Source organism: Zophobas morio, unplaced genomic scaffold (assembly GCF_036711695.1).
Source record: "Zophobas morio isolate AGI-343-1 ecotype UQ-CSIRO unplaced genomic scaffold, CSIRO_AGI_Zmor_V1 ptg000021l, whole genome shotgun sequence".
NCBI classification, from domain to species: Eukaryota; Metazoa; Arthropoda; class Insecta; order Coleoptera; family Tenebrionidae; genus Zophobas; species Zophobas morio.
In genome coordinates this window covers 4,972,144-5,044,232 of record NW_026972126.1, presented here as the reverse complement: position 1 = coordinate 5,044,232, position 72,089 = coordinate 4,972,144, and the positions used below count along the sequence as shown (strand labels likewise).

At 31.8% G+C, this 72,089-nt stretch overlaps 2 protein-coding genes and 2 long non-coding RNA genes across 4 annotated transcripts in view; 2 read left to right on the top strand and 2 right to left on the bottom strand.

Moving 5' to 3' along the window:
- LOC135131616 (uncharacterized protein K02A2.6-like) overlaps window positions 1-2,087 on the top strand; it is a 2,961-nt gene extending 874 nt beyond the window's left edge. Inside the window, exons 1-2 of the mRNA XM_064059427.1 lie at window positions 1-948; window positions 1,135-2,087. The exon at window positions 1-948 is cut by the window's left edge and continues 874 nt beyond it. Coding sequence (XP_063915497.1) covers window positions 1-948; window positions 1,135-2,087 — 1,901 coding nt within the window. The remainder of the gene's footprint in view (window positions 949-1,134) is intronic.
- A 41,239-nt stretch (window positions 2,088-43,326) lies between these two features.
- Window positions 43,327-64,839, top strand: LOC135132726 (pre-mRNA splicing regulator USH1G). Its single transcript, XM_064060912.1, has 7 exons — window positions 43,327-43,553; window positions 43,980-44,123; window positions 63,180-63,459; window positions 63,516-63,794; window positions 63,846-64,138; window positions 64,190-64,317; window positions 64,374-64,839. Exons 1-7 carry the CDS (start codon window positions 43,531-43,533, stop codon window positions 64,622-64,624), a joined length of 1,398 nt encoding a protein of 465 aa, XP_063916982.1. The 5' UTR covers window positions 43,327-43,530; the 3' UTR covers window positions 64,625-64,839.
- Window positions 56,098-56,851, bottom strand: LOC135133066 (uncharacterized). The gene is made up of 3 exons (XR_010281139.1): window positions 56,552-56,851; window positions 56,412-56,490; window positions 56,098-56,359 (listed from the first exon to the last, which is right to left on the bottom strand). It is a non-coding gene; the product is annotated as an uncharacterized LOC135133066 (long non-coding RNA).
- A 5,583-nt stretch (window positions 64,840-70,422) lies between the features above and the next one.
- Window positions 70,423-71,584, bottom strand: LOC135132262 (uncharacterized). Its single transcript, XR_010280990.1, has 3 exons — window positions 71,225-71,584; window positions 70,550-71,174; window positions 70,423-70,499 (listed from the first exon to the last, which is right to left on the bottom strand). It is a non-coding gene; the product is annotated as an uncharacterized LOC135132262 (long non-coding RNA).
- Window positions 71,585-72,089: the final 505 nt, after the last annotated feature.

Sequence of the window (72,089 nt, the reverse complement as noted above, 5' to 3'; positions counted from 1 at the left end):
CTGAGGGACTACATCCGTCTAATGATAAGGTAAAAGCTTTAACACAGATGAAGCAGCCTACAAACAAAGTAGAGCTACAATCATTTCTTGGGTTTGTAAACTTTTATGGTAAGTTTATTCCAAATTTAAGTAGTAGGGCGAATCCTTTATATAAACTTTTACGAAAAAACAGTAGATGGCATTGGAACAAACAGTGTCAGAAATCTTTTGAGTGGATAAAAGGGGAAATTAAGTCAGCAAAAGTACTAATGCACTATAATCAGAAACTGCCTTTAGGTTTAGCATGTGACGCTAGTTCCACAGGGGTTGGAGCTTGTATTTTTCACATTTTTGAGAATGGGGATAGAAGACCTATAGCATTTGCTTCAAGATCGTTAAATAGCGCTGAAAAGAATTACTCGCAGATAGATAAAGAAGCGCTGGCAATAATTTTTGGAGTTAAACGATTTAACGATTATTTATTTGGACGTAAGTTTTTTCTTTATAGTGACCACAAACCGTTATTAGCGATTTTCGGTGAAAATAAGCAAATACCTCAATTAACGGCTAGTCGTTTGCAACGATGGGCCATTATTTTAGCAAGTTTTGACTATGAACTTAAATATGTCAAATCGAAACATAATTATGCGGACGCGCTTTCACGTTTATCTTTACAGGAGACTCCATGCGAGAATACAGATTTTGGACATATCTTACATGTGACGGAAACGTTAGCGATTGATCATAAGTTGCTTGCAAAAGAAACTCAAAGAGATCCAATGTTAAGAGAAGTTTTTAGGTATTGCGTGGATGGCTGGCCGTTGAATATACCTATCGAGCTGAAGCCATATTTTAACAGAAAAGACCAGTTGCACATAGAGCATGGTTGTATTATTTGGGGTTTAAGGGTTATTGTTCCGAAAAATCTACAAGCAAAGATTCTGGAAGAGATTCATTCTAGTCATCTAGGTATAAATAAGTGCAAGTCACTTGCAAGGTCATACTGTTATTGGCCGTATATTGATAATGACATAACGAATGTGTGTAAAAATTGTAGCGCTTGTTCACAGTTACAGTGCAATCCACAGAAAACAATTCTGCAACCATGGCCTCAAACGAATAAAGTTTGGTCAAGAATCCATCTTGATTTTGTAGGCCCAATTTATGGTCAGAAATATTTAGTGGTAATTGATTCACATTCAAAGTGGTTGGAAGTTAAAACGATGAATAATTCAAATGCTTCGGCGGTTATTAATTATTTGACATACTTATTTTCAATTTTTGGACTTCCAGATACCGTAGTCTCAGATAATGGGCAACCGTTTAGTTCAAACGAATTTTCGAAATTTCTTCAGAATAATGGAATAATACAATTATTTAGTCCACCTTATCATCCAGCAAGTAATGGTGCTGCCGAAAGTAGTGTCAAGACAGTAAAACGTAGAATTATTAAAGCTCATTTAGAAAAAGAAAATATTGGACAAGCTTTATTACACTTTTTGTTTAGTTATAGAAACGTTCCTCATTCGACAACAGGTGTGAGTCCAGCAGAAATAATGTTTGGTAGACATTTAAAATCACGTTTGTCACTACTGAGGCCTTCTCAAGTAAATATTAATAATAGACAGACTCAAAGGCAAATAGACAATTATAAAGGGGTGAACAGAACTTTCGAAATTGGCGACAAGGTTTTAGTCAAAGATTATGCTGTACCTGCCAAACCTACTTGGTCGCCAGGAATAATAAGACAAAAATCTGGTAATGTCATCTGTGAAGTGGAAGTTGAACAAGGTAAAATAGTTAAAAGACATTCAAACCAAATCAGACTACAGGGTTCTTGCTCAACGTCCACTGATCCATGTAACGAACAACAAAATGTTAAAAATTCAGTAGTTACAGCTACTAATAGGGACATCACTGTACCAATTTCATCTGTAGCTAGGGGAAATGATGATGTAAATATTATACCTAACCAAGACAATATTATACCTAACCAAGACAATGTTATACCTAACCAAGACAATGTTATAGCTAATCAGGATAATGTTAATGTATCGCCAAACTCAGTTGTTAGGCATAGATATTTTTTAAGAAATAGAGTTAAGTAAGGTTCAACAATCCATAGTGTACATAATGATTTTTGTACTAGAAGTTTTTATTATGTTTTATTTTAAGGGGAAGGAAATGTGGTGTATCTAGTAGTTAGAAGTCTATGGGAGTTGTATATGCGCAGTACGTTTTTAACAATAAAGATAGTTCGCAACTAACTGCCGTGTGTTCTTGAGGTGAAACAAGCCAAGTAAAGTGAAAACATAACAGATGTAAATGACAAAGTTTCGATTTTTATGACATTCTTTTTATTGACTTGGATCATTTTATTCCTAAAAAGATTATTAAAAATGTTAGAGCTTGTCCAATATGATTTAACGACGAACTTAAGAATTTGTGCTTTTATAAAAAGAAGGCGCATTATAAATTTAAGCAATCTGGGAAACTGGAAGACTATCTTCTTTTTAGAACATTACGAACATCTTGTAAAGACCTAAATAATCAACTTTATTCATCTTATAGTGCAGAAGCCGATGCCAACGTATCAAAGGATTAACGTTCTTTTGGACAGCAGACAACGATAATGACATATCGAACTTATTTGCGGAATATTTTTCAGTAATCTCAAGTGTTCTTATTCGTCACTGGCAGATGGCTTACCTAGTGTAGTACTGAAGAAATGTATATTTCCTTTGTCTCTTCCTTTCTTTCTTCTGTTTGAGTCGTCTCTTAGTGATTCTGTATTTCCTGATTTCTGGAAAAACAGTTATGTTTTACCGATATTTAAATCTGGTTCGCGGACTTCTATCGAAAATTACAGGGGTGTGTGCAATTAATCAGTGGTTCCAAAAATCTTGGATAATATTGTTTCCAAACAGCTGCAGTGGAAATCATCTTCAGTCTTATCATTACATCAGCATGGATTTATTAGAGGTAAATCAGCTCTTTCGAATTTATTGCCATACTATGTTTTTATCAATGAAGCATTTGAAGATAAAGCCAAGGTGGATTCTATACATACTGATTTCGCTAAAGCCTTTGACAGCGTCAATCATGATATTTTGATTTCTAAATTGCATCATGCTGGGTTTCATCACAATACAGTTAGATGGTTATATCTTGGGTTTCATAGCTCAAAGTGTCACATCAGGTGTACCTCAGGGTTCACAGTGCGCACCAATTCTTTTCTTACTTTTTATTGATGATTTACAATTTTCTTTCAATCATTCAATGTATTTGCTTTATGCAGATGACTTGAAATTATTCAGGCGTATTGATTCTAGAGATGATGCTGTCAAACGGCTCTCTGATCTGGATAATTTGCAAAAATGGTGTCGTAATAACCACTTGTTTTTAAACATCAGTAAAACCCTGAAGTACACTATATGTAGCATTGAAAATGGTTGACGAAATTAAAGATTTGGGTGTAGTATTTGACACAAGACTGACCTTTAATTTCATTATAACTCTTTGTTCTAAAAAGCTATGAATATGTGGGGCTTTATATGGCGTCACTGGTGTATGTTATCCCCTCATCCTTAAAGACTCTGTATTGTTCACTTGTGCGTTCACAACTTGAATACTGCTCTTCGGTCTGGTTTCCTTATTATAAAGTAGATGGGGATGGATTAGAGAGAATTCAAAATAAATTTTTGCGATGTATAGAATTCAAACTTCATTGGCGACATGATTTGCGAAACTATGAATATGTCAGGGAATCCATGAATATTTCAACTTGTGTAAGCAGTAGCATGTAAGAAGAATCCTGACCGATGGATGTATTCTACATGGAATCATCAATGCTCATCTAATCGCACCAGATATTCTATCAAGATTATGTTATTATGCACCTACTTCTAATATCTGTAACACACGTAATGTTAACACATTTAGAATTGTTTTGTCCAACACAAGATTGGCTTTTAATTATCCAGTAAACAGAATGATGGAATTAGCTAGCAAATTTGCGGCGCCGGCGTTTGGTTCATTTGATCTGTTTTCTAGTTCCAAAACTCTGTTCAGGAAAAATTTTTTGAGTGTTCTATGTATGTGTTTGTATATGTAAATATAGTAAAGGGTATCATTTATATTTTTGTAATGTTATAAGAATAGGTATCTAAATTTGTTTCTGCATTTATTTTATGTTAATTGTAAATTAAAAAGGAGATTTCCGTAAATAAATAAATAAACTAAACATTTTTGCGCGGACACGCATATCAATTTCGATATAGGCTTCTCCTGTCTATAAATCTATATGTACTAATAAACAGTATTGTATTTCCAAATTTTCGGGAAAATCGACAGACGGAAACGGGATATCTATTTTTTCGTACTCTAGGGGTCATGACACATCCAGAAAATATAAAAGTCACCAGTCGCCCGATGGACTCGGTTATAATACTTCCTTAGCCTACGCTCGAGAAGTAAAAAATAAAATTCACAAAATCATATTTTACAATTTTTCGAAAAAGCTCGTTATGTTTTATTGTAGTTAGCGCAACAGAAGTTCTCTCAAAAGAACCTTCAACCAATTTTTTAAATAAATTATTACAGATGTTTTTCAATCTTTAGCTCTAGTTATACATTTACAAGTAATCCCAGTTCCAATAACCCAGTCAGGTTATCTATCAAAGTATTTATATTCATAATCAGTACATTGTGTACACCAGACTTAACGTAACACCATATCTGCACACTTCAGGTTACAACTAACACACCAACAAGAATATAGTTTGTACCTTTTTACGGTGGCACAAACGACAACTTCTAATGTAACCCTGATCATTTTTATCTACTCGTCGAATAAACCAAATCTGTCACACTCCTGACACCTGATACCATTGCGTAACAAAAACCATATAATTTCTTTCCAACCTGCGTCCAGTATTATAAAATCAACAACAAACCGAGGCATTTTTAGCCTCGTGTCTTCAGCGCCATATCCCTCGATGGATTGCTTTTCGTCGATCATTCTGGATGCAAGCGGTTTACAAAATCTATCTTATGGGAAGTGTACACGATAGCATTATTTTCTAGTACACCTCAGTAATCAAATATCGCCACAGCACAAGTAGTCATCATTTTATCCCACTTCTGGGAAAAGATCGCACGAATGTGTCAAATTCTGTATTATTAACAATTGGTTAAAAAAACACATATAACTCTTCCTTTAATGTTTCAAAAAAAAATTATAAGATCTCATTCATTTAACACTTTTGACTTTAATACACCAACCAATTTGTCGTTAAACCTAATTTTTATCGCAGACGATATCATAACTAATGGAACCATTTCCTACATAAAAAAAAATCCGGGGCACCCAGTATACGTTTTGCACCATCTATCAATAATAAATAATTTGTTGCAAAATAACTAATTTTAATGCAACTTCGAAACAAATTAAATATGTAATTTAAATATAGAAATACATGAGTTTGCGTCTGGATAACCAGATTCAATTATAATTATTATGATTTACAAGTGGATTTTAACGTCGACTTAGAGTTATTTATCAACATGGTAATCTTCAGTGATATATAACTTTAAATCTGAAGAATAATCGCGTAATGTTTTCTTGTAAATACTGCAAATAACTTCGCACAACTGCAATAAAAGGTTTCATTGTTTTCGCGTCAAATCACCCTGCAGAGTAAAATTTCAGTCATAGTCGTAGAAAATGTATAGTGTGCAATTCGAATAAAGTACTCATTTTTCACTCGTATAAGCTCCATAAACTGCTACTGTATGTTACGTACAACAGACAATTTTTCATTTTAGAAACAAACTTACAATATGCGGCACTCATCACATGTAAATTTTAAACATTTTCTTGTCCAAAATAAAAGCTCGGTCGAATAGATTGTGGTTCAGACATTGGTGTTTCTGATTTGACTGACAACAGTAATAACGCAGTGCGGCCGTAAATCAAACAGTTGCAGTCAGGTTTGTCGATAACTTTTAGAGCTTTATAGAGTCTCTTTGCGGATTTTATTGGTCGCTAATGTTAATTTATCGCTACTCGCCTTTCACACACCGATAGAAAAAATACGCTGTTGGGAGAGATTTGATTGATTCTCAAACATTGCACACCGGATTTTAAGACACAAAGAGAACTCGATTATTGAAAAAGTTAGTGTTTTCTAGGTTTAATTTTTATAAACTTCAAGCGAAAACCATGTTTTCGTTTATTGCTTTGTATCCACATTTTATAATATCTAGGAGTAAGATTTTACCGACGATCACCAGTTCATTCTAGTGACAATTTTTGCATCATATATCTTTAGCGCTTCACAATTCCTAAAACACAAAATCCACGTTTCTTATTTCGCTTGAAACTGCTGGATCGTTTAAGTGAAGTTTTACTTTAATATTTTTGTTTCCACCAAAAAGTTGACGAAAAATCTGAAAAATAGCACGTGAGAGGACTGTGATAACATAGTCTTACACATGTAGTTTATGACTCCGAATTGAGATTTTACCGGAAATGTCCAGATTTTTGGAAACATTTTGACATTTAATTTGGAATCTACAAAACCGGATGCTTTGAAATCTTGCAGATGGTTTACCGTTATGATAGGCATGATAAAATTTTAATCACAATATATTTACTTATCCCCTCCAAAAAATTGATGACGTCAGCTCAAAAGTTTGCCGAATAAATCCTATCTAAATTGTACAAAATATGAATGATTTATCATTCCATTCATATTTTTTGGATTTACATATACAGGGTGACTCAAAAAAATTTATGAATTCGTCAATGTATTTTATTGATTAAGTCAGAAACTACAAAATCAAATGCTTTGAAATCTTAGAGATGTTTTAAAGTTATCATAAGCATGGCAAATTTTTGATCAAAATGTATTTGCTTATCCCCCTAAAAAATTTTAGTGAAAAAATGCTATCTTGAATGTGTAAAGAATGATCAGTGTGTACTTGTGATTTATCACTACATTAATAATTTTTAAATTTGCTTATACGGAGTGTCTGAAAAAAATTAATGACTGAGTCAATTAATTTTATTGATTAAATCAAAAATTGCAAAACTGAATACTTTGAAATCTTGCAGACGTTTTAAAGTCATTGTAAGCATGGTAAACTGTTAATCCAAATAAATCTGTTTATTGCGGAATAAATTCTACCCAAAATGTGCAATATATGAGTTTTTAGTTGTGATTCATCATAGCATTCATATTTTTTATTGATCAAATTAAGAACGAGTCATCCCATTTTCTCGAAAATGTGAAAATACAAACGTCTTTATTTAACAAGAATTATAATAATGATATTCAGAACATTTTGTCGATTGTAACCAGTTAATTGTTTTGTTCCTCTGTTTTGAGGGGTCGAACCTATTCAAATCAAACTAATTTCTACGTGACATTCTTCCCATGTATAAACATAAACACTATGAATTTATTGTACTATAAATTTTTACATCATCTGCAAACAGAACTGATTGCATATCTATGACCTCAACAATATCATTGATAGAAACACAAATAAAAGGGGATCTAAAACCGAACCCTGAGGAACTCCAGTTTCTTGCTGAAGTGAATTTGACTTGAACCCTTTACTTTTACAAATAGATATCTGTCTTCTAAATACGATTTTAGCAATAAAATTAATGAATTCGAAAATCCAAAACATCCCAGCTTTTGCTGTAAGAGGTCATGATTAATTTTATCAACATACATACTTATAAAATTTTACAAAAATCGGGATGATAGTTTCGGTGGTGAATGTGTAAACGATACAGACCGACGAAAAACAGCCAGACGGAAACGGGGACCTATTTTTTTATACTCCATTATTGCAATACCTCCTTAGATTACACTCATTCTCTCTGTCACTAGGCTTTCGTAACCCGTAAAAGAGTTAACTCGAAGGGCGATGTGTTTAGGCTTCTTGTACTTTCCTGACTAGCTCTTTCCAATCTTTCCTCTCTACAATATTTATTCCACTTGAAAATCCCTAGTTCTTGCAACAACACCTTTCATCCACTTTTTCTTTAGTTTATTTTTCCCTCCGTTTCCTTCTATTTTTTCTTCTACAACTTTCTTTGGGTGTCATCTGTTTTCCATGTTTTGAATGTGTGCTAGCCAGCTCAACCTCTTGCTTTTAATCTCTGTTGTTATAATAGGCTTATTAAATAGCGTAATCACTTCTTGATTGGTTTGACTTCTCTACGTTTCATTTTCCCATGTTTCCAGCATATTTTCGTACAGTTTCCACCTTCCTGAGGCGTCCATCGCAACCGATCTTATTAGGACTGTTTATACTTCGACCTTCGATTTGTTCCAAAACAGCTTTGATTTTAGAACATTTCCCGCTATTATCCTGAACTTGATATTTTTATATTTAAATTCATCTATCTTTTCAAAAATTTGGCTGTCAATTACTATTTGACTTCGTTCTTACACTACCAGGTTCTTTGCTATTACCGTGTACTTGGTCTTTTCTTCGTTTACCTGTAGTACCAAATTATACATTCTGCACAATTTTGTTGATTTTCTTTTTTATGTAGGTGCAAAATGATAATTGTTCTCCATTCTTCGGGTAAGGTCTCTCTTGTCTCAGATTTGAATGACAAATCTGTATATATTTTTGTATATGTGTAAATTCTTCATAATATGGAAAGCTCATTTCATTCGTCTAATTTTTTCTTTTCTAACCGTCCCTCTTCAATATCATTAGTTTCGTACTTTTGCACCACTGGGTAGTGCTCTGAAGTATTCCTTCCATCTTTGACGTACTTTTTCACTGTCTCCAACTAAATCTCCATTTCTGTCTACGCATATTCTGATCCTAGATTGAAATCCCCTTTTTTTGGAGAATTGTCTTGAATTACCTATTTGCCCATAACCTTCCATAATTTGTACTTTTTTGTTTTTTTTTTTTGCTACTCGGCTTTTGATACTATATTTTTGTTTTTCAAAAAAATAAATTGCTTCATTGGCAAGTTTTTTGAGATATCTTGTATAATCAGTTGTAAAACATATGGACACATTGTTAAACCGCAAATAAGGAAATCATAATACACATTTCAAGCGAGATTTAATCAACAAAATTTTTTGATATCACTAAGTTTTTGGAAGGAATGAATAGATGAATTTTATGATTATTATATGATTTTATTGAGATTAAGTAGAACAGCGAAAGTGAAACTTTGGCCCGTTTATTGTAGAATGAATTGTAAAATTTTATTGAAAAATTGTATCTAAAATCTATCTAAAAATTATATGGTTAAAAACAGAGCCATATTGACAAATCATAGGTATGAAACCATATTATTTAGCACATTTTAAACAGATGAATTTACTCAGTAAAATCAACATCATCAAATGCTTGGTGGGGGTCATGGCACAAATTTTGACTGATGCTTTATCATCTACAAATATTCTTAAAGTATATGTACAATTCTAGAATAACCAATTTAGTAATTTTGGAAATTATCTGTCTGGTAGAATCATCAATGGACAAAAGATAGAAGAGAAATGGCAGACGGAAACGGGAGACCTATTTTTCGTATTCTAAGAGCCATGAAACGCAATAGAAATATGAATTAACCATGCGTTCAATGGACCCTCTTACACTAAGTATTATTTATAGCCTAGCTCAACAAGTAAAATTGAATATTTATTATGAAAATAAGAAAAATACGTCAGTTTTGCCCTAGACAGTTTACTCGATTAGGCTTTTCCATGTTTTATGATTATGAATTTACGTCGGCAAGACCAGTAAAGTAGTTCATTATCACCAAGATGTATGCATAAAACAAGATTCTTGCAGAAATCCTTTATTATTTTGCTGAAGATATAAAACGCTGCATTAAATTTATCTTTATGTTTTGAGTGTGGTGGTAATGGAAATTGAAAATGCACAATAGTTGTACCGCAGGCTCAGACGCATAATAAGTACTTTATTATGTTTTGCTAATAGATTATATTTTCCGAATCGGTTTGAGCCATAAATCTAATCCGATAGTTATGACAATATCTTTAGATTTTTACTTCCCGAGCGTAAGCAAAGGAAGTATTGTAATCGAGTCCGTCGGCCGACTCTCTACTTTTACGTTTTCTCGATCTTTCATGACCCCTAGAAGACGAAGAAATAGGTCTCCCATTTCCGTCTGTCTGTCCGTCTGTCCGTCTGTCCGTCCGTCTGTCCGTCTGTCCGTCTGTCCGTCTGTCCGTCTGTCCGTCCGTCTGTCCGTCTGTTGTCCCGGATTTTTATTAGACAGATAATCTCCGAAAGTACTCGACCGATTGTTGTGAAATTTTGTACTTATATTAAGAATATCATGTAGATGGTAAAACGCTAACCAAAATTTGTCTAATCATCCCCACCACTAATGCGATGACGTCACTTCAAAATTGTACATAGTAAATGGGTTTTCAATTGTATAAAATAACATAGTCCCACACATGTAGTTTACAACTCTGAATCGACTTTTCACCCGAAACGTCCAGATTTTTGGAAAAAAAATCAAAATTATAAAACAATATTTTGAAATTTAATTTTTAATCTGCTAACCAGAATGCTTTGAAATGTTGCAGATGTTTTAAGGCTATAAAGAGCATCATAAATCTTTAGTCAAAAAATATTTGCTTATCCCCTCCAAAAACTTGATGACGTCAGCTCAAAAGTTTGTGGAATAAATCATATCTAAAATGTACAAAATATGATGAGTCTGTACTTGTGATCTATCACTCCATTCATATTTTTTGGATTTGCATATACAGGGTGACTCAAAAAAATTAATGAATGCGTAAATATATTTTATTGATTTAATCAGGAACTACAAAACCGAATGCTCTGAAATCTTGCAGATGTTTTAAGGTCATAAAGAGCATAATAAATGTTTAGTCAAAATATATTTGCTTATCCCCTCCAAAAACTTGATGACGTCAGCTCGAAAATTTGCCGAATAAATCATATCTAAAATGTACAAAATATGATCAGTCTGTACTTGTGATCTATCACTCCATTCATATTTTTTGGATTTGCATATACAGGGTGATTCAAGAAAATAAATGAAAGCATAAATTTATTTTACTGATTTACTCAGGAATACAAAACCGAATGCTTCGAAATCTTGAAGATATTTTAAAATTATCATAAGCATGGTAAATTTTTGATCAAAACGTATTTGGTCGTCCCCCCTAAAAAATTTATGATGTCACCACAAAATTTTGCTGAATAAATCCTATCTAAAATGTACAAAATATGGTGAGTCTCTTCTTGTGATTTATCATTCCATTCAAATTTTTTCGATTTGCATATACAGGGTGACTCAAAAAAATTAATGAATGCGTAAATTTATTTTCTTGATTTAATCAGGAACTACAAAACCGAATGCTTTGAAATCTTGCAGATGTTGTAAGGTTATAAAGAGCATAATAAATTTTTAGTCAAAATATATTTGGTTATCTTCTACAAAAAACTGATGACGTCAGCTCAAAAGTTTGCCGAATAAATCGTATCTAAAATGTACAAAATATGATGAGTCTGTACTTGTGATTTATCATTCCATTCATATTTTTGGATTTGCATATGCAGGGTGACTCAAAAAAATTAATGAAGGCGTGAATTTATTTTATCGATTTAATCAGGAATTACAAAACCGAATGCTTTGAAATCTTGGGAATATTTTAAAGTTATTATAAGCATGGTAAACTTTTGTTCAAAATGTATTTGTTCATCCCTCCTAAAAAAATTGATGACGTCACCCTTAAATTTTGCTGAATAAATCCTATCTAAAGTGCAAAAAATATGATGAGTTTGTACTTGTGATTTATCATTCCATTCATATTTTTTAGATTTTCTTAAGAGGTGGTTCAAAAAAATTAATGAAGTCAATTTATTTTATTGATTAAATTAAAGGCAACACTTATTATTAGTATTACACCCCAACCAACCCAATTTGGTAGACACAAAATTTGTTAAAGGAAAAACTCGGTTGAAACATAAGAGTAGCACGCTTATTTACATCGACTTTAACATTACAGACCTGCATTTGTTTTATGCGGTCACTTGGTTCCGCGAATGCGAAATAGACATGTTTATAATCAACCAATTGTGAATTTCACCGTCAAGAATTAAAATAAAACGCAATGTTTTATATAATAAGCGGAAGTCGAAGCAATAAAACCGATGGTCGTTTTGTTTACAGTTTCTCTGTTTGGCTCTTACGTATGCTGTTACGCTTGTCATCTTAAATTAAGATTGTTTATACATAAACGATTTTCAGTTGCCCCTCATATTACTAGACAGCGGATTTCTGTCGGGCTACGTCACGATTATAGGGGGGAACGTGCTGGATTCCATAAATATAATTAACGATTTATTAATAAAACGGCTAAGTAAATGAGAACGGGAATTAACAGCAGAGTGCAACGAAACAACGTTATTCTAATCTCAAATAAACGAAGTGCAGTCCGCAACGGCAATGAATTCGCATCCCGTGCGAGCCGTACCGAGTTTGGCCTTGCCTAGCCCGACAGAAATCCGCTCTCTAGATATTACACACCGGCGCCGTATACGTGAGTAAATTGTTTCGTTATTTTATTGATTATAAGAAATCAATATTCAAAACGACCCAATTCATTTTCCCGAAAATTTGGGAACACAATAATTTTATTCTTAGTATTACACTACATCTATCCCAACTGATATACGTGTCCTTGCAAAAATGTTGATGACGTCATCACAATTTTTTTTTAAATTCCCACTACAAAAATGTAATGAGAAAAAAAACATAATAGGCATGCAGTCGTCAAGTTTCCGACAGCGAGGGAAGTACTGTCTAAACTCTTTAGACCAATTTTTTATTAAGTTATCACGCACCAAGCCCAAGTGACCTCAGCTAAGGGCTAGGTGTTAAATATGTTAAATTCTCACGTGTCAGAGGTCACAGTGGGACATCAATCACTATATTATAGCTAATAATAGTGTTCGGCCGCAGGCAGCTCATCCCAACCATTATTGAAGCTTTCTCGATCACTATATTATTTTATGGATTTTCTGTTTCAACCACCTGGCCAAGATTAACATGTTCATTTACGCAAATCACCACTTAGAATAATGGATTTTTAAATGATTACGTCCATAAAAATAATGTATAATATTATTTTTCTTTCAGCTTAATGAAATTCTCTTTTATTATCAATAAATTAAAGCTAAAATCTTCCACAAAGGCAGCCGCTTATTAAACCATCACCCCAAAGATATCTTACAAGCTTCCGAAAACATAATCATTAGTCGTTTTATTATCGCCAAATTAAGAATTTTTTTAACTTTGGCTAATTTCAGACTAAATTAAAATTCGCTCAGTAGGTAGTCCCAATTTCCGATTTTATGCTGTCACTGACAATGTCTTTGTTTAACTGAAATAAATTAATCGACAAATTCGTTACAGCGATGAGTAATTTATTAAGGCAGCAATAATGAGTTAGCACTTAATAAATATGCACCCTTTTCTTCGTAGTGCGGCACAATTTTTCGGTCATTTGTACGTTTCAGAATAACAAATTGAAACATGTTTAGGTAATCAGGTCAGAGTTTTCTTTTTTTAATAACTTCAGAATCTCCAACTGTGATGCAGGTACGGGTTCCGAGAAAAAAATCGAAATTAATTAGTTTTTAATTTATAGCTTTCAGACACCTGCGCTTTGTTTCAGAAATATACATCAAAACCATAATTAGATTAATACGCGCGGAACATTAACATAATAATGTAATTATGAATATCTTATTTAATATAGCGTAAGGAAATTTCATCTAATTTATTTCTATTTGGAAGCTAGTATGAGAGTTTGTTGTTAATGTAATTAAGCGCCTTATTTCCATTTTTATTAGTAATACTTATAACAATGCGTGCCTGCTGATAATTACAACACCTGAATGTTCATGCGCTTTTATAACTTTATCTTCGGTGTTTAACATAGGGCAGAAGCAGTGCATGCGTAATTAATAAAATATAAAGAAACAACTTTATCTTTATCTACGCCATTTCTCACGTCTCCAACTTTGTGGAAAATATATGAAAGGTCTTTTGTATGGAATATATACATTTTTACATTGTCAAATAACACTCAAAGCTTTCACTACTTGATTATTATCTTATAAGACAAATTATTGATTTCACGATCCAATTGTTTGTTATTTTGTTAGGTAATTAATTTTCAGTATACATTTTATAAATCCAGGAAATAATTATACCCATCGTCAGAATACAAAATGTTCACATTTTGAAGTAATTATAACATCAGCATCTAACAAATTTGCTCCTCCAATTACGTTTATGTTAGATCTGAAATAAAATATTCTCTAACGAGATTTATACACAACTTTCTACTTAATTGCTTCGGTAGATTTGTCCAATTTTTCTTTCCAAAATTTAACATAACGCAACAGATACTGTACTTAAATTGGGCAACAATCTTGTAATATTATTATCAATGTTTTATTTTTGTTGACAATTAAATGAAGCTCTGACTTACCTCATGGTATCTGGAAATCGATGAAGATTAACCAAACGAGATCTGATTTCTGCTTTTAGTCTTTTGTTTTTAAAAAGTGACTTACCCCATTGTAACTTTACCTCGTCCCTATAATATGTGATCTACAAAGTCATCCCCTAATTGGAATTTGGTTTTATTAGCTGTGTTTCTCTTTCCGCTTTGTGCGTGAGTATTAAACCTCCAGAAAAAGAATTTAGATGCACATCAAATATCAACTTGAGGACTCGACGTTTCGTAACCCTTAGAGCATGAAAAAATAGATCCCCTGTTTCTGCATCTATGTCGATATTTGTTAAACACATATTTCCAAAACAACTGAACCGATTGTTATCAATTATTGTGTGTATTTGAGGAGTAGATGGTAAAGCGCTAACCAAATTTGTCTACTCATCCCTATCAACAACATGATGACGTCACATCAAAATTTTTGTTTAATCAATATTATTTAAATTTTATAAAGTAGGTAACTCATATATTTGTGGTTCATGAATTCATCCTGATTTCTCACACTAAACATTCAGATTTTTGAAAAAAAATCACAATTGTGTAATATTTTGCAATTTAACATTGAAACTACAAAACCGAATGCTCTTTTTTATCCGTTTTTACCTTCTCCAAAATCGAGGACGTTATCTCAAAATTTCACCGAACAAGTCCTATCCAAAATATAAAAAATATCTATCTCTATACTTGTGATTTGTCCAGAAAATTTGGAAGTAGAGTACTATTATTATTAGTATTACACTGACGTGTGCAAAGCGATACGTTAACGACGTCATCGCATAATGTTGTAATGGAAACTCTCACTTGAAATATACGCATAGTATGCTTCTTTACCTTTATTTTAAGACTACAAGCATATCTTGATTTTAACTCAAACTTTAAAAATCGTGAAGTTGGACAACTGGCAAAATGATTATAATGAAGTATTGCCTATTTCATTTGAACAAAAATACAATTCAAAGAAACCTCTTGGAAAAATAAAAAAAAATCATTTTGCAAATGTTATTTTGTAACAACCCCTATAAGTTAAAATAAAGATATATGTCGATTGTAAAAGTGCAGATAAAAAAGCATGCATGCAATAACGGCCCCGCAGCTGCTGCATCACGAAGGGCGCAATCCGCACAGTCAACGTTAAATAAATATACTTAAAGCAGATAACTAATCGGAAAAAATAAATTATCTTAACTCACATTATGCTTAACTTCGATTACTTATGTTTATACCTCGAAAGAATGCGACGATTAAGCACACGTAACAAGCCGCCACGTCAAACTAGAGAAGACAATTAAAATTAAGTATTAATTAAGCTACAATGGAGCAAAACGTTTTAAATATTATTTTGGTTAAGTAGCTGTCATTATGATAATTCTTAACTTATTATTATTAAATATAGGCAGGTGCAACATTACTGTGTTCTCAAATTTTCTAAATTTTCTAGAAAGTAGGGGAATCATTCTTGATTTGATTAACAAAAAAATTGTAACTCATAGGTCAATCGAACCAGCAACCACGCGTTAGTACTGATAAAAAATATAGTGATGCATGCCTAAAAAATCAAACCGGTTTAGAAACCAAAAGTGTAAAAGTATGTTATTTTATAAAATTTAAATGGCATTTACTAAACAAAATTTTGACTAGGCGTCGCCAAATTGTGGTTAGCTTTTTACTATCTACACGATATTTCTAACATACAGATAAAATTTGATAAAAATCAGTCTAATAAAAATCGCCCGATAGGCTCTATTACAATACTTCCCTAGCTTACGCTGTGTGACCGTATTGTAGGACTACTATTTATACAGGAAGATTTTACCTCTAACATTTATTTAGAATACTAAAAAAACAGATTTATCCGCGTATTACTGAAATCTTTTCACAAGGTTCAAAATTGTTATCAGCAAAATGAAGCACCCTCACATTGTGCAACCAGTGTGAGACAATTCTTAAACAATCTATTTCAGGAGCAGTGAACTAACAGAAAAGTCCTTTACAATTACCAGCTAGGTGACCAGATTTCATGCCACTTGATTTTTTATAGATACCTTAAGTCAGAGGTCTGCACAATGAAACAGAATCTATGGAAGAACTAAAGAATCATTTGTGAGTGTCAGCAAATAACTTCCGGAGTTTAGTGCAATGTGCGGGAATCATGTTAAACTCTACCATTGTACATGGAAGTCAGTTAAGTTCATTTTGAATAGTATATTAAATGAAAGTTAATTACTTAACTTAATTAATGAATTATTATTTATTATTAGTTGATTAATTTAATTTAATACAAATTTAAAGTCGTTGTTGATTAGTATCAGATTATTTCATGTTCAAACGGCGGTACTTATAACTCACTGTTTCGATATAATAATAAATAATTATCATACATTGTTTAAAAATATATATAATATATAATTTGTGTAACTAAGAATATTATTGCAGTTATTAGAAGTACCTAAGTATTTCAATCACTAAATAACCCACGTGAAGGTACTAGTTTACGCTAGTTAAGTTTAGTGAACTTACTTGATTTAATTCCGTCAAGTTTTACATTGCCTTGTTGAAAATAAAAGAAGAAAACAAATTATACAAAAAAGTACTCATGGTCTTAAAATTTTGTTCACGTAGTGATTGGCACTAAATTCGTCCAAAAATGACATTTTAGATGGTCGATACTAAACGTCGCTTTATAATTCCTACCATAACGTGAGTGTAAGTTTTAATAAAAAAAACAAAACAGTTTTCTCCAACTTCGTGTTACCTTGCGCCTACGTAATTTCTTTATAAATAATATCCGAACTTGCCATTAAACGCAAGGTGTTCACGCTCAAGCTTTCGATTCTTCCAACCTCAACCTTGTGGATCTTACGTTGCAGCGGCGGCAAAAGCCGATAAAAATTAACGTCAATTTGGGCGAACTAAAACACATTTCTTGACATGCAATATAATGTCTAATAAAAATCAACACAGACAGGCGGAAACGAAACGGGAAACCTGTGTTTTCGTACTCTAGGGTTCATGAAACGTCAAGAAAAATTAAAATAACCATTCGTCGAATTTTATCTATTTATCTATTACAATACTTCCTTAGCGGGAACTAACAATAAGAAACAAAAATTCTCAAATTTTATTTTTTAGGAATTCTTTATCTCATATTTGAGAAACGCATTATTATTTGCTGCAAAATACTGTTGTTATCGGTCAGTTACACCTACATCTCTTGTTTTTAATAATAGTCCTTTATCACAGTAAGGGAACTAGGGGCTTGTTGTAATAGGGGTAAGTTGTAACACTAAATTTTTACCCGGAATTTAAACTCTTTAACATCAGGTTTTTTACTGAATTTAATTCTTGCACCATATAAGACGTCACATCATCACAACCACTGTTCCTCCAGCCAGCACAGTGAGTGAATGTGTGCACGTGTTTCGTTTTGACCACGTAATGTAAAATATTTCTTTAGTAAAATTTGATTTTTCGTATCTGTTATTAATTAATTTTAAACTTTTAGTTTTGCATGTAGTTCAAAAATTACTCAGCTGTGATATTCTTTACACATTTTGACGCTAAGCGACATAATTTTGTCGAAATGTAATTAAATGTAGAAAATTGTGCTACGGGGCATGTTGTAACAATGTCTGAGGGGGAAGTTGTAACATGTTTCAACTTATCCCAAATTCACTTCTACAAATCTCGTACCTAGCATACGAAAAGCGAGCGAAAATTTTGACCTATGCCATATATCGCTTTCCAGATATATTAAGAAAAAGGAAAACAAAACTCAAATCTTTAATGTTGACTCTTTCTAAAAGTTTATTTCAGTTTTACTGATAAATATTGTATATAATGAAGTGTTGTGTTGATTTTTGAAAAATAAAGTCTAAATATGTATCAACATCAGCTTTATCTTTACTGTTGCTACCTGCCTCATGGCTGTTACAACTAGCCACAAACGCGGGGCAAGTTGTAACAGTGCACTTTTTTTAAGAAAATGCCTGGTATGAAGTGAATACGAACAATTTTGACCTTTTGCCTGTGCAGTCCAGTAGGGGAATAGTTAGACTACCGACAGATACTTTTATATTGGTCAAACAGCTAATAGATACCAAATTATATTCGTTTTCCTAAAAACTGTTACAACAAGCTCTAAACTATCATTCAATAACGTAGGTACGCAATCACTGCAGCGGGTTTTGGAGAATTAGTGAATGTCACCTTTATGTTGGTGGTGGTAAGAAATTGGTAATGCAGAAAGGTAGAATTCTGAAAGCGCTCTCACTTCCTGTTTGTAGCAGGTACTTCTTACTTAGTGAGAGCAGTCAAATCACGTGTTTTGTATTCTCAAAATGGGCAATTCTTTAAACAAAAATGAATCGCATTCGACACCACAGTTCAGTTAATTAACTATTTTATAATCGCACAGTTAATGAATCTTAATTAAAATACTGCAACATTGTTCATTAGCAGAACATAATTTTCGCGCTGTGTGCATGAGTAAGAAATTACGAATTTTACATACAATTCGTCAAAAACAAATTAGAAAGGTCGATTTAAATACGTCTTTCGAAAATATTTTATTTTTCGGCAGTTAATAACGCAACACAGAATTCTTTTTTTTTACCGTATCTGCCAAAATACTCAGTGAAAATAGATTCATACAGGGTGTTCCAACGTTCAAAGGGCGGAAAATTAAACATGCGCTGTAGACTGTGGAAAAAATTCTTCAATGCAATGCAATAGAGCTATAATTTAAAGGTATTTTCAAACATATAGAGTGTTTCGTTTAACTAATGCAACAAAGCTGTATGTTTACTTTCGGAGCGTAAATTAGAATAGTATTGTAATAAAATTCATTTGGCTACTTTCATGTTGTATCCACGTTTCATAATCATAACCCCCAGAACATAAAAAAATTGGTCGAAGTTTATTTTGGCAGAACCTATCTCGCCCCTGAAACAAATCCCGCCTCTTGGAAAAATTATGGAATTTTATTTTGCCACTTTTGCTTTGTGACAACCTCTATAAAGTAAAAACCAATGGCGTAGATAACATCCCCCGCAGCCCCTGCTCCCCGGGGACACAAATTGCAAGGTACCGTAGTCCGCACAAGTGAAATATCCAACGAGAACTAACCACCAGAGTTAGGCAATGCCAAAGTGATGAGGAATCAATCAGACAAATATTAAAAACGACGGTGCGACGTCAGGCAATAAATTTGGTTGGCCGACTGTGCAGTCTCAACGCCAGTGGCATTTGATGCAATTCAGGGTTTATCTAATTAATACCATCACGAAAATTCTAATGCTGAAGAGTCATTTTTAATTTTTAAAGCATTTTAACACCTAGAAGAACTCATATAACTGAGGAAAATCTAGAAAAAGTAGTAATTGTTATTAAGAATACCCGAAGGCCACCACTGCAATAGCGCTGGCGATCGCACGCCAATGAGCATCACGTCCGCCATGACAAAGTCTGATAATACGTACAAGAATCAACGGCCGCATAAAAGTAAATTAAATTGATTAATTTTGTCTCTTTAAACCAGAAGAGGAAGATTAAAATACAGCAAAACGATCCGAAAATTATTTTGTATTGTAATCTTCGAGTCAATGGGGTGATTTGGTTAAAAAAAAGATGTAACGAAGATCTAAATGCGATTCGAACTCACTAGTGCAAACTTTTTTCTAACGCTTAGAAAACAGAAATTAGTCACCCCCTGGCGCCACAACCCAAGCAACACAATTGTTATATACAGCAAACAGCAAATATCGCAGAAACATTTTTGTAAAGTAATTATGATAAAACTAAATGCAGATTTGTAAACTACAAGTGTGGAAGTATATGATTTGATAAAATATAAAAAATATTTGTTGTTAAAATTTTTGAGGAGGTAGCAACACGCTGTTGTTGGGGATGATTAGACAAATTTTGGTTAGCGTTTAATCGTCTACGTGATATTCCTAATATAAGTACAAAATTTGACAACAACTCGGTCCGATAGTTTCAGAGATTACGTGTCTAATAAAAATGGATACAGACGCAAGACAAACAATCAGACAGACGGAAACGAGAGGCTACTTTTTTCGTACTCTAGGGGTCATGAAAAGTCGAGAAAACTTCAAAAAGTAAAAGGACGTGGGGCACATTCATTTATTCAAGCTTAACTCATTTTTTTAACGATCTCAAGTAGGTACTGGATATTTTTACATAAGTTATTATTATTACATTATCCATACTTCAGAACTTGTCACTTGAGATTTTATAATTGCTCATTTATGGCATAAACTATTCTTAAACACAGATCAACTCAGAACATTGAAATTTCTCACCTGTTAAATTAATATCATCGTGGACTCGAAACGACAGGGGTATGTTATCCTTATGTTGTCTTCTGTTAATGTGCTATTTTCTTCCAAGCTTAATTATTTTTTCTCAGATTGAATTTGAAGATTTATTCTCGAACTGTTTTGATTTTGACCGTATTTAATATGTACCGACCTTATTGTGGTTATTGCTTTGTTTTGTGGAAATTCTCTGGGTCCATGACGTAATCTTGATGAACTCATTTTGATTTAGTCATTAAATTGAATTAAGACATAATTTACCCTCATGTAAATTCTTGTTGTTCAAAATTTTTGTTAGTGTGGCATAATTTAATTTTGCTTGTTTTGCTTTCTTACAATAATACTCATTTTGCTATCGTCAAAATTGTGGAGAACACTTTAACCGAAGTAAATGCACAGAATCGCATGGCAGAAGAAAAGTGACGGGACCATATACTCAAATTGGGAGCTTCTCTCTCCAAATGGTTTTCATGTGAATATTTATGTGCAACATCGGATTTTCGATTCTAGTGAATCAGAAATCTACTCGACCGCCTCATTTGCGTAAGCCCTAGGACTACGAGTGCCTAGAACTCATAGCGCATGTTGTGGCTGTGGTTATGTCACTAGGAGACACCCTTCGCGCCGCTGTCACTATGTTGTTTTGCGCGCTCCGTGGTTTGTTTTCACTCAACTTGGTCTTTTTCTTTTTCGACTGCTATAATTTACCGCTACAGCATCGTAATAACTTGAGTATTTCCATCCAGTTGTTTTAATGACGGTTTCTGTTTTTTTATGTGTTTAAATTTGTGATATTCAAATATTTGTTTTGCTTTGTAACATTTAATTTTATTTTTGGAAATTGGAGGGGGTTTGTGCCGTTGGGAAATAAGTCCGCTTATTTCACAGTTTTTCCCTTTGAATAATGGAGTAATAAATAGAGATGTACCGACTAGTGTCGGCCGACTAGTCGGCTTTGTCAAATTGAGGTATTTTTCGCATACTTTCAGTTAAACCGGAGTGATCTCATAACATTCTTTTCTAACTGTTTTTGACTTACACATTCATTTTAAGTACGTTTCTTGTCAGATAATACAATTTATATTCACGACCGTGAATAATACTCCTAATCCGTTACTCACGGGTTGTAACCAAGACCAATCGTCACTTATGTTCTGTGATCAGTCACAAAATTGGAATTATAGAGTCTTGTTAGGACGCAGTGAATATCATAATACAATATCATATAGTAAACAAAATTTTTATTTTGGATAAGCTGTGACTAAAACAAGCAATCTTATTCTATTTTTTCCAATAAACTTCAGCTAATCTTTATCTATCGTGCCCGACAACGTATGCTGATCACAACCTACCCTAAATACATTTTTTGTGGATTACATGGTATATACTTTCTAGTGCTACCCCTTTGTGGATATTATAATATTAGCATACAAGGGGATTATTTATTTGAATGGCAAACTCGCGAATCAAATCATTACCAGTTCGTCGAATGCTAAATATACTATTTCTATACTTTGCAAGTTTGTTTCTGTTCTTTTTTGTGTACACTTACATATTTATAAAAAGAAAACGCCTCGAGCAGCAGCAACTTTAAGCAGAAATCAAACTTGACTTTTATTACCTTCGCTAAAATTTTATAATTCCGTCAAACTTATCGTAGTCATAATACAAATTTTATGATCACGAAGTAATAAGTAATAAAATTTATATCTATTAGAAAATAAATTGAAAGATCATCGAACAATCTTCCCAGCATCCTGTTCGTCTCGTATCTAAACAATCGGTTACGCTCATTATATGCAGGATAAATGTGTCCATTATACTCAATAAATAAAGACAGACATATAAATTAATAACATAGCAGCATTTGCGTTACAACATCTAATTTATTATGTTTATAACTATTGAAAGTGTTAATTATTTACGACTGTTATTAATAAACACAAAGCGAGGAAACGTGTCAGTTACATTAATTTACCAATTTTTTCCCGTCCATTATTAAATTAATCATTACCCGTTTTTTTTTGGAGTATTAATTAACGAAATTAAATTAAAAACACCTCGCCAAAGAAAACTCAGTCTCTTTCCTCTACAATCTATCAATGAACAGTTACACAAGAGCAACACCGCATGAATGCTGCAATTTGAAGACATAAATAACAAAGTGGAAGTCCCTTAAACACCTTTTTGAAAATGGAATTCGATTATAGTTTAGTAATTTACAGTTGGGGGCGTGCGAGAACTGTTAATATCATCCAGTCGTCCAAACGAGTCTTCGAAGGACAACACACCTTAACAAGGATCATCCGGAATTGGACAAGCAGAGCCTTAGGAGCGAGATGCATAAGTGTGATAACCCGGAGTTGACCGTGTCCGTGCTGATTCTGTAGCAGATTTTTTTTTTGCGAAAGTTATTTAATAAGATTCATCCTCCGGTGTGTTGACGAATTGATTTTGAGGTTGGGTCCTTACGGCAGATGCCTTGTTTAATATCGCACCATATAATCTGTAATAATAGAATAAGAATATGGATAAGTGATCGGGGAATATCAACGTGATCTACTGGTGTGATAAGACACGCTAGATCTGATACAAGCATCGGTAATTATGGTGCCTCGAGCTCTAGTAATTAATTCCACAGCAAGGCAACAGATAATAATGTGTATGAAGAAACGTTACTATTGGGGATATGAGTCAACCTAATTAGCAAGCGAGAAGAATTATTACCTTGTGTCATTAGTAAAAAAAACTTCAGGCAAAGAATTTTACTTTTAGCAGGATATTTAGAAATAAATCGTATTCGTAACGTAACGTAATGCACAAGTGTATAATTATTATCAATGGTTAAGACAAACTTCGTCCTAACGATATGAGTGCCTACAAAGTAGAAATACCTAAATAATACTTAAATCTAGAGCACTTTCTGCCTTCATTCTTTTTTATTACCTCTAGAGAACGAAAAAATAGGTCTCTCGTTTCCGTCTGTCTGTCTATCGTCTATATGTCGTCTGGCGTCTGTGTCGATTTTTTTTTTAAACTATTTGTTTGTTGAAAACGTTATCCAAAATTTGTCACATCATAATTTTACATAGTAAATGTTATTCAAAATTTGTAAAATAACACTCCACACTTGTGGCTTATAAATCCGTTTTAATATTTTACCTTAAACATCCAAATTTTTGGAAAAAAAACTCAAAATTGTACAACATTTTACAATTTAATTTTGAAACTACAAAACCGAATATTGTGAACTTTTGCAAATGTTCTAAGGCTATCGTAAGATGGTAAATCGCTAATCAAAATTTATGTTCATTTCTCTCAAAAACTTGGTGACGTCATCTGAAAATCTTATTGATAAATCCCATCTAAAAATTAAAATATGGAAAATATTATGAAGTTATGTTTGTGGTTTACCAACTCATTCATATTATTTAAAATTGCTTACACAAAGTAAAAAAAAAAGTAATGAATGAGGCAATCAAATTGCAGGAAGTTTTGGATAGAATTGTACTATGGTGTATAAATAAAATCGATTATTTTTAAATCCTGCTAAATCCAAAGTGATGTCTTTCACAAAAATTAAAAAGGCAATGATTCATTGTTACACTATTTGTGGTCATGTAATAAATCGACCTGAATACATTAAAGATTTAGGAGTCACTTTGGACAGCCAGCTAAATTTTGTCAAACATGTTGAATTGGTGGTATCAGCGGCTTACAAAAGTTTGGGGTTTGTGGTCCGTAATACTAAGTGTTTTCGTAACTCAAGTACATTCATTAATTTATATTATGCATTTGTAAGATCGAAGCTTGAATATGCTAGTGTTGTGTGGAATCCATCATTTAAGTATTTAACCGAATCTATAGAAAAAGTTCAGAGACGGTTCTTGAAATATCTGGTGTTTCGGATTGATGGCATATATCCCATAAGAGACATTCCTCAAAAATTATTGTTGAGTAGATTTTCCATATTAAGTTTAGAGTGCCGAAGAATTATAAACTTAGTAATGTTTTTACATTCCCTAGTAAACAACAGATTGGATGCTCCAAGTTTACTTGAACAAGTGTGTTATTGGGCTCGACCACGTAGTTTGCGAGACAAAAGCATCTTTTATATAAAAAAATCAAGGACGAATATTTTGAAGTTCTCACCTATATATATGATGCAAATGTATTTTGATAAGTTCAATGCCGATGTAAATATTGATATTCACGTGGTCAGTGGCCAAATACTTAGAAATCATCGAACAAATTATTTTTTAAACAAAAACGGCATTGATATCGGTAGTGGTTTCTGGTCATCTTCTTGAGATTGAAATTGGTTTTCTACTGGTTAAAACTTTAAATTTTCAGCAGTTTACTACATAATTGATGTTCTTTTTTTTTACTCTCTCTTTAAATGAATAATTATTTATTTATATGTTTTTTTTTGGTATTTCATGGTTTAAGCTTCGTAATTGGGTTGCGACCTGTGGAGCTTATATGATAATAATAATAAAAATAATAATAATAATTTATTTTACTAATCCATTCAATAATCGCTCAGTTCAGTTTCGAGAAGAAAATTAGGGAATACAATATTTACCTATACGGTACATTATTTATTCTTATTAATAAATAATGTACCGCACATATCCAAATTGCAGTAAAGGTAGTTAAACACCTGCAGCTGATCACAGAGCTATTGTCACAAAAATTTTATGTTAACAGAGAAAAGATCAATATCGGCCAGTTACTAAACAGGTTAAGAAAATTTTCTTAATTCTTTGTATTCAACACAATAGGAGGAATTTCACAAAACAAATGATCCTGACTACAAAGTGAACTTCTTAATGAACATGATAATTTAATAAGCTTCTTCCCTGAAAAATTAGCAAAATTTTTTCTGTCCAACTCTAAAAAAAACACAGGTACAACAATCAACTAAAAAATATGAAAAATACTCTGGGTGCAATGCACATAGGTAATTAACTGTGTCTCTAAAAACAAGACAGATTTTAAGGTCTATACAACGTTGAGAAATATCTATAAAAGTGCAATATCTACAACAAACAGACAGTACTACAGTAATATGATTCAAAATTCCTATAATAAATATTTAAAAATCAACTTGGAAAATGATAATCGAAAATAGAGACATAAAGAACTCCAAATAACTAATGATATCAGTCCTACTGATTTTGCCATGTTCTTCGAGGAATCAGTTAAACAAATTTCTGATCAATTTGATAACAATCATACTAAACATCTGCATAGTCTTAACAAAATGTCATGCATTCTTAATAGTATAAATTTGAGACCAGTAAATGCGGAAGAAGTGTTGACATACATCTCTATTTTGAAAAACACCAATAGTCCTGATGTTTATAATTTTAAGACAAAGTTACTTAAACTAATTAGTTTCGAAATAGCTGACAAACTTAAATCACTCATCAATTATTGTTTTGAGACAAGTATATACCCTGACTGCTTCAAACACACTCAAGTAATACCGATCCATTAAAAAGGCAGCTACTGAAACCTAAACAATTTTAGACCTATTTCGATGCAGCCTGTCATAAGTAAAGTTTCAGAGTTAGCGTTAAAAGAACGATTGATTAATGTGTTTTGCAAGTAAATATAAAATATTTACAAATTATCAGCATGCTTATAGGCCTGGTCTGTCAACTGAATCTACGAAACCATCTTGAATTCCTTTGAAAATCATGAGTTATACATAGGAAAGTATGACGATTTAAAGAAGACGTTTAACACAGTGAATCACAACATACTCGTATTAATTAACAAACTCGAATATTATGGAATAAAAAGTAATGCAATTGCCTTGCTGGCATCATATTTAACTAACACAAAACAAAGAGTATTATGGAGTACTGACTATAGAAGATTCAATGCAGTGTGCCACAAGGTCTACTTTCCAAACTATCTTCCAATTCAAATTCTAGGATTTGATTTCGTCAGCCTCCTCACATGGCAACATCATTGGACCAATTTTTTTCTTGCACTGCTATTGATATTATCATTATTATTTTCTATAAACAACTGGAATTGTTGTTGATTGTACCTCAAGGGAGAGGGAAATTGTCTACTTACTTGAGACCAATTTCTTGATTTTCCTTCGAGTACACACATCTATGAGCAATCAGGTTTTGTACATTATGCAATAAGTTCACGAAAATGTCGATTTCCTGTTCTATATGTCATCCCTCTGTCAATCTGTTTATAGAGCATATCTTTAAAAAACTAGTGAACAGACCAATTTATATTGTTACTTAATTCAAAAACGTCTTATTCTTTTATTTATCTGAAATTCTGCGAACGTAGTACTGTTAATATTAGTAGCACAGTGTACCTAACCAGAATTGATCTATCTGTACTGTACCCATTTTCAATTTTTTACAAACAACCCATTTCGAAAAATTCTATACCTCCTCTTTTGCTTCATCTTTCAAAATTCACAAATAGACTAGTTCAGCACCATTAATCCATCCCCTCACGTATGCCACTGCTAAATATAGAGCAAACATACTAAAAGACTCCGGACAAAAATTCTTTACATGTTCTCAATTCCAAACACTTTAATCAATTAGACCTCAACGATATTTTGGTAAATTTCAAGGTCAATTCTTTCTTTACTAAAATTCTTATTGTTGATTCGGTATTCACTGTTTTTTAGATTCTTTCCTAGGATGGTAAACCTGGCATTTTAACTGATTTGGTGAAAAAAATGTGGAACAGCACATCCTTTGTTTTCTGTGGTCAGTTCTATAACATCTATGGCCCCCTCTTTTCGAGTCGTTAAAATATTTTTATGAAATTATTAAACAACTTCCGTAAGATTCACCACTTTTAAAACTGAAGCTGTAGTTTCGATATATAGATGATACTTTTATAATTTGGGGGCTTGGCGAGGATACATTTCAGACCTTGAAACATCTCAACAGTCCACCTCTCAGTACTAAATTCACCATATATTTAAATCGAAAATAGTTAGTCCCTTATATTTCTTGATGCGTTAGTTAAATGTTTATCCAGTGGTTATCTAATACTTTATTTATAAAACTCAGACACACAGATCGCTATCTTCATACTGAAACTCATCACCATTCGTCACAAAAATATTCTGTAAACTTTTTGATTCATAGGGCGTTGTCGATTTCAGATCCTGATAACCTTCAACTTGAATTAAATCACACCCAGCAAAGATTTGGTACTAAATAATTGTTTGACAACCATAAAACTTCCACATTATCTCAAGAGAAACATTCAAAAGACAATAGAAATTCCCAAACGGCCCAATAATAATTTTAATCATTGACTTCCCGGTCTCCTTTATGTGGACAGCCATCAACCCACTCATCTGAAATATTTCTACTCATTCTTATTGGATGTACCTCCAGTATTGTTCTTTGCTCTCTAAAACTTTTTGTTTTTCTTATTCCTAAATTTCTGATAATTCTCCTTACGAAAATGAACGAAATTTCGAAGAAACCTTTTTCCAAATTGACATGGTCCAAACACAAACGACATTTTTCGGTTATTTATTAGGAAAATCTCAATTATATTGTTATTTTAACTCTCATAAAAAATGCAAAATCAAGAATCATGATGATGTCTAAATCAATTTAGATCAGTTTTTAAAAAGAAACTTTAATTGTCCGTGAAAATGAGCTTACACGAAAATATAATACATAAATACATACATATAAATACTTAAGTTAGTAACCCAAAATATGGGTGCCAAAGAGGCGCGGATCCAGGGGGGGGGGCAATGGGTGCAATTGCCCCCCCCCTGACACACGATCGAGAAACTTTATTTTGACCAATTTCAAAATTTTGAAATCAGATTTCATTTTGTAAATACAGTACAACCTCTATAATCCGAACTCACGATTGTCTCAACATCCAGTAATCGGAACAGAGGCTATATGAAGTCGATGCCTCTTTAATCCGAACAAAAACTCTGCAATCCGAACTGAACTTGAAAACATGCATCTACTTTCAAAAATGACGCAAGATCTTTCTGCATATGTTGTATGGAAAATTTTGAAATTTTTAAAAATTGCGATATTTCGAAGCACTGAATTAATTAACTAATTCTGGAGAAACGGATGAAGTTATCGGAGACCCGAAATCTACAAGAGAAAGTATTTCGTTAAATTTCGAAAATCGTCGAAAATGGGTCGAAATTTGCATGAGAAAAATTTCATTTTTGAAAAATTTTCCTAAAAATTCTGAAAAAATTCAGGGATATATATCCCGACGTGCTGATTCCAAAAATATACCATGTTTATGGTAACGGAGCAATATTTTCGGAAAATTCGCTGTAAAATTCGAATTTTCGAAATTTTTAAAAATTACGACATTTCAACTGGACGATTCTGCAAAAATGGTTTAAGTTATCGAAGAAATGAAGCCAGAAGTGACTTCTGAGGTCCAAAATCTACAAGAAAATATATTTAGTTAAATTTCGAAAATCGTCGAGAATGGGTCGAAATTTGCATAATGGAGGTAATACGAATACATAATGGAAAATTTCATTTTTGAAAAATTCATGTAAAAATTCTGAAAAATTTCAGGGTATAGATCACGGGGTGTTTATTCCAAAAAGATAACGTGTTTATGCTCACGGAGTAATATTTTTTTAGAATGTATCTATTATCCATTGTTGCTTAAGAATTCTTTAATTTTTGTTTAATAAAATTTAGGTTTATTTCTTGAAGTTTGTTTTCAGTTGTGTATGAAGTTCTTATTCAATTCCCTTTCAGATTTTTGCGAAAATTACTGAACCGAACAAATCGAACACACCTTTTTCCCAATTAGGAATTAGGATTATCGAGGTTCTACTGTACACTATACGTGTAATGAAAAGAACCAAATGTCACCCATGTTATGTGAAAAAGAGTATACTAGCTAAAATTTTATAAATTTTTTTTGTTTACAACGAATTTCTGGTAGATAGGTAAAATCACACAAAAATTGCCCCCCCCTGAACGAAATCCTGTATCCGCGCCTGGTGCCAAATCATTATTCCGTTGCCAATTGAAGCTAGAAAAGCACGAGAAAATGTTGAAAATTCTCCATCTCTTTTAGTTTTCAAGATACAGATGTTTTCTCTTTTACTTTAGCTTGTTGTCATCGTGTTCCAAACTGAAAAACGAGAGAACTACTTCAAAAATACTTTCTGTTGAGATGAACAGTTTTCCAATTTATTTATTATTCAAAAATACGATACAAAAATTCGAATAACAAAATTTGTCAAATTTGACATTTTGTTTATTCAAAAATGCTACGCCACTGATAATAGCCAGACTTACATTAATTTAAAAATTCAAAAAATTTCATGACAACGAAAAATCGTGCACTTTTGGGAGGTCGCAACTGTACACTGGGCTGGTGTAGTAGTGAATCCAGTTGAAACCACATTTGTGGCAGAATGGCAAGAGATAGAATATCGAAAAAATTTGGACGTCGTTATTTAGGGATTCTAAAAAATTTTGATAGTTCAACGATTTCAGAGGAATGTAAGGACCGATTTCCTAAAATTCCGGCCCACACATTAACTGAAAAATTTGTGCTGATATTTAGCACGTGAGGGTTGTCAATGGATCAGTAATGATTGTTATGGTAATTAAAACTCCTTCAAATGTTGCTTCATCAGTCCATAACACGTAACTCGTTCTCAAGATTCTTTCTATTAGACTAGAACTTGTAATTCTCGAGCAATTCGGCGACTACCTACTTTTATTTGGAAATTCCTCAACCTGATTAAGAATGGCTTCCTCCATTTGAGGTGTTCTAGTGGTGTATCGTGGTTTTCACCCAAATCGATCCTTCCACTCTCTCTTACATGTCTGTACAGTATTTGAAACATATTTCTACAGGGTTGCCACCGATGAAGGTACAATATAAATGTAAATTGTAAAATGTACAATCTTTCCGCTTCTCTGAAATTGCCTCTACTGCATTAATTACATTAATTTCCATGGATATAAAACAAACGAATAAGTAGGACGGTGGTATGTAGGTACTAAGTATTGAAGTGAAACTGAATGTGCCACTTGCTCTCAAAAAATCGTCATTAGCTACAAAACTAAAACAGAATTTATTCAACATTTTTCTCGTGCTTTTCGCACATTAACTGACAACGCATATAAGAATAAATTGGCATGCCTTTTTTGGATGTAACATGTAATTATGAAACATTTTTAAAATGTATATCTTTGTAATAAATATGCAGGAAAACAAATAGAAAGTTCGAGGTCCTACGAGAGATAACTGTCAAAACACTTGATCAGTAACAGTTTTAACGATATTGGACAACATGGGTCACTTGTAATAACTCCAGAGACGTAGGACACGTAATAGTCTGTGAGCACCTTGTGTAGAAGGAAGTACCTACCTTAAAACCCATAATATAATAAAAGTGTAGAATATATCGATATTAACACTGATATAGATATTGATATGCTTAATACTGTTTGTACACATCAAATTCATCAATTTAAAATAAGTTCTTGAAGATTTAACTTAAAAAATTCATCAAATAAACGGAGAACGAAAAATGCTACAAATTTCCTTGTCAGTGCAAAAACAGGCAGCTCACGTATAATAAGTAGGTACTACATTTTCAAATTCAATAGATTTGCATAGTTTTTGGTTATACATACGAGTAAATCTATTATTATTAACCAATACAAAAAAATTTTTCTTTTCAAGAGTTTTTAACAGCCACAAGATATTTTATTTTAGAAGACATATTTATCTTAATCTCACTAACAAAGACATGAAAGTGTTGTGAACATAACATTTACGAAAAGTTGTAAACGTCTCTCATGCTAACAATATGTCTACCCTTGCACTGAATCGTACCAGAGATTTGGGGAAAGTACGTAATATCTCTTTATTAAAACAAATATATATTTAAAATGGCTGCTTGTATGCTAATGAAGCAATTTAATTTTCAAATTTTTTACGGTACTGTACACCCTGATTTCGAAATGGGTACAATAAAAAATGGCATAGACTAGGATTAAGAACCAAAAAAGCGGTGGACTGATAAGCAACGTGCAAAAACATAACAAGGGTCAGTCATATACCAGTTGGTTGACGTCGTGTGTCCGGTTAACGTCTTTGACAATGGTGAATTTTCCCAATTCATAGCGTGTTGATATGGTAATACTTTATGATATGGCTGATGGAAACGTCAGGTTGGCCCACGAATTGCGGATCGAGCGATTTCCAAATCGTGAGATTCCCTGTGCACGAACATTTATATCAGTGACACAGCATCTCCCAGATAATGATAGCTTCAGGCCTCAAACTTCATCGTGGCCGTGATAGAACTGAAAGAATACTGCAACCTGAAGAACAAATTTTGGAACGCGTCGAAGAAGAGCCAGACATCAGCATTTGCCAACATGCAATCGAAGTTGGAGTTTAACAGTTTGTAGCGCATCATACATTAAAAGAACAAAGCCTACATCCATACCACGTTAAAAAGTGCAAACTTTGGAGCCTGCTGATTTTCCACGTCATGTAATTTACTGCAAATGGTTGTTACAGCAATGTCGTAAACACCCTAACTTTTTAAATTGCATTATGTTTACGGATGAAGGAGGATTCTCCCGCAGTGCTGTTTTCAATAGTCACAACACTCACATTTGGTCTGATGAAAATCCACACGCTCGTCAAGAAGTACGATTTCTACGACGATTTTCCACAAATGTGTGGGCCGGTATCGTAAATGACCGCTTAGTTGGACCTTACGTTTTACCAAACAGACTAAACGCGGCACAGTACCTTAAGTTTTTGTGTTGAGTGAGCAGCTAGGTGTGGAAATGCATCTAGGTGAACGAATTCGCATGTGGTACTTGCTTAATTGAGCACCACCACGTTTTGCTAAGCCAGTAACTGAACGGTTAAGTAACCATTTTCCTAACCAGTGAATCGATAGAATCGGCCCAGTAGCTTCAGTCAAATGACTTTTGTCTGCAGCTTTAGATAAAACAGTTGTGTCCAGAAACTATCGAAGAGCTTCAACAACGAGTGGAAGTAGCAGCCGCGACAGTTCGTGGAACCCCAGAAATTTTTTTACGTATCCGTGCAAACATGTTGCGACGTCTTGAAGCCTGTATTGCTAGTGAAAGACAATATTTTCAACATTTATTGTAAAAAGGTAGTAGCATTCTAAGTTGCTTTTATTTTTGTACTAATAATAAACAGTGTAGAATCCATGTGGCAAGGACCAAACATCCGTCGGAATAAAAACTCGAACACCATGAAGCATTGCCAAAAATCGTCCTCCTCAGGACCACCATTTGTTTCTACAACTAATAATCTTTCGCACTGACCTTTAACGATGAATGAATACCTGAATGAACGAGTGATAACCAGCAAAAAGTCGGTTTTACTTTTAATTGACATTTGACTTTTAGTTTATTTTTTCTATATTTCCACATTACTACGGTACGTTGATGGCGTGGTTATAATTATTGCATATATTTCGAAATCACCCTGTTTATAAAAGTGTATACGTTATGCATTTTGCACCAATTAAACTTATCTTTAAGATAAATAGCATAATGATAGTAATTCAAATCAGTATTAAACTAATTTCTCGTTTGTTAAGAGTTTAAACCAATATTTTGTAACTAATTGTGCAGCAAGATTTTGAAATTATAAAGTTTGTTATTTGTTTTTTATGAAACCAAAACAGTTAAGTTTGAATCTGAACTAGACATAACTACTTGCAACAGTAAAATCACATCAAAAACAAAATTTTACTGTGCAGTACTTCTTTACAGATCTTTAAAACAAAACTTGTTCTTTAGTAAAAATCGTCGTTTACGAATCCTCTAAAAAAATTGTTAAAAAACATACCTAATTTCAAGAAAGACCTCACATGATAAAAAATCAACGTACAAATTCGTGTTCAGCAGAAAAGAATTGGATAAAACTACTTAAGGTATAGTTTCCTCAAACCTATAAGGCGTTTATGGCTCTGACGTTTAAAGTACTTTACAGCCGACCCTTCATAAAGCTTAGTAAATGTAAACCATGCCACGTGCCAGGGACGGCCGAGACGCGAAGGACCGGACTAAGAGTAATTTTGTTTTTAACGTTTCTTCCGTACCTTAATTATTTAATCATTATTCTGCACATTTGAAAATATTAGAACATAAAATCTTTAATAAGTACGATCGCAATCATAGAAAACTGGTCCACTAAGTTTTTTGACAAATCAAATAATTTTGACGATGTCACCCTCCTTTGTTTCAAATCCAGAGGGTACATTCATATTACTGTTATATTAAAAATAATACATGACTAGAGAGCGAAAAGTATGCAGCAAAATTTTGAAAAATATGATCATGTAATATGCATGAAATTTATGCAAATATGCTGTAACTTCATTAATATATGCAGAGATATGCAGTTGCATATCCTCCAAAAATTGAAAAGAAGTGTAACACAACTAAATTTATTTACAAATTATAAAAACAGGTTTATCAAGCTTAATTTTTTTAATAAAAAATACATAGATAAATAAAATTTTTAAAAATTATTATTGCCTTACACCAAATAGTGACAAATAAATAAAAATTAATAGTAATAGGCCATTTAATTAGTATTTTTGAAGCAATTTATTTTTAAATACTTTTCGAAATATTGTAGCAAAAAATTTTGCCGATGATCCGAAAACATATATTTGTAAATAGAAATGCGGTTTGTAGCAGAAGCTGCAAAACACAGTGCCTTCTTGAAGAATAAATTCAGGAAAAGACCAGTACAGGGCACGGTTGATAAAACCGTTAATTGTTAATTTAGAAGAGTCGAGTGATGATGACAGTGACTATTTCCATCAATAAATAAGCAGTAGTAGTAGTTAATAAGTAAATAGTTGTGTATGTCAAAATTCTAACTAATTTGCTGTAATAAAAAATGATTGAGTACAAAGTTACTTTGTTTTTACTTAAAATAAAAAAATCGAAAGGCGCAGTTGTCGGGATTTCTCTACGGCAAACTATAAAATTTGCTGTTTAAAATTAATTTTTAAGACAGCTACTTTAGGTAAAACTGGGAGTAGAGGTCAATTTTTCAACTACGGCTAAAAATATGTTATGCTGCAGAATTTAGATAAAATTGGTTCAAATAAAGAAAATATGATTAGCATTTTACTACTTACATCTTAAAATGCACGTAATATTTTACATTAAGAATTCTTTAGTTGATTTCCTTTTGTAAAATTCCTAGCAAACGAGTTTACACTGCCAGCATACAGCAATAAGAAAACGAAAATCATACACATTAACTTATGAAACGCTAAGGAAAACGTGAAAAACATTCGTGAAAAAAACTTCTCCTAGTCTACACTCGGAAGTTAAAAAAATGACGACATCAAAAAGTTTGAACACAGATATTTGTACTATGATTCAAAATTAGCTGAAAACATTCATTTCATCGGTAATTATAGTAAAACTTAAAATTGACATATTTTCAGCATTAAAAGGATTACTACTAAATAGTCCTGACCTGGCATTATGAGAGTAGGTCAAAACAACATTAAACTCCAAAAGTGTGACGGGGTGTAATAAGTGAGGTAACCTTATAACGAAACCATTTTCAAAACTGGCACGATCCAAACCCGGAAAACAGTACATTATATTTCCTACGACTAAAAATTGTTCTAAAAATAAAATTATATCATATTCTTTGTGTGAAGTTTAATCTAATTAGTCTCATTAAGTCAAGCATGTAGTGAGTATCTAACATAATAATTAATAATAATTCTTCAGATTGCGTGGGACAATATATTTGTCATTTATCAGTGTGCAGCAAAGGACCATGTAATCATATTAAATATAAATTAAATACATAAATAAAACCTAAGTTGCGATTTATAAGATATTTTATAAGTCGATAATTACCGGTATCTAAAATGGTGACACGAAAGATCAGTGGAATAACAATACCGCTAGGATTTCGTCCTTAACTCTATCATAAATCAAAACAAGAAAACAAAAGCAACACCTCATTTAAGTTTACAACACATGAGACATGAATAAAGTCTCGTTGACTAAAACAAAAAGCAAACCTCGAACAAACGCTCCGTCTCTCACATAATAAATTTCAGAAAGGTGTGAGCAAGCATGTAATTACTCGGAATTAAAAAATTATTAATTATTGACAATCTATTGGCCAGATAAGCGCATGTTGATCCCACATTAAAGTCATGGGTTTGTCCGATTCACACCATACTTGTCGGTAAATATAGGTTTGTAAAAGAGGCGAGATGAGGCTTTAGAGGAATCGTGCGAGTGATACCATCTTGCGGTGTAAAGTCAAAGGTGTTGCTTCATCGTTTCCAATTTTATCCATTTCAAATCTCTCGGACCACTTTCTTATTTTATACACCACTTTGTATAACGTTCTACGGAGATTTTCAACAGGTCGGGAACCAATTTCACTTTATAATTAAATTTCACACCACCCACTTGCCGCGTTCTTGGAAAAAAATCATCTCGATTAAGCGGTTTTGAAATGAGGTGTGTGGTTGGAGCATGGATGCAGACTTTGATGTTGGGATAAAAAGTCGCAAGTTATGTAGGTACGTGCCGAAGGTCTAAGTTCACGGTGGCGAATTATTAAAATAAAAGATAAAAGTGATACGCGGTTCCTACAGAAATCACAAAAATTATTCTCTTGAGAAAATTTATATTTATTTACTAGAGCCGAATTTAACTCCTTGTTATTTAACAGTATTACTAGAATTCACACGAACCAACAGGGTTAATTAACGAAAATCACATTTGAAATAATCAAAGACAAAATTAAAATTTTGTTCAATTACTTATGTTATGATGGATTACACAGCAGACACTTTTGTCATATCTATGATGCTAGCTGTAATGTTTATATCTAGGTAAGTATTATTCAAATCTCGTAACTATAATTTTGCAGTTAGTATAACTCAGAGTGAGAGTACCTAATACATAATAGGTAATAACAAACTGACTGTATCTTCAAATACATTAAAATTGCTGAACAGATGCATGAACAGCCTGCTTTGAAGCTCTGCTGAGTCGGTGTTCAACAAACATAAGTTTTCTAACCAATAGCAACGGTAGGATAGCGGTTCACCCGTTGATCACGCATTTTTACGACATCTGTTTAGTGATTCTAGTATGATTTTAATTTCGTTGCTAATTTTCATTTTTATGTATCTTTAAAACCGATAACATTAATAACAATAATAAATCAAAGCAATGATTAGAAAATAAACAATAGTAGAAGGAATTACTCTAAACTGAGAATATTGTTTTGCCTGAAATCATAGTTCAAATAATCCTCAGTATTAAAAAAAAATGGTCCAAAGTTACTTCGACAGAACTTCCCTCGCTCTTGAAGTACAGTCCAACAAATTCTGCTTCTTTGAAAAATTATAAAAAAAAAATTGTTTTCTGCCATCCGCGGACATACGGACAATATCAAATATAACCAAGGCAAATAACCAACGGAAAAGAGTATAGTATTATAAGTGTACATGCTTAACTTCGACTGTTTGTGTTTATACATCGAAAGAATGTCACGTAGAAATTAGTTTGATTTGAATGAGTTCGTCTTTTTAAAACACAGTACTAAAATTACTAATTAAAATCACAATCGAACAAAATGTTAATATTCATAACTGATTCTTATTTTATCATTATTATATAAAAACGTGCGTATTTTTTACGTTTTCGGAAAAATGGGGTGACTTGTTCTTAATTTGACCACTAAAAAATTTGTAATGACGTCATCAACATTGTAATATTAGTCACAGCACGAAAGAAAAGTAGTAACAGCGTATTACTAATGCAAGAAAAAAAGTAAAGGGCCAAGTTTGACCTCGAACCCACGACGCTGTTCTCCCCGATAAAGCCACTACGTCACGAAAATTTATATCCCATGTTGGTAATATAATGTTATTATACCTTGCAAATATTTTTGTGAAAGTATAGAAGTATATTTTTGTATAACATTCAAATCATTTTAAAATACAATTCATTGAAATGACGTCATCAAATTGTTGGTGGAGATGATTAGCCAAAATTTAATCATCTACATGATATTTCTAATATACGTACAAACTTTGACAGCAACAGTTTCGGGGACTACGAGAAATTTGATACAGTAAAATTTCACAAATGTTTTGAATTCATGATGAAATACGTCTTAAGGCCAGTCGCTATGTTTTCTGAGTGGAATTTTCGGTCTATTTTCAGAATGTATTATCTCCGTTATTAACCGATTTATGGTTTTGAAATTTTAAATATATGTTGTCCATAACTTTCTTTATATATCGGAATTTTGTTAACAACAATTTTTGATCATATTTTTCTTTTAAGAATTTTAATGAAATTTTTGCATAACGTATTTTTAAAAATCAATATCTCGATTATTAAAGGAAATATCAGAACACAGTGTTCAACACTGTTTTTCAGCTTACTAAACTCCAGAAATTCCAGATATATCGTCGACTTTTTTTGTTAGAAACGATACACAGCAAAAAAAAGCTTGTGTCGTAGAAGTTGCTAACTTTTACTTTTACTATATCTCAGTCCCAACAAAAAAAGTCAAAAATAGACTTGGTACGATTTCTAAAGTTAATGCAAGCGGAAAACAATGGTGAAAACCCCGTTCCAAAGTTTCCATACATAAATGAAATATTGATTTTTTTAAATACGTGATACAAAAATTTCAACAAAATTTACAAAATACTCCTATATGATAATAAATTGTTAAAAAAAACTTCCTTCGCAGTTATGTAGTGAAAGTTGTGGACAAGTTGCATTTAAAATTTCATAACAATAATTTTGTTAATAATAGAGATATTATATTATACATATTTACCTACACCTCTGTACATAGAACAAGTGGTTTTCTATATATCTGACAGCATAGCGTTAAAAAAAAAAATCGTCAATGCAAAAAAATATAATGAATAATTTTGATTAGTACTTGACAAAATCAATATATGAATTAGACGACCTTATTATCTTCAAAATGGATTCCTGCAACACTTTTAGTTAAAACATTGTTAAAATAAAGCAGATATCAAGTTTTACTGCTATCAAGAGGTCCAAAAGGTTTATATCAAACATTTGTTAAGATAACATGTATATATTTTTTAAGTACTTACTCAATAAATATGTTTGTTTCTTTTTTTGCATCGATGTTTTTTTAAACTTTGGTATCATGTACAGAATAACATAATCTCTCAAAAGAAAGTTAATGGCATTTAAAAAATTTTACCTAAATATACATCATAGTCAGACAGAATCAGTTAATTACTCATCCTTACATTTTAAATTTCAAAGCGGTTTCTCCGCTAATTTCAAAATAATAAGAAGAAGGGTGGTGATTTTACATTTTTTTTTATATACAAGGTATTTGTTTTAAAAATTATATAACAATTTTTACTTTCTGAGAGTAACCTAAGGAAGTGTTGTAAAGGGGTCCATATTTCATGATTCCTGGAGTATGAAAACTTAGGTCCCCCCTTTGTATGTCTGTGTCGATTTTTATTGAACAGATTATATCCGAAACTACTGGATCGCTTATTTTTAAATTTTATATCTATTTTTGCGAAGATGGTGAGACCCTAACCAACATTTGCCTAAGCATCCCCACTAATAATGTGATAATGCCACCTCAAAAATTTTGCATAGTAAATGTTATTTAATAAAATAACATACTCTTACACTTGTGGTTTATGAATCCGTATTTTTTATCCTAAGCATCCAAATGTTTGAAAAAAAATCAAAATTGTATGACATTTTCCAATTTAACTCTGAAACTGCAAAAGCAAATATTCTGAAATCTTGCAACTGTTTTAACGTTATCCTAAGCATGGTAAATCATTAATCAGAATTTATTCCTCCCAAATTTATGACACCAATCCAAAATTTTTCCGAATAAATCCTATCTAAAATGTGCAAAATACTCTATGAGACTATATTTGTTGTTCATCAACTCATTCATATTTTTTAGAATTACTTATACAGGATGGCTAAAAAAAATTAATGAATGAAGCAATTTATTTTATTGATTTAATCAAAAAGGGCGCAAGCCATTTACCGAAAATTTGGGAATACAGTACTGTTATTATTAGTATTACACTGCACCTATCCAAATTGATATACTTGTTCTTGCAAAATGTTGATGAAATCATCACAAAATTCTGTAATAGAAAAATTTACTTAAGACATACGCATAGTATGCTTCTCAGCCTTTACTTTAACGCTACACACATATCTTTATTTTAACTTACAGAAGTTAAATTTTAAAAATTTTCAAAGAAGCTCATGTTATTCAACAGAACTTTTCTCGACCCTGAAATAGAATAAAAAAATTCCAGTTTTCTAGGAAAAAAATGGATAATAGCAATCACAGTGTAAGAAAAACAAGACCCACGAGGAGACTGAACCTGGAGCACAATCGAAACAACTCATTAACTATCTAACTAACTGACTAACTCTCGCTGATTTCGAGTAATTTACTTGTGAAACTCCTTTCATTAGTTAGTGTTTTATTATCAAACACTGCGACGAAAAAACTCTGTATTCTAGGAATATTGTTTGATTCTAATAGTTTGTAATTATTTTTAAATTATGTGTTGGCTCAAAGCACAAAGTATGTATAAAAAATAAAAACTTAATAAGCAATACAGTTGTTTAAATATTTTTACTTCTTGAGCTTTAATCTCTTATAATAGGATCCACCCGACGAATGGCTACTTTTAGATTTTTCCGACGTCCCATGACCCCATATAGTACGAAAAAGTAAGGTCCCCGTTTTCGTCTGTCTGAAACTACCACACCAATTGTTGTCAAATTTTATATATAACTATGTCAGGAAAATCGTGTAGGTAATAAAGATGCCAGCCAAAATTTGTCTAATTATCCCCACCAGCAATTTGATGATGTCCCCTCAATTTTTTTTTTTGGTAAACAGCATTTAAATTTTATAAAATAACATACCAACTCATATACTTGCGGTTTATGACGACTTAATTTTTCACCCAATGCATCCAGATTTTCCCAAAACTCCAAATTGCATCATCACATTTTATACCAGTACAAGAGCATAGACATATGGTAAAATCAGTAGTTCGACTGACTCATGCATTATATTTCTTATTCATCAAATGAAAAGAGTCACCCCATTTTCTCGAAAAATTGAGAATTCAGTAATGTTGCGCCCACCTATATTTAAGAATAATAAAATACAAATGTCATAATAACAGCCATACTTACGCAAAACAAATATAAATCTTAAAAAATATATATTTAATCAGAACGTTTTACTCCATTGCAGCTTAATTAATTATTTTAGTTACCTTCTCTGTTTTGGGGAGGCGAAATCATTCAAATTCTTCCAAATATTCTGGTCAACCAGTTTTGTGAATGCTTAATAGTCCAATTGTTTCGATGAATAAACATAAACAATTGAAGTTAAGAATAATATATTTTTCCGGCAGGCACAAGGCCTACGGGCGCGTTATTTACACCATAGTTTAACAGTCCACGCATATCTTTATTTTAAGTTATCAGTTTAGCATATCCAATTATTTGTATTATTTAGCAGTGCAGCTTTTTTTCTTTTATTATTGAAAATGTCTCTTAATTATATTTGGATGCATAGGTTTTACCTCTATCCTTATTTCTGTATTAATAATAATAATTAATATTAATTTGCAAACGTAAATTTAATTATTTTTCGTAGAAATCGTTCGACCGTTCTTTAGAAACAAGAGAAGGTCTTTCTAAATCACTTTAGACTATTTTTTTCTATTGTATATACTATTTATTAGTTTTATGGACATTTATAATATTTTTTTATTGTGCAAGTAAGTTCTAAATTTATATTATAAACAGCAACGAAAATTCAAATTCAATATTCTGGTTTTATGTCTCGCTGTTATCTTAACACATAGTAAAGTATTTAATTATAATGTATCATTTAAAATAGTTAAAATTTAAAATACAACAGTGCTTACACTTTTAATCGTCGGTTATAAAATCTCTATTATAACTTCGTAATATTCAAATCTATGTTATAAGCATCCACGAAAATGCAAATTCATTATTATGGTTTCATGTAGGTATCGCTGTTATCTTAAAGTGTAGTAAACTTTTCCATTATAATGAGATATATCGTTAAAAATATTTAGTTAAAACTTGAAGAATAACACTGCTTTTTAAATTTTTGTAGTCAGTTAGAAAATCGCATTCATATAATGTTCAACGTTGCAGTTGATAATAATCCCACAATAAACATTTTAAAATATACCTAGTCGACCGAAATTTAGTTGGTTGTAAATATTATTAATAAAAAGGAAGTCAAGTAATTGTTGGATATTCGAATCATGTGCAACTTATTAAACTGAAATGAAATTAGTAAACATCAATTTGACATGCTGCATGCCAGCTTTGTACGACGTGACAATAATTAATTATTAGATAATTTGGTTTGTTGTCCGCACATTATATTGTATTCAAAACTTCTTTAACTTGAATATCTTGCATTGTATTAATTCAAATTATAAGTCACAAGCCATAAAGCAAAGCTAAAAAATAAAATAAAACAGTGGACGAACAGGCAAGAGCTTATTAGCTACATAATTAATTTCGTATAAGTTCTTTTGTATCTGAGCTCCAATAAATCCTGAGAAGTTGTCTGAAACTGAATCAAATTAAACACACAATGATTTACTAATAAAAATAATTATAATTTAAACCCGCACCATCTGTGCTTCGATTTCACATCACGCCCAAAACATTTAATTCCATATAAGTTGTACGTTAAGCACCGTGAAAAGAAAAAAAGATAATAGGTAGTTTAAGAGAACACTGGAATCACTTTATTCTTGAAGCTAACGTGTTTCGCGGCATAATTGAACTTTGAAATATTGCTTAGTGCTCCGCCCAATATTCAGTCGCGGTTTCTTTCGGTTTCCACCTTCCCTCCCACAATAATTGACTAGAATTAGCTCTCTTCCTCACTCAGCAACATTACTTGTTTCCAGTTTTCTGAACTTAAAAAATACATTTCCTGTTAAAAAGGTGATCAGTAAACTGTAAAATGAGTGTTGCGATAAATCTAGAAACTCCGATTAACTATTTCCCGCTTTTCAAAACTATATTTCAAGGTATTAAATAAGTGGCGTCCTCTATACTTGAAGTGCCGCACTAGAGTCTATTATCGTGTACACGTCACTTAATACCACAGTATCCTATACTTGGAACTAAAAATATCTATATAATTTTACAGTGTGCTTGAAAAAAGGTATGCAAATAACATAACAGAATAATCTCAGGAGATAACTCTCTCGGTATTTTTCGTATTGACGATCACGTCCGATACACTTAATTATGCTCTGCCAGGTGGCTTAACCACCAGGTGAACAATATCACAGTTCAGTTATCTTGTTTTGAGTGTATGGTTACAACAAACATTTTTTGTGGGAAACAAAAAGAAAATTTTGTCCGATACTGGAGCCCCGTATCAAAAAAAATATAATCGAATTTTCAAAATTTTTGAAAAATTGTGACAGTTATTAGTGTGACAGGTGGAAAATAAACAAATGTACAATGTCAACTGACAGGTTTCATAAGTGAGTATTATTATACACATTATAGTTTGTTATGGTAGTTTCGCAGTCCGGAGCGGAAATTTATTGAGTTTAAATTTCCGTTTTTACACAGTTTGTTGAACTGTTGATGCTGTTTAATTGAGATTACTACAATAATTTTACAATAACAATATTAATCACGAGTAGGTCTGAACAAAATGGCACATGGGACGGATATGACTTAAGTCATTACTTTTTTAATTAAAAATTTAATTTTAGAAAAAATATTTTTTGAATGTTCTACTTAATACATGCAGAATGTAGCACGAAAAATTTGAGTTTTTTATTATTGTAATTGCAGCCAAAATAAATTGTGACAAAAAAAATATTTTTCAGTTGTTTACTTTTTATGACTTTTATATAAAAAAAATATACATGATAAAAATTAAAAGTAACATTTTTTTCTAGAGCTGCTAAAGATGGCATGATAGAAGTGTTAAAAGAAGCAACAAAAAGAGACTGCAATGGACGAGACGAACAGGGGATGACTCCGACCCTGTATGCCGCATTTCATGGAAATTTGGAAGCGCTTAGGTTATTATGTGGACGAGGGTGAGTGTACATGAAAAATTCAAACAAAAGAAAAAGATAAGAATCACTTCTGGGAAATAAATGATGGACTTTATAAATTCTCGAATTATCAAATTTTATATAACATACACTTATTTCAGATCTAGCTTCTAGATTGACGTCATATCTTATCTTAAAAGCAAGATTCTGATCATCGTATCATAAATGATCAATAATACTAAGCGTTAAGGCCATTCTCTATAGCCAGAGTTTATGCTAACAACTCATCGCAATTATTGGCAAAACTGAAATATTCGTTTAGGACTTACACCCTTATCTAATTCTAAATGTTTTTACTCTTCTTGGCTTCTTTTTTATTCTTTAGATGGATTATTTGAAATCTGTACAAACTGCCTACGTATGTACATTGAATTAAATTCTGTATACTTAGTGGTCTTCAAGATATCTACAAATGTAATAATCAAGCAATTAGTTATAGATTATTTCCAGTAATTGGCATAACGGCATTCACTATGTGTAATAATGCAGTAATTACAAATAAATTCTCATTAAATTTTATAATATGAATAATGAACAAACGCTTATACGTGATTTGAGGAAACATTTTCTGGTTTAGTAAAGAAAGTCGCATGGCGCGTGCAGAACACTTACAATGAGGTGTAGGTAGGTTAAACATTGATGTCACTTTGTTAACAATCTGTGTACATCTTTGTAGTACTTATATATATTTTTTTTTTTTTTCAAAAATACTGTTGTGGGTGTTTAACAAAAATTAATCTTATCAGTAAGTTAAACTTTACATACCAAAATAAGCAATAAAACACCCCTTCAGCAATTACGAATCACTGGAAAATTTAAAAACTAAATCTGATTGTATAATGTAAATGATTTCACTACAATCTGACAATTAAAATGTTGTCTCTGGATTTTATTTTTATTTATTACGTGACGAATATAATACAAAATGTAAAAACATTAAATAAAGCTAAACTTCACTCTAACTTGCATGTACACACATAAAAGTATTTAAAATATGCAGCTTTATATACCAAATGACGTTGAGAAAATTCGCACCGTTGACTCACTCTGATGTATAGATAAAAAAGATTAATCCTTTGTTTTTTCATTGTATTTTAAATTAATTTAATTGAATTAGCAGTTTTTGTCATACAATTTTTCTTTAATGTGTCTTAATTATTTACTGTGAATCAAACCATTTTCAAAAGGACTGACACGAAAAATTAAAAATAAAATCTGGCAAAAATTATGCCCTTGACTTCCAAACTACATCGTCAAAATGAGACTTAAATTCTAACAAATGTAAAGTTAATAACGAAAAATACTCGTATATGTAGTCTTTATGTCATTTAACATCTATTCGCTTTTAACCAACAATTTTTTTCAAAATCACGGCGCTGAAACCACAAGCACTTTTATAATCTGTAGGATTACTAATGGCTTTAAATCTGGAATGCCATATCTACATTAATGCCGCGTGATCAGAAATGACTGAGTTCTTGCGCTTATGTTGGCATAACGGAAGCAGTTGTGCGACAGGTATGTCAATCGTGACATGCGATAAATTTAGGTTATGTTTTGGATACATTTTGCAAATTAAATATGTCAATAATCTGTCAGTCTTAACAGCTGACAATTGGAAATTATAGAAAACATCATGGTACCAATTTCACCTAAAAATCCATGATTGCCAACAGACTCAGTCATTTCTGAACACGCGGTATAACACCTATTTAACCTCATATCTGCCCTGATTTGGATAAACATTTATCATCACAAAATTAACGTCAAAAACTGGAACACCAGATATGTTTTAAATGACTACACTTCCATAGAAACACCATTATTTAGGTTAAGTTAAACTACAAATATGTCACTTGCAGATAAGCATTTGCATCATTTATGTTTATTTAGTTCAATGATAAATAAACAAAAAAGTTCATCGCATTTTTATGCACAGAGATAAGGAGACAAAACATAAAAAAACGTCCACGTGTAATTTGTTTAGTTACGACCAAAACTATAGACAAAATACCTACTTTATCATAATTTCATCAAGTAAAAATGATTTTTAAATAACGCTTGCTTGGCAGGTTACAAAATATGTGCGTTAAAATTTCCAGCAAGAAGGATGTTTAATTTAAGTTGACTAGCGGTATATTAGAGCTTAAATTACATGTTTATAAATTGGCAACAATCTTTATCTTTTAAGTAAAATTTTAAACTCGAACGATATCTCGGATAACGCTCAGTAACTAAAATGACGTATCTGAGGCACCGTTCAAATTTAAACATTCTTTATTGAAAAAAAGACTTGTCTCGACTATCTCTGTTTTCAGAAATAATTTCAGAGTGTTTTGTTGCTAATCAATTTGAAAATTCTCAGTAATAAACAAAATTTGCTTATTTAAAATTTCAACACTCGTTTTGGGCAAGTAAGAAGGAAAGATTTTTTTTCAAGAAACTAAATTCAGTAAAAATTGCATTTTTGGAATCAGCATTGCGTGAAATAAGAATGAAATTTTAATAGCGGTAGATACGGGATAGTAGAGATTTTATGTAAATTATTGTACAGAAGTCAAGCAACTTTTCACAAAATCTTTGCGTTTTGAAGAACTGGAACCACGAAAAATCTTGTATAAGTACGTTGAGCTTGTGGGTTTTGTACATTCCCAACTTAAAACAATAAATTAATTTTCATATTACTTCTATTTGTAAGTTTTATTTTTTGTTACTGCTTTTAAAATTATTTATTATTAGGAAAGTAGGTTTCTTAGTTTCGATTTAAGGCCAAGGCGACGTGGCCAACTTTTAAGAGACCGGTTAACTCTTTTTTTTTCACTCATAGCAACTGTCTATATCTCTGTAGTTTCTGTCATATGTGTGGTATATGACAATAATATACAGATATATTGCTGATTATGCGAGAGGCGTATTTTCTAGTTATGAGGCGAATTTGTAATGCAATGGAGAAAGTACATAAATTAAAAAATTTAAAGTCTAATACTCATAATATTTTATAAAAACTCTTTTTTTACTGCCAGGAAGTAAATGGAGACCATTTTGAACATCTTTTGTAGAAAACAGAAGAAGAATTATTAATTTATTTAATTATTGTTTAAATAAATTATAATTTATTTAGCCATTATCAATCAGAAACAAAGTATATGAATTCAGAAAAAAAGCTCTATTCAAAAATGTGTTCATTATATGGTAGTGCCATTAAAAAAAAACAAGTTGAGCTTGCATCTCGAAAACAAATGACGCAAAAAAAAATTTTTGGCGAATAATTAGAGCACAACTTCTTGTACCTCTATACCTAATTTCAGTTAATTTGTACAATTGGTTTTCAAGATATTTAACCGCTTCCATACATTCTAGGTACCCTATATATAGATAATACAAATTTCGTTGATCTATTAATGTGTCTATGACATAATCATCAGACATTTTCACTTTTATCTTATGGAGAGGTACTCTTAATATAATAATAATAAAAAAAACTTTCGTATTTGTATTTCTTTAACGTACTGAATGAGGTTATATAAATGTGTAAGTACTTGAAAAGTTATTAAAGGTAGAAAGATAGTTGTAGATTTTTATTAAAAATTTTCAAAAGCACAAAAATAACGAATTGAAATATTTGATTTCGAAATACTGATGTATTTCAAATTTCAAATCTAAAATTATTGAGAGTACATTTATGATTATGGTGCAAATGGTAAAAGTCTACCCAATATTTGTCTATCACTCCACCACTGCAAAGCTTTTTGCAGTGGTGGAAATGTCATCAGCTTTGATGACATTTCAAAATCTTGTTGAGCAAATTGTACTCGAAATATTTCAAAAAATATAAGAGTTACATTCAATGGATGCATTAACGTTTTCAACTTTACGCTTAACGATAAAAAATTGGTAGAAGGTTATTTCGACAGAACTTCCCGGTCCCTAAACTACAGCGAACAAATACAGATTCGAAAAATTATCAAAATTAACTTTGAAAATTTTATTTTTTTATGATGACCATTATGAGATAAAATTAATATATGTCTGGATTGTTAGAGTACAGGCAAAGAAGCATCGTATGTATATGTTTCTAGTGAGTTTTTTATGACGTCATCAACATTTTAGCAAAGGCACGTGTATCAATTTGAATAGATACAATGTAATAGGTACTATTAATAACAGTTCTATATCTTCAAATTTTCAAGAAAATGGGCTGGACAATAAAAGATGACGCATTATTCATTAATTTTATTAGTCACCTCGTATAAACGATTCAAAAAAACGTTAATTCATTGATAAACTACAAGTAGACTCTTAATATTGTGCATATTTTAGATTGATTCGGTAAAATTTTGAAATGACGTCGTTTTTCTGGGAGGCGTCGACCGCATAAATTTTGATTAAATATTTACTATGCTTACAATAACCTTAAAACGTTTACAAGGTTTCAAAACATACGGTTTTGAAATTTCAAAGTTAAGTTGTAAAATGTTATAAAATTTTGATTTTTTTACAAAAATCTGAATGCATAGGGTAAAAACTTCACAAGGATTTATAAACTACAAGTGCAGGAGTATGTTATTTTGTAAAATTTAAATAAAATTTACTATTGGAAAAGCTGGAGATGATGTCCTATGGGGTTAGCGTTTTATCCTCTACACGATATTCGTATTATATACATACAAAATTTTACCGGTAGTTTACAAGATTATCTATCCAATTAAAATCGACACAGACGCGGACAGACAGATCTATTCCTTCGTACTCTAGAGGTTATCAAAGGTGGAGAAAACATAAAAGTAGGGAGTCGGCCGATGGACTCGATTACAATACTTCTTTAGCAAAGTAAAAACTCTCAAAAAATTAAATTAATTGTACTTAAAAAAAAACTTAGTGTTTACAGTTGCTTAAAAAGTAAATAAAAAAAAATTGATCGAAGATTATGTTAACAGAACTTCCTTCACCCCTGAAGTACAGCCCAACAAATCCTGCTTTTTTGAAAAATTATAAAATTTGATTTTGGGAAATTTTACTTTTTTTTGGTGATAATCCCTATACAGTAAAAATAATATGAGTAGATAAAACCAGTCACACTGTAAGAGAAAAAAAAAGAAAGAAGAAGGTCGGGATCGAACGTACGCCCGCAAGTGCAAATGCCGTTGTTTAGTTTAAGTAATTTTGTTGGAATTACTTTTCAAATTTAATCGTATACCCAACGACGAATGAAAAAACCGTTTAGATAAACCAATATTTCGTCGAGGTACACAAATGTTACATCTTCACAATTTCAAAAAGTGTTGTTCTCCTTCCCTGAAATTCTAATTGTTTCCCCGCATTAGCCAAAAGTTTATCTACAGTCAAATTCCTTTCATTATATTGCCAACTCCAACAGTACTTGTTGATCACGCTGTACATAGCGATGAAGTCATTTAAGTTTTTTTTAATCATATACAAAGTGTCACAAAAAATGTATTCCCCACAAATTTTTGTAAAATAAATGTTACGTAAAATTTACGCGTCACATGTCCCTTTGTATGTGGTTGAATCAACTTGAAAAAATGAAGTTTGTACAAACAAAATTTGCAGTTTATCTCACAAATTTCATAACGAACCTTTTTAAAATTTTAATAGGATATTTACTTTGATTTAGGAACTATCAAGCATTAATTAAATCTGATCCATTCCTCTCTAACCCTGATGACATCATAACAAAAACAAGATGTAATGAAAAATACACCTGGAATAAGGTGTCGCTTATTTAAGTGATATGATGTGACAAGTGTTTAACTGACTGCAGAATTTACAAAAAAATGTGTAAACAATTTTATTTTATCAGTTATCTTTGAAAAGGCTTATCTAATTTTTCTGAAACTCTGGAAGACACTTACTTTAATTAATGCTACATTGTACATACTATGATTGATATGTTTATCATGCGCGACAGTTGACAATGTTCTAGTCAAATATCGTTGAATAAAAATTTTGAAAATTCACCCTGATATATTATAGGGGTTGTGTTTCGAAAAGAAGAATGTAAATCACGTTACATATACATTTTTAATATCTTATTTCCTTAAAAAAAGGATAATTAATTTTTAAAATTCATTTTGTGCACTAATGAAATTAACTGAAATTTTTAATATTTGAAACTAAATAGAAACCGCACTTAGAAATTACTATAATAGCACATATGAAATTAATTTCACTTAAAATATCTGGCTCTTCTTTCATAACTAAAGGTATTCCATTGCAAGATATTTTTAACATCCATAAATGAATAGAAACTATAATATGACAAGTATTTTTACAGTATCAGTTTGTTATCACGTTCTGAAAAAGTGACGACATCGCAATGTCGTCATAGGAACATATGTCAACAGGCTAATTAATAAAAAATATGGTCTTCAATTACGGATAAACATGAATTATTTTTTTGTAATGATAATCCTAGAATACCTTAGGATAGACAATATTAACTTATCGAGGTTGAGATAAATTCAAGGATAAATTCTCATATATACCACGATATATCTAACGTGTTCCATTTCGTACAAAGTTTGATTTTTGAAATGTACTTATCAATTTCAACAAAAATAATCATGATATTAAATCATAAGTGCATTTCACCTAAATTGTTCTCGTTTTAAACAATGCTGATGCAGAGTATAATTTTAACAGTTCACGACGTGTTTACTAACCTTATTGTTACCTTTTTAAGTCTTCTGTTTAATTTAGTGTTTTTTTTTTTCTTTGACATACTATATAATATTCAATTGACACTTTAATAATTCTCGACCTGTTGATTCATGCCCACGATGCAACAAATACCCGTTGAAATGAATTTCGTTGTCATCGTCACTTGTCAAGTTTTTCATAATATGTACTTACTTGATGTGACTAGAAAGTACTGGAGAAAAATCTCTTGTATAACAGACTTTTAACTTTATCAAGTGCTTAACGGCAAAACATAAACAAATTTGATTCTACAACTTTACCATAACTACTTCGCGATAGATACCATACTGGATTGTCATTAGTTAGCATTAAAATATATAGTTACTGAGAAAACTATAAGACCATAAACGGTTTTACTCGTCATCCACTAATACTATTAATACATCATATTTGAAATGAGTCATTTTTCGTGTATAACAGTTACCACCATTTTGTATCATTTTTTGTAGTGACGTTACTACGACAAATTTATTTTGTTTTTGCATAATTATCAGTTTGTTCACGTCATAAATTATGTTTTGGATAAATGCTACGTACACGATTATAATTGTGCACATCATGAGTAAACAATAGGTAGTTTTTTATTCACGGTGTCAGAAATGCGTAGATTAAAGCAACTTATCGGACTTATCGGAAACAATTTTTATATGTCTAAGTGGAATTCTTGTGATATGACACAAAACGAATTAAACCAAAATGATAGGAGGAAGATAAATTTTATTGATGAGTAGTGATTCTAATTTATGCGACACGCAATTCAGCAATCATTTGTTAGTTCCAGGTTTTAATGTCAGTTTTTTGAGTTTCTATTTTAGACACTATAATTTTCAGAATCGATGATGCTGAACCCAATCTATTGCTTTAAACAAGGTTGTAACGACTGTAAATAAGTTTATCTTCAATCCATGCATCATCAGTTTATTTTAAATCAACTTAAATTGTCAAACTGATATAAGATACCCATAAATAACAAGACACGTATGCGTCCAAAGGTACAATAAAAAATTTGTTGAAGAGTGCTCGCATTCATAGTTCTGAACTTTTTAACATAGCTTATTAGATGGATTGAAATCCAATTCAAACACTTCAAATTTTAGTTGTAGATTTTTTTTCAACAAAACTCTAAAATATTTATAAAACTGCTTGTTAAGATTATGTTACTTCTTCCATAATTGTTAACGGTATTGAGGCAATTTTTTATTTATTTTTTTCAAACTTCCTCCAGAAAGACTTTTTGATAACTAGCACCTTCAAAATACGATACGTGCAGAAAAATAATATTTTCCAAGATATTTAAGATAGAATTATAGTAAAGACGGTCAGAATCAACAATCGCTATTTATTAATGTCACTAGACTGAAGAAGGAAGATGGAAATTTATAAATGAAATTCAAAGTTTATCACCATTTTATGCAGAATACCGAATATTCTTTACTAAATTGTGCAGTTATGGATTGACATCTTGGGAAATTTCTCATATAAAGTGCGTTGCTTAAGGACCACCTGTTAACACTATTATTATCTATAAAAATTGGTCTAAAGAGTTTAGACAGCACTTCCCTCGCTGTCGGAAACATGACGACTGCATGCCTATTGTGTTTTTTTTCTCATTACATTTTTGTAGTGGGAATTTAAAAAAAAATTGCGATGACGTCATCAACATTTTTGCAAGGACACGTATATCAGTTGGGATAGATGTAGTGTAATACTAAGAATAAAATTATTATATTCTCAAATTTTCGGGAAAATGAATTGGGTCGTTTGAATATTGATTTGTAATAATCAGTAAAATAACGAAACAATTTACTCACGTATACCTACGTATCAGATGCAACTAAAAATCGTGTATGTATAAACATTGTTAATTTAAGATGACAGGCGTAACAGCATACGTGAGAGCCAAACACAGAAACTGTAAACAAAACGACCGTCGGTTTTATTGCTTCGACTTCCGCTTATTATATAAAACATTGGGTTTTATTTTAATTCTTGACGGTGAAATTCACAATTGGTTGATTATAAACATGTCTATTTCGCATTCGCGGAACCAAGTGACCGCATAAAACAAATGCAGATCTGTAACGTTAAAGTCGATGTAAATAAGCGTGCTACACTTATGTTTCAACCGAGTTTTTCCTTTAACAAATTTTGTGTCTACCAAATTGGGTTGGTTGGGGTGTAATACTAATAATAAGTGTTGCCTTTAATTTAATCAATAAAATAAATTGACTTCATTAATTTTTTTGAACCACCTCTTAAGAAAATCTAAAAAATATGAATGGAATGATAAATCACAAGTACAAACTCATCATATTTTTTGCATTTTAGATAGGATTTATTCAGCAAAATTTAAGGGTGACGTCATCAATTTTTTTAGGAGGGATGAACAAATACATTTTGAACAAAAGTTTACCATGCTTATAATAACTTTAAAATATTCCCAAGATTTCAAAGCATTCGGTTTTGTAATTCCTGATTAAATCGATAAAATAAATTCACGCCTTCATTAATTTTTTTCAGTCACCCTGCATATGCAAATCCAAAAATATGAATGGAATGATAAATCACAAGTACAGACTCATCATATTTTGTACATTTTAGATGCGATTTATTCGGAAAACTTTTGAGCTGACGTCATCAGTTTTTTATAGAAGATAACCAAATATATTTTGACTAAAAATTTATTATGCTCTTTATAACCTTAAAACATCTGCAAGATTTCAAAGCATTCGGTTTTGTAGTTCCTGATTAAATCAATAAAATAAATTTACGCATTCATTAATTTTTTTGAGTCACTCTGTATATGCAAATCCAAAAAATATGAATGGAGTGATAAATGACAAGTACAGGCTCATCATATTTTGTACATTTTAGATATGATTTATTCGGCAAACTTTCGAGCTGACGTCATCAAGTTTTTGGAGGGGATAAGCAAATATATTTTGACTAAACATTTATTATGCTCTTTATGACCTTAAAACATCTGCAAGATTTCAGAGCATTCGGTTTTGTAGTTCCTGATTAAATCAATAAAATATATTTACGCATTCATTAATTTTTTTGAGTCACCCTGTATATGCAAATCCAAAAAATATTAATGGAGTGATAGTTCACAAGTACAGACTCATCATATTTTGTACATTTTAGATATGATTTATTCCACAAACTTTTGAGCTGACGTCATCAAGTTTTTTTAGGGGATAAGCAAATATTTTTTGACTAAAGATTTATGATGCTCTTTATAGCCTTAAAACATCTGCAACATTTCAAAGCATTCTGGTTAGCAGATTAAAAATTAAATTTCAAAATGTTGTTTTATAATTTTGATTTTTTTTCCAAAAATCTGGACGTTTCGGGTGAAAAGTCGATTCAGAGTTGTAAACTACATGTGTAGGACTATGTTATTTTATACAATTGAAAACCCATTTACTATGTACAATTTTGAAGTGACGTCATCGCTTTAGTGGTGGGGATGATTCGACAAATTTTGGTTAGCGTTTTACCATCTACATGATATTCTTAATATAAGTACAAAATTTCACAACAATCGGTCGAGTACTTTCGGAGATTATCTGTCTAATAAAAATCCGTGACAACAGACGGACAGACGGACAGACGGACAGACGGACAGACGGACGGACAGACGGACAGACGGACAGACAGACGGAAATGGGAGACCTATTTCTTCGTCTTCTAGGGGTCATGAAAGATCGAGAAAACGTAAAAGTAGAGAGTCGGCCGACGGACTCGATTACAATACTTCCTTTGCTTACGCTCGGGAAGTAAAAATGTTATTCACATGAGAAGCATCACAAGACTAACGTTATTCGTTGCAATATTTATCGTTAAAAACTTTCAGTAAAGAATGAATCGAAGTGACTATTAATATATTTGTGATATTTTTTGTCATCTTGACAACATATTTAAAATTTTATGATGGCATACCTGATTGTCAAACATTAAGTCAATAACTGCCATCTTCTTAACACGTTTATTAGGCGTACTTATGTCAAAATGCCAATTAGGGACTGACACACTAGCATTGCTGTCAACGTGTCAGCAATCCAGAATTACCAACATACAATTTGCTTCAGTCATTAAAAGTCACGCGGTGGTGACATTCACAGTTTTCATAAAGAGCAGTGTTAAAAATCAAAAACCTTATATATTTAATATCTGTATTATTAGTACCAAATATGGTAGCAATACTGTATAGTATTATTAATTCTAAAATGTAAAACGCGGTGTTGTTTTATTGAACTGGAAATAAAATGTGTACATATAGGAAAAATTTGTTGAAAGAAACTGTTATTCTTGATTGTATATACAATGTAAAACAGAGTAGCTTTGCTTAAATGTTCTATACCTATCAGTTTCTAAAAACGTCCTTTTTGTTTTGCATTGTATATATTTGTGGAAAACATTAACTGTTTCAACGAAAAAATGTGTGCGAAATCAGAATACAGAAATATCTTAGCGGGCTATAGAATAATCTCTAGAAATTTCGAAATCAACTTATAAATATTTTTAATTATTTTTTCTACTTCGCCTTGATAGCTGAGTAAACACAGAAGTAAAACTAAAACACGATGGACTGAACCTATCAAATTCGTAATTATGTTGGTTGCCTGCAGGAGATCATGTCAGCACTAGATAAAATTGTCGTAGTAATGGATAACGCTCCTTATCATTCCATGGTGGTTGACAAATTACCTAATTCAAACTCTTCAAAATTAATTATACAGAAATGTCTGAAGGACCAAAACATTAATTTTGACATTTCAGTGAAGAAAAAAGATCTTTGGAACTTTGCGAAAGCGTACCTAGACGACGCCAAGCAAAGGGAAAAATATGAAATTAATGAAATCTTAGCAAGGAAAAATTATAATGTATTGCGTTTACCCCCATACCATTGTCAATACAATCCAATTGAAATGGTGTGGGGGTTTTGCAAATCATATTATAACAAACATGTTCGTGCACGAACTCCCACCAAAGGCAGAGTGTCTAATTTGTGGAAAGAAGCCTTGGGCCGTTATACGCAAGATATGTGGATGAAAAGTGTTAGGTACTGTGAAGATCTCATTAAGGCTGATTGGAAAAAACTAAAGGGGGATTTTTCTGTTGACGATATGCCACTATTTATTATATAGGTATAGTATTTCCACCGATAGATTAGCTGACAGAAAAGTCACCAAATAGACCGCTATAAAAAGTAGTGCTAAAGGCGCTTTATTTGAAATATAAGGAGATTTGCAAATAATGTTGAACTAGGTAAAATTACTTTTAATAATAACACAATTTATTTCCAACATTCAATATTATCTATACTGGAACATACACTTCGAATAACATTACATACTTTATATTGAAGTAACAACCTCTGTAGGGCATCTTAAATTAAAATTTTCCTTCTTGAAAAATGAATACGCATTGGCATTCATTTTCTGTGCCACGATGTTGTCAACAACAGTCATACTGCACGGGGTTGAAGAGGGCTACAAAATATAATGGTCTATAATGATTGCACAGAATAAATCAACAACTCACTCTTGCGTAATTATGAATTTTCTTCGTAATGTCTTCCATGGGGTCCATATGAAACGTTTTTTGACACAAACAACTTAACCTAAAATGTCCAAACTTCAGCCACTATACAAAAAACAGCACAGAGGTCTATAATATCATACCTAACAAATCAAAACAAGTAAAAAAACACAAACACTAAACGCAAAAAACACACTTTTTAACTTTTTGAACCAAAATTTTAAATTAACGTCAATTAGCTGATCGACCAAAACACAGGTTAAACGAAACCGGCCGACTGGCGCAGGCATAGAGGCGTAGGAAATTCGTTGCGCGGGAAAAGGAACGTTGGTTGCCAACTTAAACTACAACTCTTTAACTGCTTTAAGCGTATAATGTTAGTATATTTTGGATTCTCCGGTTGGCGATTGTGAATTCAAAATTTTCCAATCTATCGCTGGAAATAGTATACTTGGCTGATTCTGACTCTGACGAATTTTTTGTTAGTAATGATTCGGAAAATAACTTAAGGTGATGTTATCGGTTTAGTTTTCAGTGAATTTACAGTAGATTTTGTTTCACAAATACTAGACAACTAGTTGGAATCTGAACTAAATTTTTTTTTTACAATATCTTTGATATGCTATTAGTGTCCGGAACTTATAAAATTGGAGAAAAAATGACCTGTTTTGCTCTAATAAAATCGCAAATATGCTCAAAATCACACTAATATTAGGTCCGACTGTGCCGATCATAGTTATAAAATTCACATTAAAGTAAGTCATGGACATTCTTTGAAGTGTTTACTATGATATTTCAAAAAGAAAAAAAAAATTTTGATTCATAAAACTTCATAATTTTGATTTAAAACTGATCATGTTTGAAGCTTTATTTTATCCGTTCCATTTGCTGTCTCTTACTGCGGTCTCTCTCGGATCGGGGTATAACACCCACCGAACGTTCTTGGAACGATGGGATAATTTATTACTTCAGACATCTTTTCGGTGACAAATTTAATCTTTGCATAAATTTACTTCAGTGTAGTTAGCGAACTCGTGACCACTGAAATATATAAAGAGTATATTTTGAAATAGGACGAAAGTCGAAGATTCCACTTTCAAAGCCACGAAAAAGTGGAAAAAACTTTTATCAGAATTATTATGTCAAAAACCTACTAAAACTACAGACAAAAAATGCAGTTTAATCATAATTTGATTAGTTTTACTATTATTATGCTTTTATTCCCTAATTTCTGTACATATAAATATTACTGTTTTTTAGACCCGCCGCTGTTTTTATACACTTACATAAAGTGTAAGCCAATGTTTCTAATATAAATTTTATTATTGTTACTTTATATAATCACCAATCCTATTGCTTCTCGGCTTTTTGTCAAAGATCAAAGTGTATTACCTGAAAGAATTTTATTTTGTTGAATAAAAGATTACCATAAACCTTATAATTAGCCGGATAACCATTCAGTATACACAGGTAGTTTCTATACCACTTTAGTTTGAACATAGCCGATACTAACCAGCTAGGGAACCAGTTATAATTGAAATATGTAAACCAAATAATTGAAGTACTTAGTTTTAAGTAAAACAATTGGGTATATTTATAAATACGCATAAATAAAAACGAAACAAATTATTAGTCTCTAGTTTATTTTATAATTTGCATTACATCATGACATATAGGTACGTACTGATGCAGAAATTGGTGATTTTCTCGTTGCATTTCAGTATAGAGACACACTCAGTAGAGCCATTTGGACACTTAAAATTGATTTTGTTTTACTTGCCACAAATCTTTTTAAGTGTTGCGAAAGTGATTGTTGTGTGTCCGAAAAATAACTGCATTTATAATTATTCGGCTGAGTGCTTTTTTTGTTGTAAATCAATCAGTTTCCCAATTAGATTATAATTGCTTGGACTTACTATTTGTTGTCTTAATTTTTCGATGTTCATTTTTGTACATATTCAGATTTTTATTTGTTATTAATTTCTTGTGGTCTTTTTTCGTATATGAAAATTGAACTGTTGACGAACGAAAATCGAACAATAATACACGACAAGCGGGTGCCGAACTGTTACCAGAGATTATGGGTGTCATAAATTACACCCCAGCTTTCCTGAGTTTCAACCAGCCTACCACTACTTCTCGTCTTTATTTTTCTACACGCAAACTTCTTGTGAAGGCAATAACACGGCAAAATTAAAAATCCGCCAGTTTTCTTTTAGCAAACGTCCCCTTAAATGCTAAATCAAAAGTACAAAATTATGGAAACAAGAGCAGTTTTTAAGCGACATCCTAATGCATCTGTTAGAAATGTTGTCATGAAAATTTAATCGTTCGAAATTTGTAGCAAAAAAGTGAAACGAAAAAATACACCATTTTGTTAAGATTTGACTCTACAATAGTGGATGAAACATACGACAAAGCAGATTTTTAACATGGTCTTTCTTCGCAAACGAGGGGTTTAGAAAAACTAAAATTATAAAACCACCATTTCTGAGGGCTAAACGAAACTCTATAAGCAGCTCTACAACGTCAATGTATCTACATAAAAAAAAGTAATATCCTAGAGCAGCTCAGCTGCCATTAAGTCAGTTATGATCATTTTTATTTTCAACTCACTCTCAGTTACACCAATAGTAATAAATAATCTACATCTGAACAAGCAGCGTACTCGTTAAAATAGTAAATAGTTGGAGAAATATGTTTACCTAGTACATAAAACACGACAGATGTTGTCAGATTATTAACTACATTTTTGTAAGTGCAGAGTGTAATATCTGTTTTAAAAAGCTACACGAACCGATACTCGTATCAAGCGGTGGCACTTTAAAACATCAAAAAAACAATAGTTCATTTGCGATAAAATATACGCGATAAAAGTCCTGCGGTTATCAGGAGCTTGATATTTGACTGCAACCAATATTTCCATTTTATTATAATAAAACAATGCAGTGAAACAATATTACTATAATCCGGTACACACGAAAATATATATAGCCGGAGAGATATAAAGCAGCCATAGGACGACATAAAGGTGTTAACTTCTGTTAAATAATGTTTATTACCCGTCTATTGTCTACTTACGTATAACATTTGCACAGGAACGAAATGAGCATGAGTCAAGCGAAACGGTATTGAAAATAGGGCCAGATGGAAAATACCGATGCGTTTTCCAATATTATCTACTGTATTATTTATCTACGTGCCAACACAAGTTCAATATTACAACTTCATTATGTTTATCGTGTGCAGAAACGATTCGACAAAAAATCGAGAAAATTGATTTCACACTTTGGAGTAACTGCATCTGACATGTCACTCATGTTGAAAACGGTTTCCTGCCCCAAAAATAATAATTGTTCACGAAAATGATTAGAACAGCGATATTGATGATGAAATTTTTGACTTTTAAATACATGTTATCTAGTTATCTCACCAAGTTTTAATTTCCGTTCGAGTTTCCATCATTTTGAAAAAGTTTTAGCAAATGATCAACGTTTCTATACGAAGCTAATGGTTTATTTGTACGCAAAACATTAATAAAATGGTACTTCTCGGAAACTTTAACATTCTTAAAATTAGTACCCCTAAGAATTTTGAAAACGCTTGTGAACTTTATCAGTACAAGGCTGTTCTCAATTAATAAATAAAGATTAAGGTTTAATTTTAGATGTGGTCACATCTAATCAAATTCTAGAGGCAAGTATGTGTGTGATAAATCAAAATTCTTTTCATCCGGCTTCAGAATATAATTGGCCACCTTTAAGGAAAAGATCTGCTTTAGTGGTATAGTAAATTATAACTTTGTCTACAATTTCGTTCTATTACATACTAAGTACATTTCTATCAAGCAACAATGTCAGTCTTTCAACATTAATTTAAATTTTTTTCGACAAAAAATTTTGTAAACTTAGTAGACCTCTAATAAAGTTCCTGACCAATTTGTAAATCTAAAAATATTCTAATATATCTCAATTAGTTATGAACACAATTTTGCAAAGATTACTGAGTACGTTCTTCAACGTGTTATCCGTCCGCATATTTCTGATGTAAACATCAAACACAAAACACATAATATCTGAAGTGTTAGATCAAGATGGCAGACCGACTGTATCTACAGAGACTTTTCAAAAACTTTGGGTTACACACCATAATGTACGTACCTGTAACTTACGAAACTCAAGACGTTTGGTTTATCTGATTTCGTTGATAGATAACTCTTACATAATAAATGGATCGTAGTAAGTGTGTTTAAATAGTTTTAACACTTTATTATTATTCTTGTATTAAAATTTCTAGCATTCTCCAGTGTGTCGCATGGATTCATTGTTTTTTGATATATTTCTTAAAAATATAATTAATGGCCTGACTGCTGTTTGTTTAATAATTTTACACGATACGACGATCTTAGATTACCTGCCAGTCAGATTTAATAATCCAGATATTAGGTGTTATATTTTGCAAACAAAAGATAACAAATTTTCAAGTAAAAATGCTTCAATAATGTCACTCCAAGAATTTTTAACGAAACAAGTATTTATTTTAATTCAACTGGAAAAAAGCAGTAACTAACTGACATAAAGGTGAATTCATATACAAAATTATACAATAATTTGATGCACATTAGCCGACACTTCCTAAATTCAGTTTTAGAAGTCAAAAATTTTACCTGTTTTACACAGCCTATGTGAACCTGTAGAGAGAATTAATATCTACAGATGGACGTCGTCTACATCGATTTCTCTAAAGAGTTACACACCGATCATGATACACTGTTGAAAAAGTTAAATGCATGTGGATATTCCCTGAACTACTTCAGTGACTTTATTTCTTATGAATTTGTGTCAAAATCTAGAATTCCTCGAAGATTCAATCTAGACGCATTGTTGTTAGCTATCTTCATTAATGATTTGTTGATTAGCGACTTGGTACTACATAAATAAGCTCAGAATCAATCAAGATAAATGTTTGCTATGTCGTACACAACAAAATTATATTTGACTGATTGATGTTCAAATCTGTGAATGTAAAATATTCAACCACAGCAATGTCACTAAAACTCTAAAAAGCGTTTATTTTTAGTAAATTAGGATGTGTTCCTGCATTTTTGTTTAAAATTTAAAAGCAGGGAATTAATAAATGACGTTCTATTTATAGTAAACTTATTAGAAACAAGATTGAAAATCAGAAAATTGAGAAAAGAAGGGATCACGTTTTTCTGCATGTTTTATTTAGCTACACCAAGAAGAAATATATTTAAAAATCCTGGTATTAGCTGCTTATTTTGTTAACTAATAAGTATATTATTATTTATGATGACGGTTTTTACTTTAAAAAATACAGTAATTTCAATTCGCCTACGTTGTATTTTAATTATAATCGATTTTTTTTCTTCCCGAGCGTATGCTAAGAAGGTACTGTACTAACGTTCATCAGAGCAATGCCTACTTTCATGTTTTCTCAACGTTTCACGATGCTCACATACGAAAAATAGCTCTCGCGTCTCTTGTCTGTTGGTCATTTGTCGTGTTCTATTTTATTAAACAGTTAATCTTCGAAACTACCGGACCGATTGTTTTCAAATTTTATGAGTGTTAGGGATATCGTGTAGAACTGTAGATGGTAAAACGCTAACAAGAATTTGTCTCCTCATCCCCACCAACAATCTGATGACATCACCTCAAAATTTTACTTTATAAATACCATTTAAATTTTAAAATAGCATCTTCCTCGACTTGTGGTTTAGAAATGCGCCTTGAGTTTTAAACCTGAAAATCTGAAAAATAAAAAAGTTAAATAATATTTCTGCCATATACTTTTTCCGTTGCTTTTTTAAAGCAGTGAAGTATTGTAATAGGACTCATCGGACGAATGACTACTTTGATCTTTTCTGGACGTTTCGTGACCCCCTAGAATATGAAAAAATAAGTCTCCCGTTATTGTCAAATTTTATATGTATATCCCGTCTGACTTTCCGTCTCATTATTAATACAATTAATAATAATAATAATAATAATAATTCTCATTGGTGCGCACATATTTCAGTAGCATTTAAAGTCTTCACCTCGGAAGTTAAGATCACCAATGTATGCTAGGAATATCGTGTAGATTGTAAAATGTTAACAACAATTGGTCGTCTCCACGAACAAATTTAACGTCGCGTCGGCTCAAATTTTTCCATAGGAAATGGTATTTAAATTATAAAATAACACAATATCATGCTTTTGTACTTGTGGTTTATGAATCCGACTTGAATTTTAATCACAATTCTTTTTAAAACATTTGTGCAATTCTTGGAACGAGTTTCAAATAATTGATATCTCGCACACGTACGACACAAGTAGGTCGACACCGGGTGATTTAAGGCGTTGAATATGACCAACTTCAACCCTTTGTGCGTGAATTTGATTTCATCCTCGTCGACATTTTTTTTATTGCTTGGCAATTTGCATTTTTTTTTTTGTAAACTGGTACTGGTAAAGACAGATCACAGTTCCCATTTTATTATAAAATTTTAACATTATCAAAATATTAGAAACTAATAGGGAAAAATCGAGTTTTTTTCTTACTGTAAACTACCCACTAACATAAACAAGTTATTATTAATTTAACCGAATATGACAGCGTAGCTGACACGGATTGAAAATAAATTTTGATTCATTTATTCATTTTTTAATTTTACTGCTAAAACGGCAGTAATTTTCACCAAAGTGGATGCTGTATGTTTGCATTAAATTTATTAGTAACTTACTAAGTAAACAATGTTTATTTTAGGGGAGATCCAGACAAAGCCGACCTCTTCGGAAACACAGCATTGCATTTAGCAGCAGCACAGGGTCACAAACACATCGTCACTTTTCTAGTCAATTTTGGAGCAAATATTTATTCAACGGATATAGATGGTCGCACAGCACAGGAATTAGCCGGTATGAACAATCGCGACGACATTCTCAGGTTCTTAGATGGTGTTCATGCAAAACTAGAAGCAGGAGATAAGAAAAAAACCAAAACACTTAGAGATAAAGCCAAAAAAGACTCGGAAAAATGTATCAAAGTAAAACCCTTAAAAATACAAGTGAATAATTAATACTAAACCTGATTTCGCTTTAGAAATTCAACAAACGACAAGTGAAAAAAGAAAAAGACCAAGAAAAATTAGAACAACGGAAGATTAAAGCACCAAGGCCGTCAGTGATAGAAACTTTAAAGACTAGGATTAAAAGTGGGTCTATGACAAATTTAGCTAATCTGGGGCCCGCACCACCTAGGAACTCGTTCAGTGCCATCGTGGGTAATGGAACGGTTTCAGGGGCCAGAAATATGGGATCAGTGCAAAGAAGAATTCTTGCGGGACGGACGAGTCGTGCTACATTTGACGATGACTTTAAGGTTAGTCTTTTTGTGTCTTTGTTGTTAAATTATGCATAACATCTAATGCAGATTAGTGAAATCGAGGATGGTCAACGTTCAGTACGATCACTCAAAGGATACCGACGAGATTCTGAGGTACTCTATGCTGGCACCATTGACTCAAAGGCAGGTCAGCGCCTTGAATCGGTGTTCAATAAAGATGAGTACATTGTTGAATCACCACCACCGCCGCCAAGTAATGGCTTAACAAGGTCTATTTCTCAGCCCGATTTTATGCACGAGCTGGAAACGAATGGCGACAAAATGCACCAAGAACCAGCGAGTATATTTGTTAGACCTGGTATTGGAAGTCTAGCCTTTAGGTAACAACTAATAAATTATACTTACATCATTACAACTAAATCCTTCTGCAGGAAAAGTATAACAAACACATTCCAAGGCTTCTATGGCGGCGATGGTACAAACGAAGAGAGTTCTATAGGTTCAGGAGAAAGTTATGGCCTTAGAACAAACAACCTCTCTACCGAAGATGAATTGTCAGGTATATCACATTGAATAAAATAATAGGTGTTAAAACTAATGAACAAACTCTTTTAGAATCAGAGTCCAGCGAAGATGAGAATCCAAATGGGCCTCTGGAACGGTTTCTGACAGCTTTCGGATTAGGAGAATATCTACCACGATTCGAAGAACAAAAAATAGATTTAGTTACCTTAATGATGCTTTCAGAGAACGATCTTAAAACTCTTGGCTTGCCACTAGGGCCACACATAAGGCTCGTTAAGGCAATTAATGATCGAAAAGCGGCCCTTGAAAATCCTGGTGAAGTTGTTGACAGTATGTTGTAAATATTTCGGGCTTGTTGTTTGCGTCTACTATAAGTATTATTGGCCTACTTTTGTGTTGATGTGGCACTTTTGTATAAAATATTTAATTTTGTGCCAGTATTCATTAGGTATACATAAGTAAGACTACACAACGGTACCTCTACAAAATATACTTATTTATGAATTTGTATTTAAATTTATGATAAATAAATGTATATAATATGACCCAATACAAATCTTGACTTTTATTGATATAAAAAATTACTGTTATGGCTAGAGAAAGTTTCAAAGATAATTTAATAACTCACTGTCATCAAAGAATAAATATTTATAAAAAAGAAATCTAAAATTTGCGATTGTTCACAAACTCAATTTAAAACTTATCAAATTATTCAAAGGTTACTACAACGCTATACAACTATCCACACAAATTTAAAGAAAAACTGGAAACAAATACATGATTAAAAATGAATTATTAAAAAAATGATGCTTTTTCATAATAAACTCTTCAAAAACAAATTTCAAAATATTTTTTGTATGATAATAAAGTACTCCTACAATATAAGCAGGTCAACAAGTGCACAATTTACAAAAAAAAATTATATCTACTGACATCACTATTAGATAATAAAATTTCCACTAAAAAAAACCTAGAAGATATCACAGACGTAAAGGAGTAAAACAAAACTCTGCAAAATTAGGTACTACTACAAATAAAGTACTATTTGATTTTTTTTTTTATTTTTTTTTTACAAACAACATTTATTTTGTGTTTGTCTCAAATATGCCTTAACATTAACACGCACCAAAAATGAAGTTTAAGGAAACAATAACAACGCATTAGTGTATTATGGAATCTGTTTTAAAAAGTACTTACCCACTATCGTTTAAAAAACGAAAGTTGTTTTCAATTTTAATGGAACCGGAAATGCTATTACACAATCTGCTTTTATTCTATTTTAGAACCATAATCTTATTTATAAGCACCCAAATGCGGGCTTAAATTGACCTTTTTAGCACAAATCTGTCAAAAATTGCTAAGCAACAATTGATTGTTCATTTACTCTAATCAATTAATTATTCAAACACGCTTCGATATTCAACGTTTTTCTTAAGTTGGAAAAACAATATTTTATCAAATCATTACCTGACCGACTTCAAATTCTTCTAAACTTTCGTTTGAATAAACGTTTTCCGCTTCTTTAATTTACATTTTGAAAAACGAATTATCAAATAATCAACGTGGTATCCATAACAACATCAAAATAATAGCCAGCTATGTATTAAAATTCGCATCGGCACAATTCACACAGTCTTGCCGAAAATACTCAATATTTCGTTAAAAATAGTTTATAAACTAAAATAGAATAAAACGTTGTATGTACCACGTGCATAATTGTCGATTGTGGCACTCAGGAAATTAAAAGCCCTCCTTCGTCGGGCTTTAAACATTCCCTCGTGCCACAATCTCCCTGATTATGCCCTTAATACATAAATAACTATTAATGTTTCAAATATATTTGTTTTATATATTCTCGATATACATGATTTCTGACTGAGTCACCCTATTATCGTAGCCAGTTAAATTATTATTATTTATTATTAACAAAATATTCTTCTGTACAATTTTTGTACCACTTTCGCGGTTTACCGAGAACTTTTAAAAAGTAGGCCATTAACCCTATTGAGACAAGGCCATAATAAAAATGGTTTCTGGTATTTTAAGAACAAATCTGAAATTTTCCAGTTCAGAAAGTTATGACACTATTTATTTATCTATCATTAGCATCCATACTATTTAAAGAAAATTTAAGAACTAGTCATATAATGTATAAAACACGGTTTTAGAACTTAAATGTTTGTAAAGAAAAATATATAAATACAGGGTTAGTCATGAGAGAATTACCACAGCATAGATATCAATCAGTAGAGACGGCTCGCCGTTTTTCGTGACCCGTTTTCGTGGGTGGTCGTTCGCTTTATGACCGAATGAGGGCGCCCAACTGACGTCTAAAATATTTGAAATTTGGCAGTTTTGTTACAATATTTTTGCCGGTTTTGCTTGTTTAAGACTGCTTTTCCAGTAGAATTGTACAAATAGTATAAAAATGTAATTTTCACAATAAAAGGTAAAATCTTTGTCCGATGAATTTTCATACAGGATCCCTGTTGTGCGCCTTATTCTCTCCCTCGTGTTTGGAATTCTTGGAAAAGATAGTAAACATAACACACTTTTTGTTTAAAAAGTCGTCGCAAACGAACAACAACGGTGGTTATGAAATAAATATAAAAAATTTATTATACATATATGATTCCGTTGTTGTGGTAAAATTAAATATAAAAATAATAAGAAACAAACTACACGTAACAAAAAATTATATAAGCAGACCTTCACTCAATAAACAATTTTTTTATTCATCATGTATATATATATTTTTTTTTACCTACACAATCTTGAGTTTTATTTTGAGACGTTGCTTAACCCATAAGCAGTCGCACGTGGGTAAAAATGACCCAAGCCGTACATTTTGTCAAATATCTTTTTTCGCTTAATTCCTATGGACTTCCGGTTTCATGATTTTCTTAATTATTCTTACCTGCGTCGACCCATACCAATTACCTGCACTTTATGCGAGTCGATAAATATGTATTTTTTTTTTGTAATAATTTTTTTTAAATAAAAATTTTACTTTATATGATATTACGCTTACGGGTTAAGTCGTTAGGTAAAATGCGTTTTTTTCGTAAAATTTTTGAAATTATTAAACAATTTAACAGGTGCTGTTCTTATTTTTATATTTATTCTTGTTTAAAGTAATTACCATAATTACAATATCATGCCTGTCTGTTTATTTCTCTACTTTTTTTTAGCTTTCTACATATATAAATAAGATGGATACTTTCTTTAATAACTAAAAGAGTCTATTCTCGAAAAATATTTAGTCCTCATAAAATACTCCTTTACCTACGGTCCATTACAAAGTGTACCATTTCCGGATTAAATTTACAAATGCCAAAGGTGAAAAAATTAATAGAAAAAAAATAATTTGACAGCATTAACTTTTTTCCTTTTTGTAATTTAATTTTTATTTTATTTATTTATTTATTTTTTCTTAAATAAACCTCTTTCTTTTTAGATGTATTTATTACATTATTTTTACAATGATAATTAAACCTCAAGTATTCAGGGAAAGAATGTGCGAATTGTCAAATTGTATAAGTAATAAAATAAAAACTGTAACAAATCATCGTGTTTATAATTTAAATATCGACTTTTTTTTTCTTATTGCGATTCACGATTATACGATTTGAGCAAACTACACAGTTTGCAATATTGCGTACACGAATCAATTTTTGAAATTGTAAATGAAGTGATACTTTTTAAATTGGGTGGCGACATCTAGGAATAGTTTAGGCAACGACCATCCATGACGGCTTAAAATTCGGGTCAGAAAGAACAAAGGCGCCGACACGAGCTGTCTCTACTGATTGATATCTATGCTGTGGAATTACTTCTGAAAATTATTTTTACGCAACCCAAAATACGAATACCATGTACCATTTGATACTAACTGAATTTAAAATGAAATGCTTAATCCATGATTGCTTTGAGTTTGGCAATCTCATTTTGACAATTGTGGAAAATGAGGTTACGCGAATGTCCATGGTGGTACCGCAGCCAGTCGGAAATCTCCTCCGGAGCCGCTAATAAATTTGTCAGTGTGCCTCTTGATCTTTTACAACCGATTAATCACGAGAAAATTATTTCTAAAAATTCCTTTTACGGCATTTTATTCAAAGGTCACAACACAAACTCAAACAAGTAAGTAAATAATTTAACTACTAATCTGTTGAAAATGTTGGGTATTTTGGGGGGATGCTACGGCTTTTTTGTAAATGGATGGCCGAAGAAGTCCAGAGGTTGCAGATTTGCACTTCGAAGAGGCTCTAGGTGACGCAGAGATGGCGAATTAACACATGCACATTAGCGGCGAACAACATTGTTAGAGCACTTACGGCTTCATAGCCCAGATTGATCTGATTGTATGTCGTCGATCCAATGGGGCTCTAGAGGCGAGTCAACGATGGAAAAAAATGTTAAAAATTAATTAACGTCAAAGTGACACTGCCAAAGTCAAAGCAATCATGGATTAGGCATTTCATTATAAAATATCTGGTTGACCGAGCTTCACTCGGCTCGTTTGGTAGTATTAGATCAGATTAGGACAGATAAATATGCGTATAGTATGCATTTTGAAGTAGACGCGCTAATTAAAAATACACATTAAAAAAGAAATTCCATAAGCAGTCTTTGTTTTAAACAGTAATAAGTGACATGTAGAGATTAAAGAACAGAAAACTGGAATTATTGTTTGACATTTATTACAATCTCATTTGTTACCCAAGTTTTCTCTCTGTCGTTCTTTTTTTTTCCTAGTTCTCTCTCTCGACTCTAGAAAAAGGTCACAACTACATTCTTACTGCCAGAAGAGTTTCGCCTCTGGTGTGGTTATCATACTGAGTTACCGTGCTCTTTTGCGTTATTCCTAATTTCTCAATCTCAACCCTGCTCCCGAAGATGCCACTTACGAAAGTGTGCGAAACGTTGAGCCCAAAAACTCAAATAACACGGTCCCATCCCGGAAAACGATCACACATTGACTCCGACCGTGAAACCTCTGAAATGAATGCTTGACAAAATAATCTCAATTCAACGCACTTTCGTGTGCCTTTTATCCGCTCACTCTTTAGTTTTCGGTAAATTTTCTCACCTCAGAAGGTGAATTTTAACGTCCTCTATACAGTGGAGTATGTTTCGGTACGTACAACTGAAGATAAAAAGGTACGTCAAACGTACTGTCAGACTGTCACCCAAACTTCTCTTATAAAACAATCTCGTGTTCGTGTAGTGTCATCTGAAGTTGCCTAGCAACAAATATAATTCACTGCCTGAAAATTGCTGAAAATGCATGAAGCTGTAATTTTCAAAAGTTAAAACTATGATCAATCGTTTTTTTTGACCCAAAAAACCCCTAACCTGTAAATTTCATCGAAATCGTTAGAGCCGTTTTCGAGAAACCCATTACATATATATATATATACGTCAATAATAACTTTTGGCCTCGCGCCAGATTTAGGCAACAAGTAATGGGAGAATATGAAAACCACATCCTAGCCTCAAACCTGTCATATCAGTGTTCAAATTTGTATTTATGGTTGCATCATTTACAACAAGCGAATGCTTGACACGTTTTAAAGTAGGTAAATATTTGGAGTTATAGTTTAAACTGTTTTCGAGTAAAAGAAAGAAAAAGTGGTATGAATCAGTTTATTCAGAAATAATTTTTTGGAATTAAAACAGCCACATAGAGGCTGAAGAAATTAAGATAATCAAAGAGAAAAGAAAACAACTTAAAACTAGGAAAGCTTACTTCGTAGTAAGTGCAATTATATTCTATGAACATTTAATACTACTATAAAACACCAAAGTAGATTATTCATATTTATTATGAAGTTAGAGATTGCAATTATTAACAAAGTTGACAACGTATGGATAAAGTTAAATATATATCTTTTAGTCAAAAGAGGTGTCTGCATAATTTGTTACAGTGTGTTTGCAGGTATATTTGTACAATGCAGCAGCTGCTGCATTCACTATCCAAATGTAATGTATAAATAATGATTTGTCTGGTGTATGGTGCAGTCTTAAAATTAGGTATTTTTACTATATTTCAATTGGATAAATATTTTTACACATATTTGTAAATTCTCGTGCTTTGCCAGTTTTAGACGTTGGAATTTTAATTATTAGCGTATCGTTTTTGTCTTGAATGCCGTCATTATTTTTCAATTTATCCATTCCACATGCTCCTACAACTTCTAATAAAAAATAAACCTAAAACATAATGATTTATAGACAATGTGATTGACCTTGTTTGAGATCACCTTTAACATCGGGTACATTTAATCACGGGCTTCTGTTAAAAATTTTGGTAAGTCTTCTCTTGTAAATATATTTGATTTCTTGGCAATGTAACCTATATTTTTTGCTTGAAAACTTGGTGTACTTAGATATATCTATGCTGTTTTTTATTAACAGAGTTGACTTTAACTACGACTATGCAGCCCAAAGTGTTAAAGATTTCACAGAATTTGCTTTTTCAGCGAAATACTCGTATGCAATGAGGTGTTCTCCATATATTTTGCATGGTTGTTTCTGCGCAAAAAAAAAATTCATACCGCTTTTCATAAACTGTGGCTGAGTTTTTAGGTAATAAATTTGATATATTATCTGCCAGTTTTTGCAAGTTCGGTCGAATGCATGTAAACTGCTTGTTATTATTGCTATCCATCTCTATTTTGCAATTGCTACAAATCTTTCTGCAAGCAAAAATATTAAAAGTGCCGAAAAATAAGAGGTATGCTTCATACTTTCATTTAAAATGGGCATGTAAGCTAATAATCTGTTCTGTAATAATAATAAAAGCTTATTATAGGTTATGTAGATACAAGAAAATTGTTCAAATTCTTCCATTCCGCATACTCCTACAACTTCGAATAAAAAATATACCTAAAACATTATGTTTTATAGACAATGTGATTGACCTTCTTTGAGATTACCTTTGACATTAGGTACATTAATCACGGGCCTCTGTTAAAAATTTTCGTAAGTTTTCTCTTGTAAATATATTTGATTTCTGGGAAACATAACCTATATTTTTTGCTTGAGAACTTGGTGTACTTAGATTATATCTATGCTGTTTTATATTAACAGAGTTGACTTTAACAACGACTATGTAGCCCAAAATGTTGATTTCACAGAATTTTCTTTTTCAGCGAAATACTCGTATGCAAAATGAGATATTCTCCATATAATGTTTTCCATGGTTGTTTCTGCACCGAACAAAAACTTATTACAGGTTATGTGGATACACATTGTTCGCTGCCATAGAATGTCGCTGCACTTCAAGAAATCCGCTGTTGCCAAGCAAGGTTGCGACGTTGCGAGATTACGCGCAAATTTAGTTAATAAATTATATTTATAAAATTAATAAACCGGATGTCTTTCTAATAACTAATAAAAAGGGTTAACAAAGAGTATAGAATTACTGCTACATGAATTTCACTGGCTTGTGTTGAAATTTCGGGTTTCCAATTTTAAATTTATTAATCTAGTACTTCGTTCCATAAACAAAATTGTGCCCGGAATGATGGGTTAATTAGCTGTTTTCACATATACGAAGCGCACGAGTCCGAAAGTTACCTAACATGCAATTATGAGGCTAAATCTTGCTATGGATGAAAACTATTATTTGAATTAAAGTAACTTTTGGCATCACAGTCTTTAGATCTTTTTTCATAGGTATTTTACACTTAACAACATCATTATGAATTTATTTCTTAGATTTATTTCTCAATCCACCAATATTTGTCTTAACCTCATAGAAAATGTTTCGTCTTATGGAAAAAATCTGAATCTTTACAC

Bases quoted from the DNA above. Each gene is read 5' to 3' on its own strand.
- LOC135132726 (XM_064060912.1), top strand. From the start codon at position 43,531: ATGTCAACTGACAGGTTTCATAA. The intron at 43,554-43,979 runs GTGAGTATTATT...ATTTTTTTCTAG, and splicing joins TCAACTGACAGGTTTCATAA to AGCTGCTAAAGATGGCATGA. The intron at 44,124-63,179 runs GTGAGTGTACAT...TGTTTATTTTAG, and splicing joins AGGTTATTATGTGGACGAGG to GGGAGATCCAGACAAAGCCG.